At 38.4% G+C, this 72,089-nt stretch overlaps 2 protein-coding genes across 11 annotated transcripts; one reads left to right on the forward strand and one right to left on the reverse strand.

Annotated features, from left to right (window-relative positions):
- Positions 1 to 1,961: 1,961 nt before the first annotated feature.
- LOC137238426 (uncharacterized) lies at positions 1,962 to 40,430 on the forward strand. Of its 10 annotated transcripts, none has more exons than XM_067763387.1 (16): positions 1,976 to 2,032; positions 2,656 to 3,032; positions 27,031 to 27,674; positions 27,930 to 28,228; positions 29,101 to 29,433; positions 29,509 to 29,672; positions 29,729 to 30,012; positions 30,592 to 30,748; positions 30,821 to 31,015; positions 31,548 to 31,877; positions 31,956 to 32,100; positions 33,801 to 34,027; positions 34,092 to 34,410; positions 34,489 to 34,750; positions 37,291 to 37,411; positions 37,475 to 40,430. In XM_067763387.1, exons 3-16 carry the CDS (start codon positions 27,069 to 27,071, stop codon positions 39,580 to 39,582), a joined length of 5,550 nt encoding a protein of 1,849 aa, XP_067619488.1. In that variant the 5' UTR covers positions 1,976 to 2,032; positions 2,656 to 3,032; positions 27,031 to 27,068; the 3' UTR covers positions 39,583 to 40,430. The 10 variants fall into 10 exon arrangements, with proteins under 10 accessions (XP_067619484.1, XP_067619488.1, XP_067619487.1 ...); XM_067763386.1 differs by having other exon boundaries at positions 1,981 to 2,032; positions 2,636 to 3,032; XM_067763388.1 differs by having other exon boundaries at positions 2,029 to 2,144; positions 2,795 to 3,032.
- Positions 40,431 to 42,950: 2,520 nt separating this feature from the next.
- On the reverse strand, positions 42,951 to 44,205 carry LOC137245496 (uncharacterized). Its single transcript, XM_067776275.1, has 2 exons — positions 44,113 to 44,205; positions 42,951 to 44,054 (listed from the first exon to the last, which is right to left on the reverse strand). The coding sequence occupies exons 1-2, from the start codon at positions 44,161 to 44,163 to the stop codon at positions 43,026 to 43,028; spliced, it is 1,080 nt and encodes a 359-aa protein (XP_067632376.1). The 5' UTR covers positions 44,164 to 44,205; the 3' UTR covers positions 42,951 to 43,025.
- Between the last annotated feature and the right edge of the window lie 27,884 nt (positions 44,206 to 72,089).

Here is a 72,089-nt window from a genome sequence, read left to right on the forward strand (position 1 = left end):
CATCGTGGGACAATTTCCTGCCCCTACAGAAACGCAAACAGTTGCCATATTCACCAATAGATCGCCACTCCGACCCTACGCTACCTCAGCTACATTATCGCGGTTATATATGTGTGCAGATGGGCATTTCATATGCATTAAAAATTGAAAAACAAAATTGAAGTGAAATCAAAAATTTTGTTTATTTTTATTAAAACTTGACTTTTCAATTCAGATTGAAAAGTATGCTCAAAAAAATTGAAAATTTTTTCTTTTGCACTGCCTTGCCGACAGTGATTTAAGTTTTTTGTGTATTTAGGTAGCAATTTGAGCAAACTCGCAAACAAAACAGTCTTAATTAAAAAAACATGATTTATATAGCAAAAGCGATGCGAATTCATTCCAAAAATGTTTTGAAAATTTTTTTTTAAACTGCATGGAAATTACTACACGTCATTCATTCATTCATTGATTAGAGCTTACCAGCTAAGCAGTTTTGGCCGTTTCGTAACGGGTCAAGCCAGCTATCCCTTTTCACGATAACTGACTCCAATTGGGAGCACCAAGGGAGGTCAAGTCCTCCTCCACCTGCGTCTCCCAACTCAGTGGAGGTCTCCCTCTTCCTTTGCTTCAACCTGCGGTGCCGGCTGAAAAACTTTCTTGGCCGGAACGTCTTCGCCCATTCGCATAACATGACCTAGACTGCGAAGTCTTTAGGTTTTTATTCGCTGCACTATCAATATACCTCTTTCGATACTCGCCGAACAGGACCATACGTCTTCCGGAGAACTTTTCCCTCGAACATTCCAAGAACCATTTGCTTTTAACACCGTTTATGATTTCGAGCAATACATCAGGACAGGTATGTTGAGCGACTTGTAAAGCATGATTTTTGTTCGTCGAAAAAGGACTTTACTTTTCATTTGCCTACTCAGTCCAAAGTAGCGCTTGTTGGCAAGAATTATTCTTCGTTTGGTTTTTAAGCTGACAATGGTTGAGGTGTTAAAGCTGGTCCCCGAATAGACAAAATGGTTTACAGTCTCGAATTCATATTCGTAAAAAGTCACGTGGCTGCCAAGGCGCGTATGCACTGATTCTTTCTTGGATGACAGCAAGTACTTCGAACATCCGTCATTTCCCGCAAGGCTTCTATGTTTTTGCCCCTATATCTGGTCCAGAGAAGGCAGAACTCACGGCTTAATTATGCTGCAGGTACTAGAGGCTTAGAATATACCCGCAGTAGGTATGCCTGTCGTAAAAGGCGGATAAAATCTAAAGCCCCTTTGTGGTTTGTGCCCTATGCTTGTGACCTGCCATGTAAACGAAATATGAACAAATCTCGGCACCTGCACCTGCGGGCAATAAAATAGTAGCAATTATTATAAAGAAGTTTTATCGGTTATTTTCCATATTTTTTGAATTCTCATAAAAATCGATTTTTATATGGAACAAAGTCTAAAAACTTGAACTTTGTTAGACCATAAGGAACTCGAAGACAAGGCTGCCAGGATTCAAAATAAAAACTTGGACTTTTAAAACATCTGCAACTCTCTCATTTTTAAAAAAAGCTCTCATGAACTCATCTAAGTTTTTTTTTAGCTAACGAAAATAAAATAGAAGTACAAAACTGGCAGAACTTGTAAATAACTTTTAAAGCTATATTTTTTCCCTCAGATGTACATAATTTACGCGCCTATAGGCTGAAAAGCTCCATTCTATGTAAAATTCAAAACTTAAAAATTCTGAGTGAGCTTTTTTTAGATCTGGTAGATTTTCTTATATAGGTATTTATGTACAAAAGCGTTGGGATATGAAAGATCGCTGCTGAAGAAATCGCCACTATCTCGTGGAGCACTTTGGCTCCTAGCCGCTACTGAGAGATTTTATATGGCATACATTTTCTTGAAACAAATTTTTTGTAACAATTTTGAAGTGTAGACACAATTATTTCAATCTGCAAAAATCAGAAAAGTTTTGGGCTACGGCGAGAGCGCACGGCCATATTCAAATAGAACGGCATGAATCGGTTGTTGATTTTGAAGCAATAAAACGGGTGGGTATATGCGGTGCGAGGGATGATGCGGGACGCAAACGATGTTTAAATGCTTATGGGAAAAGAGCGGCAAGCGAGTGGAATTCGAAAAATAAAAAAATTTAACTAAAAAGTAAAAAAGCGAAAATTACTTTGCAGTAAAAAACCGTTTACACAATACTTTTTCGCTACAAAATTTAGTGAAAGTTGTTATTAAAAAAAAATTTAATGAAAGTTGTTATTATATATGTATATGTATATAAATTTAATTTTTGAAAAATATTTATGGAATGAATTTGGAAAATTGTAACGTGGAAAAGTCGACTCTATATATATGTACATATGCTAGATATATACACATACGAAGACATATATATATATATATATCTATGTATATGTGTATATGTAATTGCTGCGTTTATTTGGCTGTGTATTTTTTGTATGTTGAAACTACACACAATTTTAAACATTTTCAGCTCTTTCGACTGATTCTTTATGCTTTTTTTGCTGTTATTATTGTTCTATTAAATGGAGAGAAATTATGGTTTATTCTATAAGTGGAAACAAAAATTGTGTATTTTTGTATATATGTACATAAATTCACATAGATATGTACATACATAGTTACACTCGTTCGTATTTAGTAAATGCCTATATACATATGTACGTGTGTTTATGGAAGCTGTTGAAAAACAATTTTCGAAAAATCTGCGAAATGTGCAAATTAAGTAAAAAGAAAAAAATATTCAAAGTACTCACAAAAAGTATTACCTCATTGTTAAGTGAATAGGAGATTAAAATAAATTTGGTCAAATAAAAAAATTTATGGCCCAAAATGTGTGTTAAATAATTGAACGTAAAAAGTCTTTATTCGTGTGCTTTGAGTTTACATAAATATATTTATAAGTATATCTACTAGCTGAGTGTCCGGCATGACTTCACGTTCGTCAGAAACTCTACAGCTTCACGATATATAAATAAATAATTATGATAAGGTGGCAATTCTACTCATAAAAAAGATGTGAGTACAAAGTACTGGTGAAGTTCGATGTGTAAACATACATTTTCCGTCGAATTATGGGTTAGTCATCGGCTTGTTATCGCCAACTATTTTATTGTGAAGTTTTATCGGTATCTGCACTAAATCGATAACATGCCGATAACAAATTGATTAAACTCCGAAAGCAAATCGATACATTTATTGATAATAAATTGATAACAACCCGATAAATTTTTACAAAAAATTTATAGTTTTTCGGTTACCATCGATAACATTTCAAAAAGAAATCTATAACTTTTCGATAATATATCAAAATATTTTAGATAAATAATCGATAATTATTCCATAACAGAAAGGTATTTTTCGATAACAAACCGATTACTCGGCGATAAAAAATCGATAGCTCGTTAGTAATCTTAGCAATCCAAACTCTTGCAACACTTCGATAACTCGTCTATACCTCGTCGATAAAACACCTATTAAAAATTGCTTCTTTTTTCCTTCCCTTGTAAACTTAACCATGGGGTTACATTGCACCCATAACCTGAGCAAATTTAATTTTTATTAGTTTTAATCAGGTGTTAACGTCGCAAAAACATTTTACATACATACATACGAAATTTGGTGATTGAGGCAAGCCGTTTTCCATAAAGTAGCGGGTATTCAAACTTATAAATTTAATAAGATCAGATGGTTACCTTAAATGGCTGCAACACTCACAAATATTTCAGTTAATACCCATTTCAGCATATCTCAGTTAAGCTTCAAAAAAATTGTAATAGGTGCCAGCCTTGTAAAAACAACCTCAGTGGCACCACCAGGTTATAAGTCTTATCGCGTTTTCTTTTCTGAAAATTATGTCACACCGTTGGTTTTCTCTGCTCTCTCGTAAATTTGTGTGTTCCTTTCACAAAATATTTCTTTTTGAATGAGAAAAGGGCTACCGTTACCCATAAATTCAGCCATTTTGCATAGCACTAAGTGATCTAGTTCAAAAGATAGAAACGAAGAGTGTACCATTTTTTCTAGAAAAGAAAACGCCATTCGAATGCGGTATAACATCTTACCCCGTTGACGTTTTCCCTTATTCGGACAAGTTCGGCATACATAATTTAGAGGGTTGTCTATCATATAGAACTGCCTTTGAGTTCTACTATGATCGTAGTAGATTTTACTATACGTTTAGAAATATTATAACTATATTAGCCGTTACTAGAATTATTCAGCCAAAAAGAGTGACGTAACTTTGTATTCCCTAAAGAATATAGACAAAATTTTGCCGAAAACTAATTTATTTGAAGAATTTTTACGAAAAATTAAGCAATTCAAATTTATTACTTTTGAAATACACGTAAATATTGGCATTTAGAGCTGCCGAAAAAGTGAGGTTATGTCGTTGACATCACATTTATTATCACATCATGCATGCAAACATCTATTAACTTCGCTGCCATCTGGCGAAGGTTATCAACTGCCGGTAAGGCAGTTTTAGTTCTAATCAAATACTCGGTAACAATAAAAATTATAAATTATAAATAAAACATAAATAGTGCAATAGTACAAAGAGATTCCTTTGTGTGCTCACATTCGCTTATTTTTAACAAATTATTTTAATAAAATATAGCTAAACAAAAGCACTACGACTAATAATGCCCAAAGTCCGCTAATAGCACGAATCCCCATCTTTACAACCAAAACTTTATTTATAGATTTACATTCCAAATAACAGCGAAAAAGGGGCCTGTACATAAAAACAGCAATTAGAAATAATATATAAGATATTTGCAATAGAATTAGTTGGCAGCTCTAGGTGGCAACTCCAATTAAAAATTTGCTTGTTTAGTTATGACTGAAAATAACTTTCCGTTTGATATCCATAATGGCCACCTTAATTTCGTTTACATTTCTTTAAATACCTCAGTTCAAAGCAAGCCGAAGGACCAATATTTTTTTAATCGCTAGTGTAGGCATCTCTAGTCCAGAGAGTTCAACTTGCTTGCTTCTGAATGCGTTTTGATGTCATTGAATATTTATCATATTGTAACGAATTTACTGCAAATCCCCTTATTTGCAACCTTCTGCTAAGTTCGAATCACTAAACTGTTGAATAAATAACTCCACTCTTCAATAATGCAAAATGGCCTTTATTAAAGTACTTCACAATAACACTTATATTTCGCTTACTGATAACTTGCTTAACTCAACTGATTGATAGCTTAAACGAAACTGACTTTTTGCGCCTCTACTGTCGCGCCTTTTATACTTTTTGATTTCTCGTTGCATACTTCTAGGCTTTTCCATTCCAGAACTTACTAGTTAGTTATCAGCTACAAAATCACCAGCCACAACTACGTTTATAACTTCTCATGTGAGCACATCAGATAAGATATATGCATGTGTTTGTGCGTTGCTTCTCTTCTGCGTGTACGTACATATGTGTAGACATAATGATTGAATTTTTGATGTGCATCAAGTCACCGCTTAGCATCGGCTTAGAGACGATAGCATCGCTCAGTGCTGCTAACATTTGTTACACTGCCCTCCACCTAAGTCTGATCGTCCCGATCAGACAAATCTCTCGATCTAAACGCTGCCAGCCTTTCCAAATGAACCACTTTCATTTTGGTTCGTGGTTTGCCAATGGTTTGTATGCGGTAAACTACATCTTTGATCCGTTTTACAACTTTGTATAGACCTTCCCAATTACACTGCAATTTCAGGGACAAACCTTTTTTCCGTTGTGGGTTGTATAACAGCACCAAATCTCCTTCTTGAAACCCTTCCGAATTAATTGCTTTATCATACCTCGCTTTCATCTTGTCACTCATAATCTTTGCTCGTTGCCTTACAAGATCGTGTATCTGTCTCAGCTCTTCTTCCAAGACACCAGTGGATTTCTTGACATTTCTTTCCGCATCGGCATCTATCCCAAACCTCAAATCAGCTGACAGTCGAAGGTCATTGCCAAAAATTACTTTTGCAGGGGTTTGGCCCGTTGTTTCATGCACTGCTGATCGGTAAGCCATCAATAATAATGGTATGCGGGTATCCCACTCCTTATGGTACTTGTCAACTACTTTCCTTAAATGCTCTTTTAATGTTCTATTGAAACGTTCCACCATACCATCGGACTGATGATGCAATGCAGTTGTACGTGTTTTTCGAATGCCCAATGATTTACACATTTCCTGGAACACAGCTGATTCGAAATTCCTGCCTTGGTCAGAATGTAACTCTATTGGTACACCATACCTTGCAACCCAATTGTTTATAAACACTTCTGCTACTGTTTCCGCTTCTTGATTTGGGATTGGGTATACCTCTGGCCATTTGCTGAAATAATCCATAACCACCAGTACATATTTGTTTCCGCAGTTGCTAGTAGGAAATGGTCCTGGGACATCCATAGCGATCCTTTCAAATGACGCACTTGAGTTATATGGCTTCATCTGGCCATGACTTCGGGTTTTGGGTCCTTTCGCTCTGCTGCGAACCTCGCAGTTCGCAATCTACTCCGTGACCGACTGACGGCAACCAACCCAATAGAATCTCTGTTTAATCTTCTCGAGCGTCTTCGTGATTCCAAGATGACCTCCGCTTGGACCATTATGCAGCTCACTGAGCACGTCAGGAATCCTCTTTCTGGGAACAACTATCAGTTTCTTCCTGCATTGACCATCCTCACTCTCCCATACTCGATGCAAACAACCGGATATCAATTCTAAACTGTTCCACTGTACCCAATATGACTTCGCAATGGGACTCTCTGCTGACATCTCATCTCTCTTTGGTTTTTCGTTTCGTTCGAGCCCTTGCATAACAAGTGACAGATCTGTATCTTCTAGCTGACACTTCCTTAGTTGTTCCTTGTCCCATTCATCCGCACACGTTATAGTCATTAGCCGGACATCTATAATGTCTTCTTTAGCCTCGGCCTTTGAACAGTGCTTGCATTCCAAACTACATGGTCTTCGTGATATTGTATCAGCATTTCCATGGGTACTACCTTTCCGATACTCAATGGAAAAGTCATAGCTTTGTAGTCGCTCGATCCACCGTCCCAATTGTCCTTCCGGATTACGGAACAGCAGAAGCCATTTCAACGCTGCGTGATCTGTCCTGACGCGGAATCGCTGGCCGTAGAAGTATTTGTGAAAATGTTTAATGCACTCTACCAATGCCAACAGCTCTCTCCGTGTAACGCAATAGTTCCTCTCTGGTTTTCCAATCGACCGGCTGTAATATGCAACTACCTTCTTCTGTCCATCGAGCAGTTGTGATAAAAAGCCTCCTATAACATATCCACTCGCATCTGTATCTAGAATAAATGTTGCTCCTGGAATCGGATATGCTAAGAATGGGGCAGCGCACAAAGGCTCCTTCAATGTTTGGAAAGCCATTTCTTGCCCCTTCTTCCATTCAAAAGCTTTATTTTTCCTTGTAAGTTCATGGAGGCTATGGGCTACGCTGGAAAAATTTGGTACGAATCGGCGGTAATATGTACACAAACCAAGGAAACGTCTCAATTCATGTAGGCTCTGTGGTCTTGGCCAATCCTTTACAGCCTCTATCTTGCCGTTCGCAGTGCAGATGCCCTTTGTCGTTACCTTGTGACCCAAATAATTTACTTCCTTTTTAAACAGCGCACACTTTATTGGGACTTAACTTCAGACCAGCGCCAGCTATTCTATGGAAAACTTCCTCCAAGTTCTTAAGATGTTCATCAAAGTTCTTGCCCAATACGATGATGTCGTCCAGGTACACCAAGCATGTTTTCCAATGTAGTCCTTTCAGTACCTGGACCATGAGTCTCTCAAAAGTAGCTGGTGTATTACAAAGTCCAAAAGGCATCACTGTAAATTGCCAAAGACCATCACCGACACTGAAGGCTGTTTTCTCTTTATCTTCCTCCTTCACCTCAACTTGCCAGTAGCCGCTTTTCAAGTCCAGCGTGGAAAACCATTTCGTACCAGATAGCGAGTCCAGAGTGGCGTGAATTCTTGGCAATGGGTAGCTATCTTTTTCATTACGTCATTCAACTTCCGGTAGTCCACGCATAACCTCATTTTTCCATCCTTCTTCTTTACAAGTACTACCGGTGAGCTCCAGGGACTAGCTGATGGTTCGATGACGCCGCTGTCGCTCATTTCTTGTATAATTTGACTCACAATTTCCCGCTTCGCCAGTGGAACACAATTTGATGTTTCACAACATTGGTGCGGCCTGGTTTGGAACCATCCTGGTCAAATATGTTTGCGTACTTTAGGAGCAGTTGCTTCGCCTTTCTCTGATAATCTTGATATAGCACCTCCGTCCATGCCGTGATGTCATTTGAAAGATCAGTCTTGCTAGTTGAAACGTGTTCCTGGAACTGTTCACAGTTAATAACTACTTCAGCCTCTTGGCATCTTCCTAAAATCCTTTTGTCAGTTTGAGTAGTGACTTGAACACATTGAGTACTCTTACCGGAATACGTCCATCTTGTTTTGTCGTAGCCAGGGTTTTTCCTACAAGCACGTTCGGTGTTGATTTGTGTGCTGCTTCGACAAACCACAATTTGTTTGTCCCACAATCTCCATCAACAATTGCCCAGATTACTGCTTCTGATTTTGGTGGTATTTGCTGACTCTCTCCCACCAGCACTCGGTTACTGCTGTAGCCTCCCGCGTAGCCGAAATTAAGTGGCACATCCATGTTCTTATATCTCATCGTCCTGCTTTGCATGTCGATCTTGATGCCTTGGTCGATTAAGAAGTCCACTCCAATTATGATTTCATCAACGATCTCTGCCACTATAAAATTGTGTATTACCGTGACGTTCCCAATTGCGACTTCACATGATACTTCTCCTAGAACCGTGATATCTTCTCCAGTGGCTGTACGCAATCTTGCTCCATGCAATGGTCTTATTTTCTTGTTAACTAAATCCGCTCGAATGATGGAATGAGATGTACCCGTATCTACAGTCAGTAAACGTTCCTTTCCATCCACATGTCCTCCGACAGTAAGATTGTTTGACCTTCTTCCAATTTGTGAGATAGAGATTATGGGGCATTCAATTCAGAGAGCCAGCTGTCGCCCCTTGCGGCTGGCTCGCTTTAGTTTAACGATTGAGTGGACTTGGAGATTTGCTCATCTCCTTCAGCTCTGCGTTTACGGCCACCCACATTGTTGGAGCTATTGGGACCGGTGCTTCAATGTCGTGCAATATGACCTGGGTTGCCGCACTTGAAACATTTAATAACTCCGGCATTTTTCTGTTGTGATCCCTTCAGTGCTTCCAAAATTGTGTCTACACAATCTGGTCTTTCCACTTCCACACGATGAGCTTTGTATGCTGGTTTACTCAATAGTGAGGCAGTTTCCTGAGTCAATGCATGTGATACCGTTTCTGCAAATGTTTGCTTTGGGTTTGCGTATGTGGCTCGCTTCGTTTCGACATCCCGTATGCCATTTATAAAGCTCTGATTTTTTACCCTTTCGGTGTATTCCACGGGTGCGTCGGCATTCGCCAAATGTGCAAGCCTTTCGACATCTGACGCAAACTCCTGCAAAGTCTCATTAGCTTTTTGGTAGCGGTGTTGCAACTCTATTTGGTGTATCTGCTTTCTGTGTTCGCTTCCGTATCGCCTCTCTAGAGCGCTCATCAATGTTTCGTAGTTGTCCCGCTCAGTTCCGCGATTTCAGCAGCAGATCCTTTCAATGCCACGAATGGTGCAGCAACTTTATCTTCAGCACTCCAGTTGTTCACTGCTGCGGTCTTCTCAAACTGAATCTTAAACACCTGGAAAGGAACAGAGCCGTCAAAGGATGGTGTTTTTACCTTTGGATTACTCGCTGAAACAGCTGGGCGATTTAGTTGTAACTGCTCCATACGACCCTTCAAATCATCGACTTCTGCCTGAAATTGAGCGATTTTTGCATCCTGCGCTTCCAGCTTTGATGTTACCTTTGCTTCCTGTGCTTCTAACTGCGAAGACATTTGTCCCACCTGCATTGTGGAAGAGAGCCCTAGGGAAGAACTGCACCGGGCTCTAAGAAGGAGATTCTACAAGCAGGAAAAAGCGGCAGCGATGAACAGGGGGTAGAAGCAAGATTTTAAGAGGCAAAAGAGAGTTGAAATATAGATGTCATCGGGCCATAGACACAGTACACGCAAGGCTAGGGACAAAGCAAGGCAGAAAGTCCCAACACCGTTAGCCCTGCTGATTGGGCCCCTTTAATGCAGGCTACATGGCGGAAAGTATTGGATCTGTGACGTGCTAAACCCATTTTTTATTTCTGAATATATCGATCAGTGCGACACCTAGCGAAATTTTATGTGTTCATGTTGCATTGTCCCTCAATTCAGATATAGAATATCGTTGTAATTTCAATCGGTTTTTAATGAATATTCCAAATACTTCGAACGATGCGAGTGCCACCTCGCTTATTTTTTTCCCCCCAAGTTTTAACTTCTATATTAAGAGCAAGATTCTGAATTCGGTTCAAATTTTAAAAATATCTTAATCCGTGTTCCACCTAGGGACAATTTTTTATATGCAAGAAGAAGAACACTTTGGTGTGGAGAATCGGCGGATACACAAGGAGTGACCTAGTGTCAGGAGAAAGGAATATTTCTAAGCAAAAACAAGTAAGGAAGGCTAAGTTCGGGTGTAACCGAATATTACATACTCAGCTTACCATGTTTCATCTCTTTTTTCATATTTGGTACAGAATTATGGCATTTTTTTAATTTTTCGTAATTTTCGATATCGCAAAAGTGGGCGTGGTCATAATCGGATTTCGGCCATATTTTATACCAAGATAAAGTGAGTTCAGGTAATTACGTGAACTAAGTTTAGTTAAGATATATCAATTTTTCTCAAGTTATCGTGTTAACGGCCGAGCGGAAGGACAGACGGTCGACTGTGTATAAAAACTGGGCGTGGCTTCAACCGATTTCGCTCATTTTCACTGAAAACAGTTATCGTCATAGAATCTATGCACACACCAAATTTCACAAGGATTGGTAAATTTTAGTTCGACTTATGGCATTAAAAGTATCCCATACAAATTAAATGAAAAAGGCCGGAGCCACGCCCATTTTGAAATTTTCTTTTATTTTTGTATTTTATTGCACCATATCATTACTGGATTCGAATTTTGACATAATTTACTTATATACTGTAAAGATATTAAATGTTTTGTTAAAATTTGACTTTTAAAATTTTTTTTTTTAAAGTGTGCGTGTTCGTCATCCGATTTTTCTCATTTTTATTCAGCATACATATAGTATATATGTGAGTAACGTTCCTGCCAAATTTCATTATGATATCTTCAACGACTGCGAAATTACAGCTTGCAAAACTTTTAAATTACCTTCTTTTAAAAGTGGGCGGTGCCACGCCCATTGTCCAAAAATTTACTAATTTTCTGTTTTGCGTCATAAGGTCAACGCACCTACCACGTTTCATCGCTTTACCCGTCTTTGGTAATGAATTATCGCACTTTTTCCGTTTTTCGAAATTTTCGATATCGAAAAAATGGGCGTGGTTGTAGTCCGATTTCATTCATTTTAAATAGCGATCTGAGATGAGCGCCCAGGAACCTACATACCAAATTTCATCAAGATACCTCAAAATTTACTCAAGTTATCGTGTTTACAGACGGACGGACGGACATGGCTAAATGAATTTCTTTTTTCACTCAAATCATTTTGATATATAGATGTCTATGTCGATCTCGATTAGTTTATGCCGTTACGGATTACCGTTATGCGAACAAAGTTAATATACTCTGTGAGCTCTGCTCAGCTGAGTATAAAAAAACTATTTGTTAACAAATAAACAAATTACATATCAAAACAAGTAAGGAAGGCTAAGTTCGGGTGTAACCGAACATTACATACTCAGCTGAGAGCTATGGAGACAAGATAAGGAAAATCACCATGTAGGAAAATGAACCTAGGGTAACCCTGGAATGTGGTTGTATGACATGTGTATCAAATGGAAGGTATTAAAGAGTATTTTAAGAGAGAGTAGGCCATAGTTCTATGGATGGAAGCCATTTAGGGATATCGCCATAAAGGTGGACCAGGGCTGACTCTAGAATGTGTTTGTACGATATGGGCATCAAATGAAAGGTGATAATGAGTACTTTAAAAGGGAATGGGCTGTAGTTCTATAGGTGAACGCCTTTTCGAGAAATCGCCATAAAGGGGGACCAGGGGTGACTCTAGAATATGTTTGTACGATATGGGTATCAAATGAAAGCTGTTAATGAATATTTTGAAAAGCAGTGATCCTTAGTTCCATAGGTGGACGCCGTTTCGAGATATCGCCATAAAGGTGGACCAGGGGTGTCTCTAGTTGTACGATATGGGAATCAAATGAAAGGTGTTACTGAGCATTTTAAGAGGGAGTGGGCATTAGGTCTATAGGTGCACGCCTTTTCGAAATGTCGCCATTAGGGTGGGCTAGGTGTGACTCTAGAATGTGTTTGTATGATATGGGTATCAAATTAAAGATAGTAATGAGTATTTTAAAAGGGAGTAATCCTTAGTTCTATAGGTGGACGCCTTTTCGAGATATCGCCATAAAGGTGGACCAATGGTGACTCTAGAATGTTTGTACGATATGGGTATCAAACGAAAGGTGCTACTGAGCATTTTAAGAGGAAGTGGGCATGAGGTCTATAGGTGGACGCCCTTTCGAGGTATCGTCATTAGGGTGGGCCAGGGGTGACTCTAGAATGTCTTTGTACGATATGGGTATCAAACGAAAGGTGTTACTGATCATTTTAAGATGGAGTGGGCATTAGGTCTATAGGTGGACGCCTTTTCGAGATATCGCCATTAGGGTGAGCCAGGGGTGACTCTAGAATGTTTGTACGATATGGGTATCAAACGAAAGGTGTTACTGAGCATTTTAAGAGGGAGTGGGCATTAGGTCTATAGGTGGACGCCTTTTCGAGATATCGCCATTAGGGTGGGAAAGGGGTGACTCTAGAATGTTTTTGTACGATATGGGTATCAAATGAAAGGTGGTAATGAGTATTTTAAAAGGGAGTAATCCTTAGTTCTATAGGTGGACGCCTTTTCGAGATATCGCCATAAACGTGGACCAAGGGTGACTCTAGAATGTTTGTACGATATGGATATCAAACGAAAGGTGTTACTGAGCATTTTAAGAGGGAGTGGGCATTAGGTCTATAGGTGGACGCCTTTTCGAGATATCGCCATTAGGGTGGGCCAGGGGTGACTCTAGAATGTTTGTACGATATGGGTATCAAACGAAAGGTGTTACTGAGCATTTTAAGAGGGAGTGGGCATTAGGTCTATAGGTGGACGCCTTTTCGAGATATCGCCTTAGGGTGGGCCAGGGTGACTCTAGAATGTGTTTGTACGATATGGGTATCAAATGAAAGGTGGTAATGAGTATTTTAAAAGGGAGTAATCCTTAGTTTTATAGGTGGACGCCTTTTCGAGATATCGCCATAAAGGTGGACCAAGGGTGACTCTACAATGTTTGTACGATATGGGTATCAAACGAAAGGTGTTACTGAGCATCTTAAGAGGGAGTGGGCATTAGGTCTATATGTGGACGCCTTTTCGAGATATCGCCATTAGGGTGGGCCAGGGGTGACTCTAGAATGTTTGTACGATATGGGTATCAAACGAAAGGTGTTACTGAGCATTTTAAGAGGGAGTGGGCATTAGGTCTATAGGTGGACGCCTTTTCGAGATATCGCCATTAGGGTGGGCCAGGGGTGACTCTAGAATGTTTGTACGATATGGGTATCAAACGAAAGGTGTTACTGAGCATTTTAAGAGGGAGTGGACATTAGGTATATAGGTGGTCGCCTTTTCGAGATATCGCCATTAGGGTGGGCCAGGGGTGACTCTAGAATGTTTGTACGATATGGGTATCAAACGAAAGGTGTTACTGAGCATTTTAAGAGGGAGTCGGCATTAGGTCTATAGGTGGACGCCTTTTCGAGATATCGCCATTAGGGTGGGCCAGGGTGATTCTAGAATGTGTTTGTACGATATGGATATCAAATTAAAAGTATTAATGAGGGTTTTAAAAGCGAGTGGCCCTTAGATGTATATGTGAAGGCGTTCTCGCGATATCGACCAAAATGTGGACCAGGTGATCCAGAAAATCATCTGTCGGGTACTGCTAATTTATTTATATATGCAATACCACTAACAGTATTTCTGCCAAGATTCCAAGGGCTGTTGATTTCGCCTTGTAGAACTTTTTCATTTTCTTCTACTTAATATGGTAGGTGTCACACCCATTTTACAAAGTTTTTTCCAAAGTTATATTTTGCGTCAATAAACCAATCCAGTTACCATGTTTCATCCCTTTTTTCGTAGTTGGTATAGAATTATGGCATTTTTTTCATTTTTCGTAATTTTCGATATCGATAAAGTGGGCGTGGTTATGGTCGGATTCCGGATGAGTTCAGATAAGTACGTGGGCTAAGTTTAGTAAAGATATATCGGTTTTTGCTCAAGTTATTGTGTTAACGGCTGAGCGGAAGGACAGACGGTGGACTGTGTATAAAAACTGGGCGTGGCTTCCACCGATTTCGCCCATTTTCACAGAGAACAGTTACCGTCACAGAATCTATGCTCCTACCAAATTTGAGAAGGATTGGTAAATTTTTGTTCGACTTATGGCATTAAAAGTATTCTAGACAAACTAAATGAAAATGGGCGGAGCCACGCCCATTTTGAAATTTTCTTTTATTTTTGGATTTTGTTGCATCATATCATTACTGGAGTTGAATTTTGACTTAATTTACTTATATACAGTAAAGATATTAACTTTTTTGTTAAAATTTGAATTTAAAAAAAAATTTTTAAAAAGTGGGCGTGTTCTTCATCCAATTTTGCTAATTTTTATTTAGCACATATATAGTAATAGTAGTAACGTTCCTGCCAAATTTCATCATGATATCTTCAACGACTGCCAAATTACAGCTTGCAAAACTTTTAAATTACCTTCTTGTAAAAGTAGGCGGTGCCACGCCCATTGTCCAAAATCTTACTAGTTTTCTATTCTGCGTCATAACTTCAACCCATCTACCAAGTTTCATCGCTTTAACCGCCTTTGGCAATGAATTATCGCATTTTTTCGGTTTTTCGAAATTTTCGATATCGAAAAAGTGGGCGTGGTTATAGTCCGATATCGTTCATTTTAAATAGCGATCTGAGATGAGTGCTCAGGAACCTACATACCAAATTTCATCAAGATACCTCAAAATTTACTCAAGTTATCGTGTTAACGGACGGACGGACGGACGGACGGACATGGCTCAATCAAATTTTTTTTCGATCCTGATTATTTTGATATATGGAAGTCTATATCTATCTCGATTCCTTTATATATGTACAACCAACCGTTATCCAATCAAACTTAATATACTCTGTGAGCTCTGCTCAACTGAGTATAAAAATACGCGTGTATTCGCTGCATTCTCCGCAGAGCGAACAAACTTGTTTACGCATCAAAAACTTAAACTAAACCGTTATACGATACATGTTTACAAAAAATTCGAGATGAACGCGCAAAGCGCCTTTCCGGTGATTGCAATTCATGACGTTTGCATGCACTCTAAGGAATAATATTTCAATATTGAAATGCATTTCAAAACATTTTCAAAACACGCACGATCCATAATAATTCGATTTGTAAATCACATTTTCTACATGTGAACTAGAATTGAATGATTGTTTACATTTTTTTTATACATATTTACGAATTATGGGCGGTATGATTCGATTCGAAATATATATATGTGTGTAATAGTGTTGGCAAAACATCGCTAGTTTAGTTCTATCGACTAAATCGATTTTTGGTGAGAAAACAATCGATAGTTTCGATAGTTATTAGTAGAAATAAAACATTCAGAAAACTTGATAATGAAATATAGGAGAATTATTATTAAACGAAAGTTTATTTAAATCAAATCCTTTTTGAATGTAACAAACAAGTTAATGACAAAAACTATATTAAATATACACAGATGAAAAGTAATGTTTCACAGTAAAATGTTTTAAGCTGGAGTCATTGATGCCGTATGTCGTATCGCTGTATCCGTATCCCTAACGTAATCAGCTGTTTATCGTTACGACGGTAAACCAAAACCCAATTGGTTGGCTACGATACGGTTACGACTTTAGCGGCACCAATAATCGATTGCATTGATTCTCATAAGGTTGGTCGAATCAGCTGTTAAAAGGTTACCGATACGGTTACCGATAAAGCACCAATGTCTCCAGCTTAAATCTGCCTACTGCCAAAATATTTCAGAGATAATCACATATTCTAGAGCAGTCATGCATTATTGATTGTGAATATGGAGGATATGGTTTCAATCAAAGTATTTGATATTTTGCTTTAAAAATACAATTTTATTCAAATTGGTATCTTTCACTCTGTTTCTTTTTTCACTATGTATGTGCCCGGCTTTCGAAAATATATGATGTTGCGGGAATGCATAAATGCTGGTCAGCAAGTTTCTTCAAGCCATTAGAAGAAGACGCCTAATATAAGAGAGGACATTGGTCTTTATCAATAACTGGTTTCTCTATATATTGCCTTATGTCTATTATTGCATCGCTTAGATGAGAAGATACCACGGGTGTGTCTGCTGATGGCAAAAAAGTAACGATTCAACTGTCAAACTTTTAGAACATACGGCTGTTAAATTTTTTACTGGTGTATTGCAATGTTTTTTATTAGGAAATTCGCTTGCCATCATGGAACTGTATTCTCTTTGTAATATATTTATAGCTTTGTCTGCGTCGGTTTACGTTTTGAATCCCTTTTTCTTAAACCTTGCATCGAGAATCGTTCCTAGTATCAAAGCAGTTCTTGAATAATAAGGGTGGAGACGTTTTTGAACAGATTCCATGATAAGCTTCAATACGTCTTTTGCACAGTCAGTATTAATTTATTTTTCCAATTCTTTAAACTGCAGCGTGATACCACGAACAAGAGGTATTACTAAGGATGAAGTTGCGTAGCGTTCTCCTGTTATCTTTTTTGTTACTACTTCAAAAGATGTGAGCATTTTTAAAATTTCGTCGATTTCGCCATACTCTTCGGCAGTGAGAGCAGGTGGGGCCTTTTGCAATCCGCAAGAGCTGCTGATAGTTCCGTTTTTACTTTAGAAATGCGTTCCATCATATAATATGAACTGTTCCATCTAGTACATATTTGTTGCATTAATCTCAGCTCTTCTTTATGGTTGAGTCTCTGTATTTGACGTAATGTGTCGGAAGCTAACGTACTTGAACGAAAATATGCTACCAAACTTTTACACTTTTTAAAATGTTTTCAAAATGTTTGCTTTTAAAACTGTCCTACACTACTAAGTTAGTTGAGTGCGCAAAACATGGTAAGTGGCGAATTTTAAGAATATCTGCAGCCTTAACGATTGTGGTGGCGTTATCCGTTACAATCGCTACCACTTATTTTTTTAATTTTAAACTCCTCCATTACCGAGTCTATTACCTGGAAATAAGATTTTTACGTCTAATCCTTTAATTATAGAGTGCAATTGACAACTTACTGTAGCAATAGCATTTGCGCTGTGGCTTCCCTCAAGTTTTATAACTTTTAATAGCGGTGATAAAATATTTTCTTTTTTGATGACATGGCATGTGACAGCCAATATACCCTCATTTGATGTCAAAGTACACATATCAGTTGTTATAGCTGCATTTTCACAAACATTCAAAAGCTCGCTCACTTTTTGTTTAATCTCTTCATAATAACTGGGAATCAAATATCCTTTTACCGTGCTCCTACTAGGCATTTGATACTGCTTATTTAAAACACTTACAAACCCTCTCAGTCCGTCATGTTCACACAATTTAAATGGCTGCATATCGACTGCAATCATCTTTATGAATGCTTTATCTATTCGTTTTATGGTTATAGAATTATCGCCATAGTATATATCCCGATTTAAGAAAACTTTGATTGCACTCTTCTTTTTTGGTACATTTGGTTCAGAATCAGACAGGATATCCAGAGAATTGTTTTCTTCAGTTGATGGCTCATCAAGTAAACGCTTTAGTTTGTGGTTATGCTTTCTTTTAATATGGTCAAACATGTTTGAGGTATTTCCACAATATTTATATTTACTGCAACAAAGATCGCATTGTACAAACTTATAGTTTTCAACTTTTTTAAAAAATTGCCACGCACTGGACTTCTGCCTATTAATTTTTCACATTTATAATTTTCTGAGCTGAAAAAGTTCAGAAACCATCGATACTATCGATAGACTATCGATGATTTGCCAACACTAGTGTGTAGTCAGACACCCAAAATACTTATTCTTTGCATTGATTTGCATAATTTGTTCTGGGCTGTAGGAACGTGTTTTTATTTGTTTATTCTTTCCTTGCTATACAATTTGTTGGCGCACAAAGTCGGACTGTTGGTGTAAATAAGAACACATACACGTGTTCATATGCACAACGCATTCTCCGCAATACTTTTCCAGTTTTCAGCTCGTGTTTTCCCACTTTGCAATAATTATAAGAAAATGAGGCTATGCATGTGGTGCCCCTGTGGAAAATATGCGAATACTTTATGAAATACTGCCTAAATATTATTGATTTTTTTTTTCAATTTTCTAACTCTCGAAGTTTTTATGTTATGATCTTTTAAACAGAAGTCGGAAATATTTTCATTCGACTGTAAAAATTGTTTGTGACACAATTACAGTAAATTCTTGACTTTTACATTTTCAGTTAGATAATATCAGTCAAACCAAACCAATATAATTAATTTGATTTCATGCGATTGGTCTCAATCCTTAGAATTGGGAGTTTCGTCTATAAGATACAAACAAAAACCTGCACTGGAGAAAAAAAAACTGGTAAAATCAAAAAAAATTACGGAACAAGTCAATTGATCTTTTTTCAATTGTTATTGAGCTACTTTGAACCACTTACTGTTTTAGTAACGGTTACTTTTTTACAAACGGTTACTTTATTGTAAACTCGACTTCGGTTACTTTTAGAACTAGTTACTTTCCGGAACCAGTCACTATTTGGTACCGGTGACTTTTTGGAACCAGTTAATTTTTAAAATTGGTTATATTTGGAGCCGGTTACTTTTTTGGAGTCGTTTAATTTTATGAAACGGGCAGGATATAACCGGTTTCATTTGTGGACCAGTTAGTTTTTTGGAACGGTTACTTTCTTGGAGCCTGTTACTTTTTTGAAAAGTTGAACTTTTTGAAACTGGTTGCTTTTTGCTACCCGTTACCTTTTGGAACCGATTAATTTGTTTGAAACCGGTTAATCTTTTAGAACTCGTCAGTTTACAAGTGGCGCTGTAGTGGCACATTTTGATTTTCAGTTCAACTCAATTACTGTTCTACATATTTGATTTATATGTTAGGATCAGTGGGTCGGGTTAACTTTCTTTCACATAATTTCGGCTTGCAACTGTTTTTTTTTAATGCTTGCTGTTGAGGCATATGGAGGGAGATGTGTTTGTCTGACGTAATATTTCTTATGTGTGATAATGATAACGTGATTTACAGATTCGTTAGAAGTGTGTTGATAAATTTTTGTGAAGGTTTTTAAATAATCGCATTCTTAACTAAAGAAAAAACAAAAAAGTCTGTAATAAAAAATGTATCCCAGCAAGCAAGTTGTATTTAGCTTACTTATTTGACAAAACAAAAAAACTGTTAATAAAAGTTTGTCAAGTTGAAACAATTCTCAACAAATATACTGGGCGAATTAATGGCTATTGAGTTTACCGTGGCGTATGAGTAACTTTCTGTCATATAACGATAGAAGAAAACATATCAGCTTGGTTTTGGATTTCAACAGGGAAGGGCCAGCTACACACAGCTTGACCAAAAACATTTTTAGGCTTGGTTTCGTCAAGCTGTAAATAAAAAACAGGCTTGAGGGATGGCGTTGCGCCTCCCTGTTTGTGAACTTGAGAAGTTGGGAAGGGCAAACATCCTTAAGCCTGTTTTAAGGATTGCTTTTGTTTGCTATTTGTAATCAATTAAAATGGAGTTTGAAGAGAAGACTGAATTGGAGCTACTCTGAATAATGAAAGAACATATTACTGATTTTGTGCCTGGCGTGGTGCCATTTAAAAACCAAACTTTACGACAAATATATTTGACTACATACCCTGCAGTCAAAAGCTAAAGTAGTCAGCAAACATTCTAGTTCATTGACTAGAATTTTTCGAGGTTATTCATACTAGTCAGTTTTTGAATAGTTTATTGACTGGAATTTTATGGTAGTATTTGATTTGTATTTTGTTCGTCGAACTCGATGAAATTTGCTCATGCTTTCTGCCCGCAATTCGAAATACATACTTCAGTTACCAAGGCTAGAATTCGAAAAAATCAACGGGCACATAAACACAAACACGCGCACATACCACCTCACCGTTGCTTCTGCATATTAAAGAAGCCATTGAAAGGGCTAAGCCTTTTAAATCGACAGAACTAGACGGAATAGCTATGCTGATGCTAAAACACCTTGGGCATCAGCTACCTTACGCATGCTTTGTACTTGTCATTTGAACCCTTGTCCTTTCAGAATAATAAAGAATGGCAGGAATAATCCCAATATTTAAGCACGGATGGTGAGTCGTATTTAGTCATTCAATTAAAGACAAATACTCTGTTAGCCAGCCAACAGCATGGCATCTGTTAAATGCATATCACTACCACCGCATCAAACGCCATTAACACCCAGATACAAATAATGCGGACTGAACCAACCAAAACTCCATCATGGGACGGTGCTCGTGACACTTGACTTGCCAAAAGCCTTTTGGCACAGTCAACCACCGCGCACTACTCCAAAAGGATTAACGAAACATCTCCCTAAGCACTACGATGAGCTACGGCACCGTCCAACTCAGTCGGTTGATCCATGTTAACATAAGGCGGTCCTAATCATTATCCACACTAAGTCGGGAAGTAGCATCGCGTACAGAGAAAGATTTTATCAATATACTCTTGCTTAAACTAACTAGTATGTCAATTGGTATAATATTGATGCATATGATAACTAGTATGCCATCTGGTATAATTCTGGCGAGAGGCTGACTAGGGTATTGATTGGTATGACTAGAGTTGTGCTTTTTCGTTCATTTCAGAGATTCGGTTCTTTCGTTCTTTTTCTGATGAACGAACAAGTTGTTCTTTTTGTTCATCAGTTCCTTTTTCTCAAGAAAATTTGTTCACTGCTGTTCGCACCCACGAAAATAGTCAACAAGTATAGATGGGAGTGTGTATGCAGCAATGCTTTGTGTAGGTATATTTAAATGGGTTATGAATAAATAAGTTAATATATGTATATAAATTACAAATTGTAAATATGAAATGTTCAAGTTTACTAAATGTAATAATTAGTTTGTTACAAAAGATGTTTTTCATAAATAGTCCACACATATCTTTAGTGTAAGTGGCATCATCGACATTCGTGCTTACTGTGAATTTCTGCGTATGTATGAATTTACAATGTTCGCGAACGAGACTGGAGAAAGAATAACATTAGATAAAATGAAATAAAGAAGCAATAGAACCGAAATCGAAGATCTAGTTCACTTGTTCCGTTGAGAGACCCGGTTAGTTAAACAAGTTCAGAACTAAACGACGCAACTCTAGGTATGACCCTGAAGCATATACTGACTAGTTTGTCAACACGTCTGATGCTGACGCATCATATTTCGTAGGACATCGTCGTGTTAAAAATACCAGTTCCTAATATGGAAAAAAGACAGAACTCTTAACTAGTTGGGATTTGTGGCAAACTAGTATTTTTCTAGTATACAACTAGTGGGTTTGACTGCAGGGTATAAATGCGAAAAACATATGAATTTGTGCCTGACCTGCCATTAAAATTCTGAACTGAACAACAAGCTTTGTATTGAAATTAACATTTAACCAGTGCCATTAATTCCAAATCCCAAAAAAAAAACGAAGAATACATATGAAGTTGGTAGACATTTGGATAAGTTCCACGTGCCACCGCGAACCACCTCTTCCTCCAAAAGCACGAAAGAGGGGTGTGGTCATAGTATCATGAACATTTTTCAAAGAGAACAAGAGACTACACTACTGCAAAAAATTTCAAATTTTTGGTAAATTTTCAACAGGCCGTAAGATTGAGAGAAATGGTCGTAAAGGAAGTCCCAAAAAAAGAAGATGTAGCTCCAAGTGTCTAGTTTTAGGATTGAGTCATTAGAAAAAAATTTTAATTCAAAATTCAAAATTGGTTACCTTGAGATTTTGAATCGTGCTTCTACGACTTTTATTGGTGTGGATTGCTCGATTAGTGACTCTTATTGATGTAGGAGGTTACAATCAAAATGCAGTTGCCGTCCAGATGGCTGTAAGGCAATCCGTCAGATCGACTGAAACAACAAAACGGCTAGCTGGATTAGTTTAGCTTTTTGTAGGGTTTTTGTGGACATATTGAACTGTAAAATGTACACTTCAAGTAGTTTCCAAAGCATGATTTTACCGCTACAACAAAAGCAACATTTTCCCAAAATCCACCAAGAGTCCTTTTTTGTTACATTTTCAAGTTAATGTGACAAACAGAAAAAAAGTAATCGATACTTCTTAAAACTAATTCATTGAAGTTCTCTAAACCTACCTTTAACTTTCTGTGCGAGCATTGGTTGCTTACATATCGATATATATCGACAAAATTATCTTTTCTATTTGATGACGCATACAAACATTTTAGGATTTTAATCTTTAAAATAGACACAATAATTTCCTTGTTTTGGATTTTCGGTACGACCATTTCTGTCGATGTTAAGGCCTGTTGAAAATTGCCCAAAAATTTTGAAACATTTAATTTTTTATTTTTTTTCCAGTAGTGAATATTCCCTTAAATACCTCAGAAGCTAGATTCTACAGTAAAAGTCTCGAACGAGTTTCATTTCTCTGAAAGAAGTTCAAATTTCCTAGATGGAACTTATAAAAATGTATGAAAAAGTCGTAATATTAAATTGTTGTTTGCGGATATAAATTTTACGAGCCTTTTCGTATATTGCATATTTTAATTGTCACGCATTGCTTTAATTCAAGTCATATTATGCAATGAAATATTGTTAAAAAAATTGTTTACATATCTCTTCATTTCAGCAAAGTGTCCGAAATTTTTAATACGAACATTTCACGGAAAATGGGAAATTGCGGCGATTTTGTAATTGCCCGCCTTTTTAGTTTTTAAAACCCATATATTACACTTTAGGAGTAAGAAGAATTTAAATAAATATAAACTTAAAAAAAATAAAAAAAAATAACAAAAAAAAAATTGATACACTACCTGATAAATCACATTAGCACTAACCTTAAAGCCCCGACATATAAGCAGATTTTCATATAGATGCGTTCTACTCAGTCTTATGCATTATGAGTATATTGCACTATTTTTATGGAGAACGGTAGATTGACCGACACTGGCGCCATCTGATATGGAAAAGTAGCCAACTCCCAAATTTTGTTACAAGCAAAGCATAAGAAGAAGAATTTGACATTTGCTTTAGCTAAGAGTGCTGGCACACCTTGCAAGTAAAATTATTTTTCCCACTCGGTAACTTTTATAACATTTTTCGCAAGTAAAAACAGCAATATAACAAATGAATACGACACAAAATATATTAGCAAGTATTTTTGTTGTATAGGGAGAATGTTTATACTAGTGCTTTGCGAAATTTTGTATGTGAATGGGCAAGGCGAAATAAAGTTATTGGAATGCATAAGCTTGTGGAAAATGTCGTTGTGTAGCGGCCTTTAGTTTCTTTAACAAACATCTTTTCATGAGAATCAATGCAATCGGTTACTGGTGCCGCTAAAGTCGTAAACGTATCGTAGCCAACCAATTGGGTTTTGGTTTACCGTCGTTACGATAAACAGCTGATTACGTTAGGGATACGGATACAGCGATACGACATACGGCACCAATGACTCCGGCTTAAAGACTTTACAACGAATACAAACTCTCTACATAATTAAGTAATACTACTGTCCGACAGTTCAAATCAAAGTAAAGAAGGCTTGGTTGCATTTATTTAACAGACTGATTCGAAATTTTAATACAAGTCAGCATTAAAAGGATCTGCATGAAAAAGTTATTTTCTTCTTTGAATTTGTTCTGTTTCGGTGTGTGCCACCACATTTTAGAATTATGAGTACGACGCGAGTAGGTATCGAGTACTTCCCCTTAATACGTTTTTGGTATCGATTACCCGCCTTTATTCACAATAAGATCCGGGTGCTTCATGGGTGCAACAAGGCAAAGAAAAAAAATAGTGCTACATCAATAGACGCATCGAGTAAAAGGTGGTGTTGGAACGACACTAACCACGGCACGCTTTGCTTTTCATTGATATTTCAATAAACATTTTTATATACAAGTAACGGAAGGACTGTTTTCGGCTATGCAGAAGACCTCATACCTTTCCTGAATGGAGCTGAGCAATAATCTTATCTCATTCGTAATATTCGAATTATCGATTGTAAAATATATGTAATATGAAGAGAACAGACGAACATAAGCAACATTTTCGATAAATATCAGTAAAAGATCGGTAATTCTTACATAAAGTTGTCTACAAGAGATATCTGTGACGATGAATATCATATCTTAACAAGATGTTGTCTTATATCCCAGACATGGTTAAATCAATTCAGATCGTCATCCTAATTATTTCGGTATGCCTATTGGTAGGTCTATCTCGCTGTCCTTTAAGGACTTACAGTTTTGAGGTATGTACTTAGTGTGTAGACAACGAGGCGTTTGGGCACTTTTATAAAAGTTCCTCTGTATGCAATATACATACATACATATGTACGTTAGTTATACACTTCTTTCTGAATGATCTCATTTTGATAAATCATAAAAAATTCATTCTACTTATTTTTTTGTCTCAACTTTTAAAAATTTCAAAAATCTGTAGTTTGAATATAAATTAATATTTATGGCAAGGGTGGCATATACATATGTATATAGCAATTAGGTAAACAAAACACAAATTTTATAATCTGCCATGGCTGTGTTTATATTTTCAATGAATATTGAAGATATCGCGAAAAATTGCTTGGTATAATTTTGAGCCATTAAATATGAAGGATGTAGAACAATGTGTTGACCATAAATGATCTTATATAAGAAAATTATGATTTTGGTTGCATACCTATGTACGTACATTAGGGTGGTTCTTATAAATCAAACTAACAATTTTAGTCTCATCCCTTCAGATGGACACGGTTAAGGGGTTTGAATTGAAGGATATTGGATTGAACTTGAGGCGGTTAAGGGCCGTTGTTGTTGTAGTATTAACGATAAAAACACTCCCCCAAAGGCTTTGGGGTGTGTGATCGATGTTGATGGTGCTTTGCCGGATATAGATCCGGTACGTTCCGGTAACAAAGCAGCATTAAGGTACTAGCCCGACCATCTCGGGAACGATTTATATGACCACATTAAACCTTCAAGGTCATCCCGCCTTTCCTAACCCCTAGTTCCATGAGGAAAGGCCGTCGCACTGGGGTCTAGATTAAGACTTCTCTAGAGAGACTCAAAAATTTGAAGTTTTTGATTTCTTATGCCGAATATCGATATTACTATACTGCTCGACATCTCTAAACTATAGGCCGGGTCGATTTGTGGCGAGGCAAAAAAATCGCCCATTGCTCTGTGAAAATCATATTCTAGGGATCAAAATAAGAAACTTTGCCGAAAGAACCATACCTCTAAAATGAATTCTGATGCCCCCCCCCCCCCCCTTTGGGTCGTAGTGGCAAATTTTGAAAAATCCCACTTTGAAATGCCTATGTTCTTTCTTTTTGGAGTTTATTTTTCTCTTTAGAAATTTATTTAGTCAGAACATATGTAAATGAAAAATGAATTTAACTTAGTAATAGAAAAGAAATTAAAAAAAAATTATTAGAAATTAGCGTTTTTACAACCCCCTTTTAAAACCATGTCATCACTGTGACACAATTGCATATCGTAAAATTGCTTGTGTTGTTTTTTTAGGCCACCACAAGACACAGCAGGTAGAATTGAAATTGCCCCTACCCAAAAGTTCACCCCAAAGGGGGGGGGACATCAGAATTCATTTTAGAGTTATGGTTCCTTCGGCAAAGTTTCTTATTTTGATCCCTAGAATACGATTTTCATAGAGCAATGAGCGATTTTTAAATCGACCCGCCCTACTAAACTATCTCCAATCGAGCTCAAAATTGATATGTGGTATTTTTGACCTAGAGGGCATAGTCCGAATAAAATGGCAAAACATGTTAAAATAGAAAGCATGTTATTTGAAAAATTAAAAAAATTTTTTGCATATGTCAGGAAAATTTTTCTTTTGTTGATTCCCAGTGAGTTATCATATGCTTTGTTTAAAGATTTCGACTTCGAGCACCCCCCGTGTGATCAAAACCGCTATCAGCTTTTGAAACAGTTGGAAGGTGCAATGAGATTAAGCTGAGACCTGCACCCACAACGCGACTTTAGAATATCTGCAGAGAGTTGCTACAAACCTTCAAATTAATAATGTTCTGGGGCGCTGGCAGTATTTATATGCGCCCTATAAAGAGGAGCTCTAAGGACAACAACTCCAATACGTAAAGCAGTGGAGGTAGATATGAATCTCAAGAACCTGAAAAAGCGCAGTAACAACAAGAATATACCCAAGGCATTTCCTTGAATATTTTCCAGTCTCAACTGGATTGAATGAAATACATCCGGCCTTAACAAATTGGCTCTATGCTAAGCTGCACAAAGATGATGTCGCATTGAACATCCATGCAAGGCCACGAACTCTGAAAATTGAGGAACGCCGGCTAGTTCAACCCAACCTAATCCCTATTGCGTTTAAATTTAAGCATTTTAAACCACTAGCGACTTTATCCTGCAATCTTGCTGCAATCAGATAATATGTTGCACAGTGTTATATTTTCAAAGAACACATCATAAATAATGTTTTTTTTTTAATTTCAGTACACCAAACATATTTTCACATTTTAGATTCACTAACAATGGAAAAATTTCCAGAGCGTCCGCGCACCCTTCCACTAACGCCAAACACCACCATGCATAACCAACCGCCAACACAACCGCAAGGCAACTCATCAAAATCATCTTCACGCCGCACATCAGGCACATATGCCTATGACTCGTTGCCATCACCACCACCAGATCCACGTCAGACCGATAACATTTTTCAATTTCCATCCAAACAAACAAAAGAAGATCTACCAGCTGGCTATCATACGCTCTTCAATTATATTGAAAACGAAGAGGAATTTTATAAAACACTCGACAAAATTATAGCCAACGAATGTAAGGTGGGCCATGAAGCAATAGCACACAAGCAGCAACCAGCAAAATCACAACAACAACACGAACATGAATTGGAGCAACCACGTTGCGCCTACTGTCAACACATTCGACAGGAATGCGTACAATTCATCGAACCGCTACAGAGCCGCTTGGGCAGCAGTTTGTCTGCGTTATTGGCAGCACATGGATCCGTCGAGCAACTATCGCGCCTTTATGCATTATGGGACAAATATCTTGATGAGGCGGCGAAATGGCGACGGCAAAGGGAACGTCTAAATTACGTGAACCTTCTAAATGAAAAGGTAAGTTCGAAACGTTGGACGACGTAATATTAGCTTTGTTTTTTCTTTAAGCATGAGTGGACAAAGAATAACAGAAAATCACTTGAAATTAAATTTTAAAGAAAAACACAAAATTTATTGAATAAACATATTATAAGAGACAATAATAATCACGCGCGTACTTTTCTGGCTTTTCTTTACAACAATACAACCCAACAAAATGAATCAATTTAATTACACACACATTCTTACGTACATACATGGATATATATTTAGATGCGAACTGCTAAGGAGGCGCGCAATAAGCGGATACAACAAACACAGCAACACCACCAACAAATGATGCGCCAACAGCAACAACAACAACAGATACATAATCCCGAAGAAGATCGCTACTCAGACACTGAGGTGGATGTTGAAAAATCGATTGCTCTCATTGAATTAATATTAGGCGCCTCTGCAACGACGCCAGCACCAGCAACACCGGCCCCTTCTACGATCAGCTTTAGCAATTTTAGTGCTTTTGGTAGTGGTGGTAGCAATCCTTCATCGATTAAACGAGGCACTCTAAAACAGTGAGTACTAATATGAGTAGCAAGAACCTGTTGAAAGTCGATTGAGAGCCGCTGAGTGATCGTGAGCACAACACAAGGGAAGCACTTGCGCACCCACATGTTTTCTCTCAAAATAATAGAAAAATTTTTACTATGTGTGTGAGCACAAGAGAACGAGCATCCCAGTAGGAAATTTAATCAGAAATTGCAATGTATTTCGCTTAATTCTAGTTTGGCTCAATCGGGCTATGTTGCGGCAGTGTCTGCTATGTAAAATATTTCCTAGTCGGCTCTCGAAACTTTCTATTAAAGTTTGCTTTCGAAACAGTGATCTCTGAAGCTTACGGTTTCTTCTCGAACGCAAACAAGAGTTTGCAGTGCCAGTATTAACCTGATTTCTTCTCGAAATGCTCGCTTGTGTTTGAGAAGAAGTCGAAAGATCTAAGCATGTAATACTGCCAATGCAGAGAATAAATTGATTATCAGGAAACCAATACTCGCGAGAAACTTCTAAAAAAATTCGAGAAACCATAAGCTCTACTGCACAGTAGTATCAGAGCATTATGCTATTAATCGCAATTCACAACCACGCCCACTAATAATCATAACCGCAACTTAAGCCAAAGCATCAAAATTCGCCCCGGTAGTATGAATCAATAATGAATGCGTTATATATGTCGATATGACAGGCTCTTTGGGTCATATTATTGCAGCTTATTGTTTCTGTGATTTGGTCTGTGACAGGTTTTCGTGCAAACCCCATGCAAATGCCATCACAGTCCGTCAGTCACGGATGACAACTATCTCAGCAATCTAATATGATCTTTCGGTCACATCACAGTCAAATCACATGGCATTAATATTTGCCAACTCTAATTTCTATTCCATTGCAGGCAACGTGAACGTAGTAAATCAATGATGATGGATGATATGACAGCCACATCTGTAGCCTCATTAGCCGGTAAATCAGATTATGAACGGGAGCGTGATACGAAAAGTTCTAGTGCCATACCACAGATGATGCGACGTCAGAGTACTTATAGTGAGGGAAAATCCAAGGTATCGAAATGGACGAAAGTCAAGGCTGCATTCAAATGGGAGCGGGCCAATGTACCAGCGCTGACCGAGGGTGCGGGCGCCAGTGGTGTTGTTGTATACCAAGCTGTGCCCAAGGATCATGCAGGCAATATTGTGGGATTGACGCCAGTGAATAATGAGGTTGCGAGGTGAGTTAAAAACCAACAAAGCTTTCCTTTTTAATTTTTTTTTTAAATAAATAATTTTTTGTTGTTGCTTTGCAGATACTTGCGTGTGCCATCTATGCCGGCTGGTGGTGGTGGCAGCTCAGCTGATAGCATTTTGAGCTCATCTTCCGGACATTTACTCAGTGAAGCTGGTACGCCAGGCACTATCAGTTCAGCGAGTTCAATGGACGATATTGATAGCAGTTGTCGCAGCACACTCAGTAATTTTGTATTTTTTACTAAAATTTAAATGTAAATAATTTGTTCTATCTTTTAGGAAGAGACTCAACAAAGAGTGATGGTCGTGCTATTGACGATACTGATGCTTGCTATTTGGAACGTTCAAAAACTGCTGATGCTGAATCCCAACACCGGTCAACAAAGTGTGATATTAATGTTAGACCTATTATACCCAGAAAATCGTCATCGATTAAATCATTGCGGAGATCAAAAAATCACAGCGACTTTGAGGCATTGCCAGAGGATGTTGTAGCTAATTTGACAACAATACCACGTCGCTCAAAACCGCCACCAAGTCCATTAAATCTGAATCTTAAGCAGGTATTACATGATGTAATTGGGAATACCAATGATTTTGCAGAGATATCAAGAAATAATTGTGACTGACTGACTGTGACTACATCTGCGTCTCGTTCGTTATAAATTTTATCATTAATTAAATTGCATATCTCGTCAAAGAAACCATTACATATGTGCGTCTATATGCACTAAAAGCTTGTGATTTCTCTGAAACTAAATACATAAGTGTTGATTCACCCACAAAATAAAAGACAAATTTTTAATATCGCAATTTCCTACTTTTCCCAAGACATTTCATTTTCTTAAACATTTCTGAAACAATATGATTCGAATAAGGCTGAATAACGACAAACAGGCAAATATTTTTCAAACACTTTTCGTAATGCTCTTCTCAAATACTTCTAAAGCCAAACAAGTTGAAAAACGAGGTTCGCGAAGAGTGTGAGAAAAGGTTTTTTTTTTTTCAAATGACAAATAAAGTCAAAAATCAAATTATTGCCACTAAAAAGAGAGATCACGTTGTCACTTAAAATTCGCAGTATCTGTGAATTATAAAGATTTATTCATCTAAAAATATATCACCTTTTCTTACAATTACAGGACCTTACCGACTCGGATTTCTCATACTCACCTTATTCTCTTATAAGTCCCAAAGATGGCACTCAATCGTTAAATCACCCGAAAAAAGTTAATTCTCCGGGAAACTCGTCTGTACCAAGCAGCCCTTCACGTCATTCGGAGTTCTTTGGCGAATTTGGTATGTTTATAAATCAGTTAACTAAAACAGCTTTGGTTCAAAGTTCAATATATTTCACATACTTTTTTGCAGAAAGTGAAGATTTATCCAGTGGTGATTTTTCAGAACCCACCACACCCAATCACACAACATCACACAAATCGTTTCTCGACGAAAAGCATGAAATCGACCAACGTTATCAGTTGCTCAGAGCTAAATTTGATATGGAATTCGAAGAGAAGAGGCGAGAATGGGAAAAAATGAAAACAAATACGAATGCATGTCGAGGTGAGTTTTAATTTACTTAGTACATACGCAGAATTAGCTTCTAGGGTAACGAGTACGGACCAATCGTGATTGTTTCGAGGTCTCCCTGTTATGCTTGGATAGACTAAGACTTTGCTTTCTTCCCAAGCTAACCATATACGCATGGCTCTATCGCATCTATGCCGCCACGACGACCTATATTGACAATTCCCTATACAAAAGCTAGTAGGGTCAGGAGGAAGACTACTCTTCCGTTATTTTCCCTTTCGATGTTCAAGACTATGCACAAAATGACTCACGTAGGGGACTTAAGTTCACATTGGAAATCCATTTGATTAATAGGGAAAAATCTAGTTGAACAAATGAGCGCGATACTTACTGAGGGTATTCACAATATGTCTCCGAATGGAAGTGTGGCGAACTCTCACGCACGCCTTCTCAAAGTTATTAGCTTACTAAAGTGCTTCCTGTTAACTTTACTAAAAAAACTCAACTCTGCTCACAACATACGAATGCAAAATGTATTTTCTATATTTTATCTTTAACAAAATAGCAATAACTTTAATCACGCCACCAAAAGCTGAAGAGCCACCTCAGCATCCTGCAAGCAGCAAAAATTTCACTGCTAAAGTATTGGAAGAAAATCTAACACCAGATTTTAAAAAGAAGCTACGTAAATGGCGTGTCAAAAAACAAATTTCACACTGCCCGCCTTCTACACAAACATCGCCCACATCTCCCACAGCGCGAGACGTTTCCGGCGATACAAAACTAAAAATTGATTGGAACTTGTGGAAAACAGGTCAGCTGAAATTGGAGGGACAGGGTTTGACACCGTTACCCGATCAAAAAGATCTACCAGAGGAGTTTCAAAAAAAGTTGGGTGAGTGTAAAATACTTGAAACAAAAACTTAACGTAAGAGAAAAAATCTAAATTTACAATGCATATATTTTTTTATAGAACAATGGAATAAACTGAAACAAGGTAGTGGTGGCACACCCAATATTCCATGTGCACAGGATTCCATAAAACGTCCGGGTAAACTCAGCGAAAGCGTGAAGAAGAATATTGAGCATAAACCACACGACAAGGATAAATTAGAAAAGTGAGTGTAATAAATGCCAAAAATTCCACATGGTCGAATTAGACACCAAAACAGTTAATGGAAATCATGGTTCAATTATGTACAGGTTGGCTCATCTCATCAGCTGATTTTGTTTATGTCATTGCATGGTCGAAGGGATTGTCAAAAGAGATGGCAAACTCAAAATGAAACCAACACATTGGCAACATTTTACTTACACATACAAAAACTGCTAAGTTTTAGGTTTCCATTCCATACCATTCGCACCAACACCAATACACAGATTTTGACAATTTGAACAGACATATTTTGTTGCTTTACAGATGAGCCAACCTGTATATAGTTGAACCATGATGGAAATGAACGAAGTCAGAAAAGCAAAATAGAAAAACAAATAAATGAGAAAGAGAAAAAAGGAGGAAGACTTTTGCTTGGGCACCGTTAATAAAATGGGAATAAAAGGGAGATAATATAGGAGGCAGAAATTAAGTAAAACAATATTATGTTAGAATAAGTAAGCTAGATATCAGGGCTAAATATAATACACCACGTTAAACAAAGTAAGATTTACGAGTAGTTCCCTCGACGCCAGATATGCAGCTGTGTTAAAGCTGCATTGTAGTGCCCAAAGCATCATTGAGCACTTTGTCCCTCCCCATTCTTTTGTCCTCAATTTAACGTCTTCATTCTGTTTTGTTCATTAAAGGCTCTCATGGTAATTTCCTATTCTGTACACGTGTAGCATGTTATGCTTCATTCTCCGCCGATGTATTTATTTGGAGGATGTATTGCTAAGCTTTCGGTAGGTCGCGATACGCCAAGTACCGGTTCCGGTATGCCGGAATCTTGATGTAACCTCCATTGAGCCTATTACCCACTTCAACATCTGTGCTTTCTGTTGTTGGTACTTCGCAACTATTCCTCCACCCCCTTTTTGATTTACAGCTTTCATGGTAATTGTTTCTCAGGTGATGGGGTCCCTCTGAACTACGGCTTTAGACCGACATGCATTACAATGCGGGTAGTTGTTCTCACGACCCTGAAACTGGGTCTTCTTTGCCTCCTCTTCATACCTGTTGCAGGAGCGAAGGTTTCTCATGTCAAAGCTCTTGTCAGCGAACTTTCTTAGACTTACTTCTACGGTATATGCCAAGTGCTCACTATCCCATACTTTGGGTTAAGCATGGCTTCCAATCGTAACGCTGATAGGTACGAGCTCTCATCTTCCCTGGCTTGGGACTTTTTTCTGCTTCTCCCTTCCTCCTTATCCTCATTATAAGATTCTGAGATAATAATGGTGTTTCAGAGCGGCCTATTAATAAATATGGGAAAGAAAAACCGTCCGCCACAATGGTACTCCCTTGTGAAATAAGACGTCGTTAATTTCCTAGGCGACCTTGACCCCAGAAGGCTCCTTGGAAATACAGCCGAATATAACACCCCTGGCTGCAATAATCCAATAGACACGGTCCGCATGCACTCTGGATTATTGACATGAATAAACTGCTTAGCCACATACTTAGGCACAAGTGAGACTCGTCTAACCCATGCGCCTTAGCTGAGGGGCGAATTCGGAGCTATTACGGAGTTCTTTTGATACCATTTCAAAGTGATCTTATTTAAGGAATATTGCTAAATTATTTTTGGAATAAGTTCTTGAACTATGTGTTTATACATCAAACTCCACGAGCACTTTGTACTCACACGTCTTTTTCTTTTAGATTAGCCAAACTCAAAGCGATCGTAACTGATCATCCGGCGAAGGAGATTGAAGTGAAGACCTCTGAGGGAGTTATGAAATTTGAGGGTATATCACGCAAATTCACACGCAAGCTGTATGAGTGGGAGAAGGCACGTGGCATTGGACCTGAATCGTCTACATTTGCTTTGCTACATCCTGGCTATAGACCCATTGTGGTGGATCGTATTACAAAAGAAAGTAGTGCGAGTAAGAAAATATTATCTTTTTTAGTTTATAAATTAAAGTTATAAAATATTGGTTAACATTTCAGACGACAACTCACCCACGCTAAGTCGTTCATTTTCATTGGATAGCATTGCACAAAATATTGTTCCTCTGCCCGCCATCTCGCATCAAGCCTCCAGTTTGTCGCTTAACGATATGAACGATCTGAAAGAGATTGACAATCATGGCAGCTCCGATGTAATTGATGAGCACGACTACAAGAAATACGAAGAACCCGAAGCTGTTATGGTCGAAGTGGAGGATCATATTGAGGAGACAGCATCACCATTACTGGCCACACATACACTGGTAGAACAGCAAACACCGATTTATAAGTATGAAGAAGGTGCTTGCAGTGATTATTGGTAATTGAATCTTGCATTACTTTAAAATTATCTGAATATAGAAAAATAATAATTCGAACTAATGTTAATATTTCGCAGCAATACACGACGAGTACAAAGCTTCGAATCGCACACTAATTTAGCGCCCATACTCTCTGTACTACAGCGTACCGATGAAGTTTTTGTGAATCTTAAGCGCGCTTCTACAGAATTGGGGCAAAATCCAGCATTACGCCAATGCGAATCGATGCTCGTGCATATTCGTAATATCTATCCATACTATTCGGATAAATTGATGAAAGCGAATGTTTTGAATGCCATATCGGACGTGCAAAGCGAGTTGAGCAGAATCATTGATTTGGTGAGGTTATTTTAATTTTTCATCCCGTTCTCGACAATTTTATCACGGTTGGCTATTTCAATCAAAAACTATTTTTGTATTTCAACAGACTTGAATCACTCTCGACCCCACTGTCCATAACTCTTTAGATATATAGGCGTAGTAGATGATTTCAGCGTCAGACCGTTAAATATATTTGGGTCTCACATTTGACCGATCCATCAGTTATTTGGACATCTATCTGTCTAATCGTTTCACCACTCACCGTCCGATCGTCCACTATTCACCATTACAAACCTACCTACTAGCCACTGGTTTATTTGTCACTACCTACGAACCGAATGTTCTTATCACTAATTTCACCGTTAGGTTCACTGTTAACGCATTACATGGTTTTGTTTTAGTGTCGGCTATCGATTATGCATTTTCCGATCCAGCGATAAAATTCCCCAAAACCTTGGATGAGTATCCTTAACGCTACTACAACAACAACAACCGTTCTCCAGAAAGGTAATCGGTAAATTTTAATGGAAAGTCGCCACTGACAGACTGTCTATATATGGGCGTTCCGACAAAAAAGAATTTTATACATAAATGAATATAAAAGGGTTCGAACGTACCAAAAGAGAAATCTCCGACTTTCAATAAACCTACCGAGGAAAATCAAGGTGGAATAGTGCCAGGAGTTTCGAATTGCATACGGTGCATGGCTACACAAATCTATGACCTAGTTAACTGGCGCACGAGCGAGAACAGCAAACAAGCGGCTAACATACTTATAAGTCGCAGAACTTCTAAAAACACGCTCATAGTCAGCGGTGGTAATTGGTCTGCGACGATATTTTATATTTGTTAAGCGCCAAATACACGAAACGAACATTTCCACGAACATTCCGCAATCTTGTTCGCAGCTATGGCCATACACCATACGAACTTTTGGCCGAACATTAGTTCTCTTTCAGACAGCGATGAATACGGACAACAATTATGCTGCAGCAATATTGCTCGCTGTGGCAATTAAGCGTAAAAAAAAGAGAGAAGATCGCAAAAAAAGAATTTGGTGCAAAGAATGGTTTAAAAAACGAGCAGTTCTTGGACAAAGTGAGCTTATTAAAGAACTGGAATTCACGTTACAAAATGATTTTAAAAATTACGTTCGTTTGAGCAAGGCAACATTTGACCAACTTTTACAAAAAATGTTGCCACTCATAACGAAACGGGATACAATAATGAGAGAAGCGATTCCCCCTAATCACCGCCTTGCTTTAACATCAGGATCTACTTCTTTTAATTTTTCGATTAAAGTCGCATAATCATTATTCTTTTTAATTCTATTACAATAATCTTTGCTTTTTATTTACTTGCCACAATGATGGCAAAGATTTATACCTTTCAATAAATTCACTCAGAAATTTTTTATTGTCCATTTTACTTTTCCGCGCACGTCTGTTCCGTTTAGAAATTATTACGATTATGAGCTATTTCGCCATACACGCACGAACAGTTCGCGCAAATGTTCGCCAAAAATTAAAATATTTTGATATTTATTATAATATTTTTTTCGTGTCGTGTATTTGGCGCTTTAGTTTAGCTGTATACCAATGGTGCTTTATTGGTAACCGTATCCGTAACCTTATAACAGCTGATTCGACCAACCTTATGGGAATCAATGCAATCGATTATTGGTGCCGCTAAGGTCGTAACCGTATCGTAGCCAACCAATTGGTTTTTGGTTCACCGTCGTAACGATAAACAGCTGATTACGTTAGGGATACGACTACAGTGATACGACAAACGGCACCAATGACTCCGCTTTAAGCCACCTTTTCATAGGCCGGGTCACATATTATCATCGCCATCATTAATTGGCGCTTAGCCGCCTAAGCGATTTTGACCGTTTCGTAACAAGTCACGCCAGCTATCCCTGTTTTGCGATAACTGATGCCTGCCTCCCCCAACTAGCCAGCGAAGCCAGATCATCATAATACCCTCTTCGATGCTTGCAGCCGGCATTGCGGACAGGATCTCAAATCTTCCGCAGAACTTTTCTCTAGAACACTCCAAGAGCCACCTCATCTTTGCTCGACACCGTCCATAATTCCTACCCATACATCAGGAGAAGGAGGTGGAGCGACTTGTAGAGCGTCATTTTTGTTCGTCGAAAGTGGACTTTACTATTCAATTGTCACTCAGTCCAAAGTAGCCTTTTGTTGGCAAGAGTTATTCTTCCTTTGGTTTCTAAGCTAGCATTGTTTTCACTGTTTTCAGTGGAGTGGCTGCCAGGCCGCGTATTCTTTCTTTGATGATATATTATATCCCTTCTGTGCTCGTATCCTGCGCTCGCCAAGTCAAGGCTCCAGCTATTAGGGGCGGCAGAGTTGGCAGATCTCGATGCAGCAATTAAGGGTCCTAGAAAACAGCTAGGATTTGCCAAGGGGATATTCTATAACGTATGTCGTGGCACCTGATTGGGACACATTCAGTCTATGTGAGGTCTTTATTGACCGGCCAGTTCAAACTAACCTAATCACATGAGTTTTTGATATGTCTTACAATTTTAGTGTGAAAAGCATCCGCTTGATGAGGCCTGCTGTCAGGAAACCATGGAGGACCGTACCAATGAATACAGTGAAGAGTTGAAAGGTCTATGCGATTCGCTCGAGTTACTCAAAAGAAGCATTCGTATGCATTAAAGAAATCGTATATCTAATTTTGATTAGTAATACCTCTTGCTCATCTTTTCAGATGGAACTTCAACACCATATCCACGAGATATAGTGCCGGATATCAACATCACAGCAGCTGATGTACCAGTGAACATTCCGGTTGATACAGTAAAGGATCATATTTTAACCACACTCGAGGCAACAGACGAATGGAGTGCATCACATGCAGAGAACGATGATGTAGGACAACAACAACCAAAATTATCACAACGTACCCAATATACAAATAGTAATAATGCTGTAAATGGTGCCAGCATCGGTAAAAAGAAGCTGCGTCTTAGAAAAAGTGGCTCGCGCCAAAATAGCAAAACTGAAAGCGATAGCAGCGACATTGACGCTCATAATTCAATTTTGGAAACACCGCGACGCATAAAACGCAAGAATTTTCGTCAAAAACAACGTTCTTTCGATGAAGATTATCGCAAGTGCGAGGAGGTGCCCGGTGAAGATATTGTTTATGTGCTAAAAGTGAAGCCGGGACAACCAATTGAACAATGCGAAAATGTGATCAGCCAGGAGAATCACGATTTAAGCGAGAGCAGCAATAATCATCGAACAATAAGTGGCAGTGATTATTATCTTGCAGCACCAAGCGCAAGCAAACAAAAATGGTCACCAATCGAAGATATGGAATCCAAAGAGAACTTGAATATTAACCTAAATGAGAATGTGTTTGTGAAAACGAAACGAAAAGTATTTACTACAATAGCTGAGCCCAGTGCTACAGGTGGCATAGCGGTTATAGAGCAAGAGTTGGCGCAGACACCAATCGAAGCGGTAATGACAACCATAAAGGCGCAACGAGAGATTGAGGGTGCAACGGAAGAGCCGTTAGATGTTGACGATTCTGAAACACAAACGGAGGTGGGTAGTGTAACGCCAAAGCGCTCGAACTCAACATGCAAGTCTTTAAGTCAGGGGGATGTGCGCGTTAGTGAGTATGAGTACTATGAAGAGCGTAAGTGTCAGAGTGTTGAGGGGCTTACGAAACAAACTAAGGATGTGCGTAAGCCGCTTGCATTCGACAGTTTTAGTGTTATCAATAAAAGTTGTACCAGCCTAATGCGTGATACTGCCAGTCCAGCTAGATTTGGTATCAGTGCAACTAATCAAGTGGGTCGCAGAAGTCCGAGCGTAGGACGTAAAGAGCGTCGCTTCAAAAAGAACACCGAAAAGTCACACCACAACGTAGTTTTCACAAAGTCACAAAGTGCGACTATCAAGAAAATTGAAACTAAAATTGCAAAAACAAATTCTGGTTCCTCTGTCTGCAGCGAAACTACAACGCATCTACTTACACCCGACCGTTTTGATAACACTCTACCACGTATTGCACGTAAACTCGAACGTAAGTCGTTAACACCCACCAGCATGAAACCGCTGCAATTCGATTATCCTGCAACACGCACATCAGCACCAACAACACCACAAATTGTCGCCGTCGCCACACAAGAAACACCACGCACACCACTCTCCGAACGCGCGTTACGCCTACAAAAGGCTAAAGAGGAGTTTCTTCAACGTAACGCATCTTTAATGCAAACACAATTAAAGCGACGTGACGAAATTGTACGCAATGAAACCTGGGAGCAGTATCGTCGTAGCGATTACAGTTTGATATCCGCGGCGAATGATGGTAGTGATTTACCAAAAAGTTTTAGTGTTGGCACCATCGCACCCGATTCATATGCTGAAACGCCAACACATTCAGATACCGGCACCGATCTCGATGGCAGCTTGTATGAATCTTTGCCACGTGCTGTCAGTCGTTCAGGGAAAATTTCGAGCAAATTGGGGTTTGCTACGTTGGCATCGAAATTTCGACGTGGCAAGGGTGGTAGCAAGAAAGATAAAGATGCGCCGCCAAAAGAGCAGGAAAGTGGCAAAAGTAGAGCAGCACTTTCAGCTTTGTGTCGTCAAACTTTAATGGCAGATGCCATAGCTGTGCCGCAATTGGCCACTGAGAGTTCACATGAAAGTGTTCAAAAGTCACAATCATCACCGCATGCTGGTAGAGGTGTGGGTGGTGTGAGGCATAGTGTGCCTTATGAAGTCTTGGATCGACGACAATTGGATAAATCACAAAGTGAGCAATATGTCAGGCGACATAAAGAGAGCATTGTCTAGTCAAAAAAGCAATAAATGTGTCATATTTATGTAAATGTAAGTGCATATCGTCGGTTGAGATGAAGAGCACCTTATTTCGGCTGCCGTTTTGAAAACGCGCTTTCATAGCAGGGAGAACGGCTGTCGCGTTCATAAATTGAAGTGCTATGAATTGTCCATTTGTGTTTCAAACCAATTTTTCTTTAAAAGAAAATGAGACTACACATTAATATTAATTTTTAAAATCTAGTTAATAGAGAAAATATGAGCAGCCAGCTAAGAAAACATTTTATAATATATAAATAATGCAATGTACCAGTCGTCTACAAAACGGTTTGAGAAAATTATTTAAGTAATCGAACAGCCATTTAAGAGGTGATCAAAGTTTTTTACTATTGTGAACGATTTTTTCAAACATTCGCCAATTGTATGAATTCACAATGCACGTAAGCTATTTTAGAATTTTCTCAAAAATCAACTAAAATTTAAAACGCTCACACTTAAGATAGAAAAAAACTGAGCTAAGGTTTTCCCCACAATACAACGAGGTCGGGTTCGAAACAAAAGCCGGAAGAACGTAATCTTTCACTTAGCCGTTGATATGTACATCGATTTCATATAACAAATTAATTAAAATATAAGTCATATAAATATATGTATATTTTGTAGTTTTATATTTAGAATAAGTTTTATTTTTAGCTGTAAGCAATATTTGTGTTGAAATTATTTAGAAGGTGTATACCTATGCGAAAGTTGTACAATAAAGATATTTTTATGTAAACGAGCCGGACCCGTGCGCATCTTGCGCAACCAATATAAAAGTCTCTTATCAAATATCAACAAAAATCAGCTGTTCTATCAATCAATTAAAACTCACAGCTCACAGCTTGCAGTGCCATCTAGCGTATGATAGCAACTGCCGGCAATGCAGTGAAAATATTCACAATAGTGCCATAGTATAAATAGAATTCTTTGTGTGCTCACATTTTTAACAAATTATTTTAATAAAATATAGCTAAACAAAAGCACTACGACCAAAATTGCACAAAGCTCGCTAATAGCCCGAATCTCCATCTTTACAACCGAAACTTTATTTATAAATTTGGATTCCAAATAAGAGCGAAAAAGGGACCTGTACATAAAAACAGCAATTAGAAATAATATATATGATATGATATGTGAAATCAAAAGGAGCTGGTAGAGAAGAAAAACTAGTAAGTGGGTGCCTGCATCTTTCAGATGAAAGAGAGAAGGTAACAGGAGGAAGAAAGGTTGAAAAGGATAGAAAGAAATACTTCCTGAAGGTTTAGAATTACATATTTCAAACCCCTTAACCTGCGAACAAACTATGGTCGCGTGTCGGAGAATTTTCGGTGTGGTAGGCGAAGCCCGCTACCACCACACCACACCGGCCGCCTGCTTGGAAGAAATCAAAAAGAGACAGGAGTTGCATATCAACCATCAAGTAGGAAGGCGTGGACAGAAGGCGACTGCAAAATTTCTAAGATCATTAGATCATGTGCACATCCTACGATATCAGACTTACAAAGTTGCTCCTATCTCTAATAAGAGAAGACTGCTTATAAGCAGTATAAGCACGTGTGGAAAGTGCGAGCTGTAGGAAGAAACTTTTGGGCACGTCCTATGCTCGTGTGCTGCGCTCGCGAGATCAAGCCTCCAGGTGATAGGGGTGGCAGAGTTGCTTGCCTGGAGATAGGCAGCATTTATGCTAGATCCTAGAAAATCTTTTTTTTCGTCTACTTTGACTGACTCTGAATCTTAACTTACAAATTTCTGACTTGCTCTTATTAAAGATGTCGGTTCCATTTTGAGCTACGGCTCCGATTTCAATTGATGTTTCGGTTCAGCTTTGTGTTATGCTTCCGATTTCGGATATGGTTTCGGTTACGGTTTAGATATTGGTTTCGGTTGCTGTTTCAGTTCGGCTCAGGCTTCGAGCTCGATTCCGAGATCTGCTTCGTTTTGGTTTGGAATTCCGTTTTAAGTTCCTTGTTCGGTTTTAGTTACAGTTTAGGTTTCACTTTTGATTGCGTTTTACGTTCCTGCTTCAGCGCTGTGTTTGGTTAAGATCACCGTTTCGATTTGAAAACTTGTTTGTATATGTTTTGTTAAGTGGCTATATCGGAAATCAGATTGAATAAAAAGTCAACATTACTTTATGGCTAAGAGGCGCACTGTGTCTCCCCGGTCACAGCGATTGTTATACTTGACTGGAACTGATTAAATAGATCTACCTAAAAATGTTAGAAATAAGGTTTTTCAATTAGAAGAAAATTTTTCTAAGCGGGGTCGCCCCTCGGCAGTGCGCTCCGGGTGTATTTCCGCCATAAAAAGCACTCAGTGAATACTCATCTGCCTTGCAGATGCCGTACGGAGTCGGCATAAAACATGTAGGTCCCGTCCGGCTAATTTGTAGGGAAAATCAAGAGGAGCACGACGCAAATTGGAAGAGAAGCTCGGCCTTAGATCTCTTGGGAGGCTATCGCGCCTTACATTTATTTTTTTTATGACAGAAATTGCAGTTCAAAATCCGCGATTATCAATAATTACAGTCACAGCTCTCGTTATAGCAGCTTAACAAGCAGTTTACTGCAACATCTCACAGAAAATAGCAATACAATTAACCAAATAATCGCTTCATAACTTCGCAGCTAAGCCGCCAACAAAGGCACTTGCCTAGCCACTTGTGTAAAAGTTCATCTAGTTCTACCAAGTCAAAGCACAAATCACTGGCTCCTTTCTGCATATTATCGAAGCTAATTGTTCCTGCGACGAGACGTAGATCCGATTTCTTCGAAGCGGACGCTGCGATATTCTGTGATCTTTCAGTTGGGGAAAAATCACCGGTACATACATGAATAGTGTCCCACACTACTCTGTATTAATATAAAATCGTTGTGTTCCCGTACTTCCTACTAGCATTGATAGCTAACTAGCATTGATGGCAGATACTCGACTGTTTCCTGAAGTCAAATTGTAATTTTAAAGTATTTGAAATTTACTAAAAGCTCGGGGAGTGCTTTTGCTATCAAACAAAAATAACAAGAGCGGGTTTCTTTAATAATTTGGGAAAAATTTAAACAACGTGACATCAGGACGGACAAGGCGACAGCTGTTTCGATTATACCTTGTAAATCTCTTCAAAGCCTTTTCTCCCGGGAGTGGGATTTGAACCCGCACTCCTACGATGGTTGAAGTGTTACAAACGCATTCAGCCACGTCATGCTTTAGTTGTTGTAAACCTTATCCCAATTGCCTTCTTTTGCATATTTTCTTTATGCACTGGACATACTTCGTATGTCATCATGTGGTAAAGTTATGCGTTGGTAAGGCGGTTTCTTCGTATTGAAAGCAATCTTCTGCAGAAAACCTTTTTATTGCATTTTATGTGAAAAAATATGCAAAATGAACTTAATTATACTATTTAATTATTAATTTTTCGATTACATAAAATCTCTTTCATTTTCTGGTTTCATAAAATCATAATCTTTTACATTATTATCAACGAATGTTATGCAGTAGGATAAATTTGCCACCATCTCAGTTATTTGTGGCACACCATCAATAAAATTTCGTCCGCAACTCACAGATTTGTTCACAGCATCGGGCAATAAGTTTTGCACCCTGTCGAGCGCTGTAATACCGAGATGAAAAGTTTCATTTATACTATGCACGATTTTCATTAGATTCAAAATCACTGCTGATAATTTGCCCAACAAAGTTTTTTTACTTGCAATTTTCTTATAAATATCTGCTAGACTAAACACATTCAGCCTTATGGTGCTCACAGTCTGAACGGTCTCCTGCTCTACCTGTAACATCAAATGCTTTGAATATTTATAACAATCGACGCCGTCATAAATGTTATGCAGCGATTCATTGAGTTGCGGTATGTGAGAATAAGTGCAGTAGGCTGCGCGGCCTAGACGAGCGGAAACTCTATAGAGCAGTTGCAGCGCCCTGAAAATATATTCCACTAGTTTGGGTTTATTTATTTTAATTAACTGTAATTCCAGCTGTAGCGAACGTCGTACTATTTCATCAATTTGCATTTGAGTCTCGTTGAGTGCGTCTTCTAGTAGGCTTTCAATGTCGGCACGCTCAGCAAGCTCTTCGTTGGTTGGACTAGTTAGACCTGTGACATCCATCAGCTCAGTAAGTGATGGCAATGTTGTATTATATTTATTTATGATGTTGTTGTTGTGGTTGTTGCTGCTGTTAATAACTAAATATTCTTGAAATAAATTTTCGAATTCATTTTCCAGCTCATTTTTCGTACTTTCATTGGGACTCATTAACTCTGATCCTTCCTGATGATTATCGTTCCCTGTTTGACTCACCATGTAATCATATTGATCTTGCAAGTTTTTGAAGAGAGGCCATAAGGCATTAATTTCTCCCTGTACAAGATCTCTTGATTGCTTCAGCATATCGATTATCTCCTTGGCGGCAGTGATTTGCTGTACAGATATCTAATTGAAAATGAATTACAACTTTTGCTTAGATCAATTATATTTTAGAAAACCTCACCGTTGCACATAGCAATAAAATAGCAAACGCTACATTGAATTTGTTAATCATTTTCTTGTTTTTTTTTTTTGCGTTTATTGTAATGATACCATCCACTTTGTATAATCGAATCTTATTGACTAATATCGTGGCATAAAAATAATAGCTAATCAATTTAATCTTACTATTGACGATTAGATTATTTTTTCAATTGTTAAATATGGGACATGGGCGCTTCCATTGGGGTGAAAAATCTTCAAAAAACTCTTATTTTGATCGTAAAAGCAATAAATACTTGGCCCGATATACCCTGGAGATGATTTTGGTCTCTCTTCCAATTTGCAGTTTTACATGCTACAGGCTTAATGCCGACTCCGAATGGTATCAGCAAGGAAATATTTTGATGTTGCTTTTTCCGGGATGAACCGAGGAGGACGAGCACGTTATCATCACACAACAGTGGCCGCCAATTTTCCTCATAATAGCTCTTTTTAAACCTTTTTGGAGTTATATTGGAACATTTTTCTGATTGTTTCTGAAGCTTTATCGTAGTCTTTTTGGACACTCTTTACACTTCAATTTAATAATCTTACTCGCTCAGCCAAGCCAGAGTTGAGTGGGCCCATTTTCTTTGTAAATGAATACATAAACGTTACTTCGTGAGTGGTATTTGAGTAAGACATACACACACACACTGAGAGGGAGAGTGGTGAGAGTAAGAGTAGCGGAAGAGAGCTAAGCGACCGGCCATCCGGTTAGTAATGGATGGGGAGGCGATCGTAGCTTCGAGGGAGAGTGCCCATACTGCCAGTAGAATTGATAGATAGGTTTAACATATCAAACGGTCGGTAGAAAGGACAGTTGACGGATACCTCAGAAATGCCGACAAAATCAATGTTCGGTGATTCTGGCAGCCAACTGGCTGGTGTTCAACCGCGCAGTAAGGCTTATAACACCGGTCCAGTTGAAAGTTAGACAGTTAGAGGTATTTTAAGAGCCGGTGGTATGGGTAAACAGTAAAGAAATGTTGGTCAGCGAATAGGTGTGCATATGTATGTATATAACCGGTGAGTCGATGCCAAATGATAGGATGAAGCGTAATTTATTCGGTGGCTTGCTTTGGAAGGTACGGCAGTGCCGGATGCACAAGTCGAACAGTAGGTTGCATTCACTAAAGGGCCCATTAGCCATACTTAGCATAGACTTAACTTGACTTGAGAAGTGTCACTTACAGTTCTGTTAAATGAACATTGCATGTTACTGATTACTCAAAACTTGGCAACACTTAACTTGACTTAAATTGACATTTATTTAAAAATAAATTTCAAGCCTGATTATGATGCCAGATTGTATGCGCTAAGTGGAGTATAATCGTTGCTAAGTTGACAAGCTTACGCCAAGTCAAGTCAAGTCTATGCTAAGTATCAGTAATGGGCCCTTAACAGTTCCTTGACTCACCGATAATTGGTGATTGAACAGGATAAGGAAATGCTTTTAAGGAGCTCTTTCCTCTCTCTTTATTAAGCGATTGTGTCTCTTTCATCTAAATTGGGCGCGCTTTTACTGAATAAATGTAGAGATGAGGGGTATGAATGCAAGTGATTAAAGAACTTAACTCGGGTTAAAAACTATTAGTTTTGACAAAAATAAGTGAAGATATAACTTTTAATTATGGTAATGTAATACCAATTTCACACAGAAACATAATGGAATCACAATTTAACGAAATAATTAAGTTTTCCTTTTCACACGGGGCCACTTGCTTCATTAAGCGAACATTTGTCAGCAACTCCAAAAAAATTTTACGCTTTCACAAAAAATTGTTAAAATAGATAGCAGCCGTTTGCTCCTTAACATTAAGACAATCAAAACAACAATAACAATGAACAATAACCTTATCCCGTTCGTAATCTCCAAATAATCGGATGTATAAAATAAGATGTACATACATATCTAAACGATTTTTAAGATAAATATAAAATAAACAAGTAAGGAAGGCTAAGTTCGGGTGTAACCGAACATTACATACTCAGTTGAGAGCTATGGAGACAAAATAAGGAAAATCACCATGTAGGAAAATGAACCTAGGGTAACCCTGGAATGTGGTTGTATGACATGTGTATCAAATGGAAGGTATTAAAGAGTATTTTAAGAGAGAGTAGGCCATAGTTCTATGGATGGACGCCATTTAGGGATATCGGCATAAAGGTGGACCAGGGCTGACTCTAGAATTTGTTTGTACGATATGGGTATCAAATGAAAGCTGTTAATGAGTATTTTGAAAAGGAGTGATCCTTAGTTCCATAGGTGGACGCCGTTTCGAGATATCGCCATAAAGGTGGATCAGGGGTGTCTCTAGAATGTGTTTGTACGATATGGGAATCAAATGAAAGGTGTTACTCAGCATTTTAAGAGGGAGTGGGCAATAGGTCTATAGGTGGACGCCTTTTCGAAATGTCGCCATTAGGGTGGGCCAGGGGTGACTCTAGAATGTGCTTGTATGATATGGGTATCAAATGAAAGATGGTAATGAGTATTTTAAAAGGGAGTAATCCTTAGTTCTATAGGTGGACGCCTTTTCGAGATATCGCCATAAAGGTGGACCAAGGGTGACTCTAGAATGTTTGTACGATATGGGTATCAAACGAAAGGTGTTACTGAGCATTTTAAGAGGGAATGGGCATTAGGTCTATAAGTGGACGCCTTTTCGAGATATCGTCATTAGGGTGGGCCAGGGGTGACTCTAGAATGTGTTTGTACGATATGGGTATCAAACGAAAGGTGTTACTGAGCATTTTAAGAGGGAGTGTGCATTAGGTCTATAGGTGGACGTCTTTTCGAGATATCGCCATTAGTGTGGGCCAGGGGTGACTCTATAATGTTTGTACGATATGGGTATCAAACGAAAGGTGTTACTGAGCATTTTAAGAGGGAGTGGGCATTAGGTATATAGGTGGACGCCTTTTCGAGATATCGAAATTAGGGTGGGCCAGGGGTGACTCTAGAATGTGTTTGTACGATATGGGTATCAAATGAAAGGTGGTAATGAGTATTTTAAAAGGGAGTTATCCTTAGTTCTATATGTGGACGCCTTTTCGAGATATCGCCATAAAGGTGGACCAAGGGTGACTCTAGAATGTTTGTACGATATGGGTATCAAACGAAAGGTGTTACCGAGCATTTTAAGAGGGAGTGGGCATTAGGTCTATAGGTGGACGCCTTTTCGAGATATCGCCATTAGGGTGGGCCAGGGTGACTCTAGAATGTGTTTGTACGATATGGGTATCAAATGAAAGGTGGTAATGAGTATTTTAAAAGGGAGTAATCCTTAGTTCTATAGGTGGACGCCTTTTCGAGATATCGCCATAAAGGTGGACCAAGGGTGACTCTAGAATGTTTGTACGATATGGGTATCAAACGAAAGGTGTTACTGAGCATTTTAAGAGGGAGTGGACATTAGGTCTATAGGTGGACGCCTTTTCGAGATATCGCCATTAGGGTGGGCCAGAAGTGACTCTAGAATGTTTGTACGATATGTGTATCAAACGAAAGGTGTTACTGAGCATTTTAAGAGGGAGTGGGCATTAGGTCTATAGGTGGACGCCTTTTCGAGATATCGCCATTAGGGTGGGCCAGGGTGACTCTAGAATGTTTGTACGATATGGGTATCAAACGAAAGGTGTTACTGAGCATTTTAAGAGGGAGTGGACATTAGGTCTATAGGTGGACGCCTTTTCGAGATATCGCCATTAGGGTGGGCCAGAAGTGACTCTAGAATGTTTGTACGATATGTGTATCAAACGAAAGGTGTTACTGAGCATTTTAAGAGGGAGTGGGCATTAGGTCTATAGGTGGACGCCTTTTCGAATATCGCCATTGGGGTGGGCCAGGGGTGACTCTAGAATGTGTTTGTACGATATGGATATCAAATTAAAGGTATTAATGAGGGTTTTAAAAGCGAGTGGCCCTTAGATGTATATGTGAAGGTGTTCTCGCGATATCGACCAAAATGTGGACCAGGTGATCCAGAAAATCATCTGTCGGGAACCGCTAATTTATTTATATATGTAATACCATAAACAGTATTCCTGCCAAGATTCCAAGGGCTTTTGATTTCGCCCTGCAAAACTTTTTCATTTTCTTCTACTTAATATGGTAGGTGTCACACCCATTTTACAAAGTTTTTTCCAAAGTTATATTTTGCGTCAATAAACCAATCCAGTTACCATATTTTATCCCTTTTTTCGTATTTGGTATAGAATTATGGCATTTTTTTCATTTTTCGTAATTTTCGATATCGATAAAGTGGGCGTGGTTATGGTCGGATTTCGGCCATTTTTTATACCAAGATAAAGTGAGTTCAGATAAGTAGGTGGGCTAAGTTTAGCAAATATATATCATTTTTTGCTCAAGTTATTGTGTTAACGGCCGAGCGGAAGGACAGACGGTGGACTGTGTATAAAAACTGGGCGTGGCTTCCACCGATTTCGCCCATTTTCACAGAGAATAGTTACCGTCATAGAGTATATGTCCCTACCAAATTTGAGAAGGATTGGTAAATTTTTGTTCGACTTATGGCATTAAAATTATTCTAGACAAACTAAATGAAAATGGGCGGAGCCACGCCCATTTTGAAATTTTCTTTTATTTTTGTATTTTGTTGCATCATATCATTACAGGAGTTGAATTTTGACTTAATTTACTTATATACAGTAAAGATATTAAATTTTTTGTTAAAATTTGAATTTAAAAAAAATTTTTTTTAAAAAGTGGGCGTGTTTTTCATCCAATTTTGCTAATTTTTATTTAGCACATATATAGTAATAGTAGTAGCGTTCCTGCCAAATTTCATCATGATATCTTCAACGAGTGCCAAATTACAGCTTGCAAAACTTTTAAATTACCTTCTTGTAAAAGTGGGCGGTGCCACGCCCATTGTCCAAAATCTTACTAATTTTCTATTCTACGTCATAATGTCAACCCATCTGCCAAGTTTCATCGCTTTAACCGCCTTTGGCAATGAATTATCGCATTTTTTCGGTTTTTCGAAATTTTCGATATCGAAAAAGTGGGCGTGGTTATAGTCCGATATCGTTCATTTTAAATAGCGATCTGAGATGAGTGCCCAGGAATATACATACCAAATTTCATCAAGATACCTCAAAATTTACTCAAGTTATCGTGTTAACGGACGTACGGACGGACGGACGGACATGGCTCAATCAAATTTTTTTTCGATCCTGATTATTTTGATATATGGAAGTCTATATCTATCTCGATTCCTTTATATATGTACAACCAACCGTTATCCAATCAAACTTAATATACTCTGTGAGGTCTGCTCAACTGAGTATAAAAATGGCAAAAAACCCCTTATCTGAATGATCGGTTGTATGGGATATACATTATATATAGATCCGATCGAAATGATTTTTACAGGAAATCTTCTATGATATATTAGAATATATATCACCAAGTTTCACGTTTTTATATTGGAAACTAAGGGAGAAATGGCCAAAAATCTTTCTATCTGAACGATCGCTTGTATGGGATATATACTGTTACGAATATTAGCAAAACTAAGGAGTGCTGCCAGCTCTAAGCCGATCTAAGCAGTGACGTGAATGCACATCAATAATTCAATCATTATGTATCTACATAAACGAATCAATAATTGCGTCTACACATATGTACACATTCCGACGAGCAACATTTACATACAAGGCAGCGAGAGATGAGATGTCACACACCGATGAATTTACTTATACGCTTATGTGTGTGCGGGAGACTGTAAACTACAAACACATGCATATACCTTATCTGAGTTGTCACAAGAGAGAGCAATAATTTGTGCACGTAGTTGTGGGTGGCGATTTTGTAGCCGAAACAACTAGTAACTTCTGGAAATCGAAGAGCCTAGAAGTATGCAGCGTAAACTATAAAAGCGATGCAGGCGAGTAAGAAGTAATTCAGTTTGATTTGAGTTGTCAAGCAGTTGCGATTAAGACGATATCTAGCGAGCAATAGCAGTATTATTTTGAATAGTAGAGTTTCATTGAGCTATCAATCAGTGTGGTTATTAAGCAAGCTATTCGTTGCACAGTTTGAGTGTATTGTGAAGTACTTTAATAAAGGCCATTTTGCATTATTACAAATTGGAGTTATTTATTCAACAGTTTAGTGATTCGAACTTAGCAGAGGATTGCAAATAAGAGGATTTGCAAGCAAATTCGTTACAATTGGTGTCAGAAGAGGAATTGTTGAATAAATTCCAAAGATTGGGAATACAACTTGGACATGGCAAAGTTCAGTGAATTGAAGATCCATCCAGCAACTGAAAAAGGAGTTGGAGAACCGTGGATTAAATACAACCGGCAATAAGATCGAACTTCAAGCACGGCTACGAGAGGTAATGGAGTCGCAAGGAATTGATGTGGACGAGTTTGTCTTTTATCCTGATGGGGACGAAACAACGACAAAAATTGAGGAGAAAGGCGAAACATCGCAGACAGTTACGAGCACGGACTTGAACGTGATATTGGCTGCAATAACTGCTCAAACATCGACAGTGGCATCTCAGCTGGAATCGCAGGAGACACGTTTAACATCGAAGATGGAAGAACAGAAAACGTATATGTCATCACAATTGGAATCCCAAGAGACACGAATAACATCGAAGATGGAAGAACAGAAGACATATATGGCATCCCAACTGGAATCACAGGAGGCACGCATTTCAGAAATGTCGTCACAAATGTCATCTCAACTGGAATCGCAGGAGACACGCATAACATCCAAGAGAAAAGCACAAGAGGCACGCATAGCAGTACAACTCGAAGCACAAGAGGCGCGTATATCATCAAAACTCGAAGCACGTATGGACGAGAAAATAACGCAGTTTGAGGAAAAAATCGAAGCCGAGGTGGATGCTTTGAGAGGTCGTATACAAGAGTTGCAATTAAACCGCCCAGCTGTTTCAGCAAGCAATACAAAGGTAAAAACACCATCCTTTGACGGTTCTGTTCCTTTCCAGGTCTTTAAGCTACAGTTTGAGAAGACCGCAGCAGTGAACAACTGGAATTCGGAAGATAAAGTTGCTGCACTATTCGTGGCATTGAAGGGGCCAGCAGCGGAAATTCTACAGACGATTCCCGAAGGAGAGCGGAACAATTATGAAGCATTGATGGCTGCTGTAGAACGACGTTATGGAAGCGAGCATAGGAAACAGATATTCCAAATTGAGTTGCAAAACCGCTACCAAAAAGCAAATGAAACATTGCAGGAGTTTGCTTCAGATATTGAAAGATTGGCTCATCTTGCAAATGCGGACGCACCCGTGGAATACACTGAAAGGGTAAAAATCCAGAGTTTCATAAATGGCATACGGGACGTGGAAACGAAGCGAGCTACATACGCAAACCCAAAGCTGACATTTTCTGAAACGGTATCACATGCATTGACTCAGGAAACGGCCTCACTATTGAGTAAACCAGCGTACAAAGCTCATCGCGTGGAAGTGGAAAAGCCAGACTGGGTAGACGCAATTTTGGAAGCATTGAAGGGTACGCAGCAGAAGAATAATGATGCAGTCAAATGCTTTAAGTGTGGAAAGCCAGGGCATATTGCGCGTTATTGCAACACCAACCCCAACAGTTCCAACAATGTGGGTGGTCGTAAACGCAGAGCAGAAGGAAATGAGCAAATCTCCAAGACAAATCAATCGTTAAACTAAAGCGAGTCAGCAGCAAGGGGCGACAGCTGACTCCCTCAATTGAATGCCCCATAATCTCTATCTCACAAATTGGAAGAAGGTAGTTGCATATTACAGCCGTTCGATTGGAAAACCAGAGAGGAACTACTGTGTTACGCGGAGAGAGCTGTTGGCATTGGTAGAGTGCATTAAACATTTTCACAAATACCTCTACGGCCAGCGATTCCATGTCAGGACAGATCACGCAGCATTGAAATGGCTTCTGCAGTTCCGTAATCCGGAAGGACAATTGGCACGGTGGATCGAGCGACTTCAAAGCTATGACTTTTCCATTGAGCATCGAAAAGGTAGTACCCATGGAAATGCCGATGCAATGTCACGAAGGCCATGTAGTTTGGAATGCAAGCACTGTTCAAAGGCCGAGGCTAAAGAAGACATTATAGATGTCCGGCTAATGACTATAACGTGTACGGATGAATGGGACAAGGAACAACTAAGAAAGTGTCAGCTAGAAGATACAGATCTGTCACATGTTATGCAAGGGCTCGAACGAAACGAAAGACCAAGCAGAGAGGATATGTCAGCAGAGAGTCCCATTGCGAAGTCATATTGGGCACAGTGGAACAGTTTGGAATTGATATCCGGTTGCTTGAATCGAGTATGGGAGAGTGAGGATGGTCAGTGCAAGAAGAAACTTATAGTTGTTCCCAGAAAGAGGATTTCTGACGTGCTCAGCGAGTTGCACAATGGTCCAAGTGGAGGCCATCTTGGAATCACGAAGACACTCGAGAAAATTAAGCAGAGATTCTATTGGGTTGGTTGCCGTCAGTCGGTCACCGAGTGGATTGCCAATTGCGAGGTATGCAACAGAGCGAAAGGGCCCAAAACCCGAAGTCGTGGCCAGATGAAGCAGTATATTTCAGGTGCACCATTTGAAAGGATCGCCATGGATGTCGCAGGTCCATTTCCTACTAGCAACCGCGGAAACAAATACGTACTGGTGGTTATGGATTATTTCAGTAAATGGCCAGAGGTATACCCAATCCCAAACCAAGAAGCAGAAACAGTAGCAGAAGTGGTTAAAAACGAATGGGTTGCAAGGTATGGTGTACCAATGGAGTTACATTCTGACCAAGGCAGGAATTTTGAATCAGCTGTGTTCCAAGAACTGTGCAAGAAGTTGGGCATTCGAAAAACACGGACAACTGCATTGCATCCTCAGTCCGATGGTATGGTGGAACGTTTCAATAGAACATTGGAGGAGCATTTAAGGAAAGTAGTCGACAAGTACCATAAGGACTGGGATACACACATATCATTATTCTTGATGGCCTACCGATCGGCAGTACATGACACAACGGGCCAAACTCCCGCAAAGGTAATTTTTGGCAATGACCTTCGACTGCCAGCTGATTTGAAGTATGGGATAGATGCCGATGCGGAGAGGAATGTCAAGAAATCCACTGATGTCTTAGAAGAAGAGCTGAGAGAGATACACGATCTGGTAAGGCAACGAGCAAAGATTATGAGTGACAAGATGAAAGCGAGGTACGATAAAGCAATTAATTCGGAAGGGTTTCAGGAAGGAGATTTGGTGCTGCTATACAACCCACAACGAAAAAAAGGTTTGTCCCCGAAATTGCAGTGTAACTGGGAAGGCCCATACAAAGTTGTAAAACGGATCAACAATGTAGTGTACCGCATACAAACCACTACCAAACCACGAACCAAAATGAAAGTGGTTCATTTGGAGAGATTAGCAGCGTTTAGATCGAGAGATTTGTCTGATCGGGACGATCAGACTTAGGTGGAGGGCAGTGTTACGAATATTAGCAAAACTAAGGAGTGCTGCCAGCTCTAAGCCGATCTAAGCAGTGACGTGAATGCACATCAATAATTCAATCATTATGTATCTACATAAACGAATCAATAATTGCGTCTACACATATGTACACATTCCGACGAGCAACATTTACATACAAGGCAGCGAGAGATGAGATGTCACACACCGATGAATTTACTTATACGCTTATGTGTGTGCGGGAGACTGTAAACTACAAACACATGCATATACCTTATCTGAGTTGTCACAAGAGAGAGCAATAATTTGTGCACGTAGTTGTGGCTGGCGATTTTGTAGCCGAAACAACTAGTAACTTCTGGAAATCGAAGAGCCTAGAAGTATGCAGCGTAAACTATAAAAGCGATGCAGGCGAGTAAGAAGTAATTCAGTTTGATTTGAGTTGTCAAGCAGTTGCGATTAAGACGATATCTAGCGAGCAATAGCAGTATTATTTTGAATAGTAGAGTTTCATTGAGCTATCAATCAGTGTGGTTATTAAGCAAGCTATTCGTTGCACAGTTTGAGTGTATTGTGAAGTACTTTAATAAAGGCCATTTTGCATTATTACAAATTGGAGTTATTTATTCAACAGTTTAGTGATTCGAACTTAGCAGAGGATTGCAAATAAGAGGATTTGCAAGCAAATTCGTTACAATACTATATATTGCTCGATCGAAGTGATTTTTTCAGGATATCTTCTATGATATATTAGAATATATATTACCAAGTTTCACGTGTTTATATTGGAAACTAAGGGATAAATGGCCAAAAATCTTTCTATCTGAACGATCGGTTGTATGGGATATATACTGTATATTGCTCGATCGAAGTGATTTTTTCAGAAATTCTTCTAAGATAAATTAAAGTATATATCACCGAATTTCACGTTTATACTTTCTAAATTTCGGCAGGAATGACCTGAACCGTCGGTTGTATGGGAGTGGTCCGATTCTACCGGATCCAACAAATGTCTAATATAATACAAAAATACATCCTTGTGCCAAATTTCATTGAGATATCTCAAAATTTGAGGGACTAGTTTGTATAGACGGACGGATAGATGGACATGGCTATATCAGCTCAGTTCGTCGCCCTGATCAATTAGGTATACTTAATGGTGAGTCTATCTTCTATATTTCTCAACGTTACAAACATCGGACCAAAGTTAATATACCATTTCATGTTCATGAAAGGTATAAAAAATTCATGGGAACTACTCATTGATTTTGCACCTAAAAAACCACGTCTGTATTGTTTAGGCTGCCGGTTTTGGATGAAACCGCTCTATTCAGAAAGCACAAAAGCCTATCTGTGCACCAATTGAAAAGTGGGCCGTTTCTAATCATAGTTTTGAAAGCATCAGTTGAATTTTAGAATAGTGAACTGAAATTTAAAAAACGTTAAATTAATTAAATTTACTGCTTCCAAAATCCGACTCTTTCTAATGCTGTTGTTGTTGTAGCAGTGCTGCGCCCCACATAATAGGTGCGACCGATCACAAATTGTCATCAATATCCTCTAACGGGAGTCCAAGGAAACTTGCTGTTTCAACAGGGGTGGACCATAATGAAAGGGGTGTTAGAGGCGTTGGTTCCACATTACAATTAAAGAGATGTTTGGTGTTATGTGGGGAGACATTGCAAGCGGGGCATACACTTTGTATGTCGGGGTTGATTCTGGATAGGTAAGAGTTTAGCCTGTTACAGTATCCCGAACGAAGTTGCGCTAAAGTGACTCGGGTTTCCCTTTGGGAGTAGGCGTTCCTCTTCCGAAAGTTTTGGGTACTGCTCTTTGAGTACTGGATTCACCGGGCAATTCCTGGCATAAAGGTCCGACGCCTGTTTGTGGAGTTCACTGAGGACCTGCTTGTGTTTTTTCGCTTCATACGGCTGAGTTCTCAGGTGCCGTATTTCTTAATAATGCTTACGGAGATGACTCCTTAAGTCCCTAGGCGGTGTTGGCTCATCAATCAGTCTGTTGGGATGCCCAGATTTCTGGGTATTCAAGAGGAACTGTTTGGTTAGTATCTCATTTCTCTCTCTGATGGGGAGTATTCTCGCCTCATTACGTAGGTGGTGTTCTGGGGATATAACAAGACAGCCCGTGGCGGTTCTGAGAGCAGTATTTTGGCAGGCCTGTAGCTTCTTCCAGTGAGTAGTTTTTAGGCTTGGCGACCATATAGCGGAGGCGTAGCATGCTTTGTAAGTGGTAATGAGCGTTTCTTTGTCTTTTCCCCAGGTACTGCCAGCAAGAGATTTGAGGATTCTATTACGGCTCTGGATTTTCGGTACAATTGCGCCTGCATGCTCACCAAAAGGTAGATCCTGATCAAACGTCACACCCAAGATTTTGGGGTGTAGGACAGTCGGCAGCGTAGTACCATCGACGTGGATGTTCAAAATGGTCGACTAGAATAGTTTTAGTACGAAACGTTATGCTCATGATTAATTTCATAAAAACCTAACTCTGAACAGCGTTCAATAATCGTCCAATACTTCCACCTACTGGTATATTAGAAAATATAAATTTACTAGCTTTAGCAGGCGTACGTTGTAGCGCCCGAGATAGGATGTATGTAGCGTTATTTTTTCTGATTTTGATGATTAATTTATTGTTCTGTAAATTGAATTGAATTTTGTACGCATATTTGATGAAATTTTCGTTTAAAACATTTTATTATTGCATCTTATTGTAATTCATATGGGCTTTTTCGTTCGGTGCAAAGTAAACAAATTTTTTGACGTTCCAACTCTAGAGCAAGCAACATATAGCTGGCCTGGGAAAAGCATGGACTCTATATTTAAGCATGCAATAGTAAGCGATTGTTCTTGTGCTTGCAAAAGCAAGGCGTACAGGAAACTATAAGCGCTTAAAATTTAATGGCAAATCTGTAGGAATGATTGGGATCCGTGGTATGACCACATCTTCACCTTTGCTTTTACCGCTGATGATTGTTGCTTCGATTAAATTCGGTATTAATTTCTAAACGCAAAGTCCATTGTTACAATTTTGGTGGGTTTAAATTCCGAAGAAGCATGATTGGTGAGCCAATTTTCAAAGTTGATATATGCGCAGGCATTCCAGGTAGTTCTAAAGAGTTTAGAAATTCAATTGGATAATTCATAATTTTATCTTCATCTGTAACTGTGTCGATCGATTTATATTTCGTCCCTTCACCAGGAAATTGGTTTGGAATGTGATCATTGATTTTGTTAACATGATCATTTTTTGGAGCGAAGATAGTTCGTTCGCATAGCCAAAAAAACAAAAAGATTTAAACAATTTTTGTTGTTATATCGGCCTACTGATTTTAAGATCGCGGGTTCGAATCGAGCTCAAGGCCTAACAATAATTTTTTATCATTATTATTGTTATGATAAATTTTTTCTTAATTGAAAAAATTTTTAAATTAGAATAGAAGAAAGAAAAAATTTTTTAGACAACTGCCAAAGCTCGTTGTATAGATCCATTTCGGGAACTGCTAAATTCCTTCATCGGCAACGTTTAGGCGCCGCTGCTATAACCATTCAGCTATCACAGCGGTTTTTTGTTTGTCTTCATTAATCCTACTTCTATTCTGTTTCGTGCCAATTGATATTCACAACACTGCGACATCTGTTGCAGAATGGCTGTGAAAATTGGACTTGTTTGTTGGCAATGCCGCCATAGTGTCATAATTTATTGACACTTTTTTTTCCCCGTGCTCTGGGATGTATTAACAATTTTTGTTGTTATATCGGCCTACTGATTTTAAGATCGCGGGTTCGAATCGAGCTCAAGGCCTAACAATAATTTTTTATCATTATTATTGTTATGATAAATTTTTTCTTAATTGAAAAAATTTTTAAATTAGAATAGAAGAAAGAAAAAATTTTAGACAACTGCCAAAGCTCGTTGTATAGATCCATTTCGGGAACTGCTAAATTCCTTCATCGGCAACGTTTAGGCGCCGCTGCTATAACCATTCAGCTATCACAGCGGTTTTTTGTTTGTCTTCATTAATCCTACTTCTATTCTGTTTCGTGCCAATTGATATTCACAACACTGCGACATCTGTTGCAGAATGGCTGTGAAAATTGGACTTGTTTGTTGGCAATGCCGCCATAGTGTCATAATTTATTGACACTTTTTTTTCCCCGTGCTCTGGGATGTATTAACAATTTTTGTTGTTATATCGGCCTACTGATTTTAAGATCGCGGGTTCGAATCGAGCTCAAGGCCTAACAATAATTTTTTATCATTATTATTGTTATGATAAATTTTTTCTTAATTGAAAAAATTTTTAAATTAGAATAGAAGAAAGAAAAAATTTTAGACAACTGCCAAAGCTCGTTGTATAGATCCATTTCGGGAACTGCTAAATTCCTTCATCGGCAACGTTTAGGCGCCGCTGCTATAACCATTCAGCTATCACAGCGGTTTTTTGTTTGTCTTCATTAATCCTACTTCTATTCTGTTTCGTGCCAATTGATATTCACAACACTGCGACATCTGTTGCAGAATGGCTGTGAAAATTGGACTTGTTTGTTGGCAATGCCGCCATAGTGTCATAATTTATTGACACTTTTTTTTCCCCGTGCTCTGGGATGTATTAACAATTTTTGTTGTTATATCGGCCTACTGATTTTAAGATCGCGGGTTCGAATCGAGCTCAAGGCCTAACAATAATTTTTTATCATTATTATTGTTATGATAAATTTTTTCTTAATTGAAAAAATTTTTAAATTAGAATAGAAGAAAGAAAAAATTTTAGACAACTGCCAAAGCTCGTTGTATAGATCCATTTCGGGAACTGCTAAATTCCTTCATCGGCAACGTTTAGGCGCCGCTGCTATAACCATTCAGCTATCACAGCGGTTTTTTGTTTGTCTTCATTAATCCTACTTCTATTCTGTTTCGTGCCAATTGATATTCACAACACTGCGACATCTGTTGCAGAATGGCTGTGAAAATTGGACTTGTTTGTTGGCAATGCCGCCATAGTGTCATAATTTATTGACACTTTTTTTTCCCCGTGCTCTGGGATGTATTAACAATTTTTGTTGTTATATCGGCCTACTGATTTTAAGATCGCGGGTTCGAATCGAGCTCAAGGCCTAACAATAATTTTTTATCATTATTATTGTTATGATAAATTTTTTCTTAATTGAAAAAATTTTTAAATTAGAATAGAAGAAAGAAAAAATTTTAGACAACTGCCAAAGCTCGTTGTATAGATCCATTTCGGGAACTGCTAAATTCCTTCATCGGCAACGTTTAGGCGCCGCTGCTATAACCATTCAGCTATCACAGAAACAGAATAGAAGTAGGATTAATGAAGACAAACAAAAAACCGCTGTGATAGCTGAATGGTTATAGCAGCGGCGCCTAAACGTTGCCGATGAAGGAATTTAGCAGTTCCCGAAATGGATCTATACAACGAGCTTTGGCAGTTGTCTAAAATTTTTTCTTTCTTCTATTCTAATTTAAAAATTTTTTCAATTAAGAAAAAATTTATCATAACAATAATAATGATAAAAAATTATTGTTAGGCCTTGAGCTCGATTCGAACCCGCGATCTTAAAATCAGTAGGCCGATATAACAACAAAAATTGTTAATACATCCCAGAGCACGGGGAAAAAAGTGTCAATAAATTATGACACTATGGCGGCATTGCCAACAAACAAGTCCAATTTTCACAGCCATTCTGCAACAGATGTCGCAGTGTTGTGAATATCAATTGGCACGAAACAGAATAGAAGTAGGATTAATGAAGACAAACAAAAAACCGCTGTGATAGCTGAATGGTTATAGCAGCGGCGCCTAAACGTTGCCGATGAAGGAATTTAGCAGTTCCCGAAATGGATCTATACAACGAGCTTTGGCAGTTGTCTAAAATTTTTTCTTTCTTCTATTCTAATTTAAAAATTTTTTCAATTAAGAAAAAATTTATCATAACAATAATAATGATAAAAAATTATTGTTAGGCCTTGAGCTCGATTCGAACCCGCGATCTTAAAATCAGTAGGCCGATATAACAACAAAAATTGTTAATACATCCCAGAGCACGGGGAAAAAAAAGTGTCAATAAATTATGACACTATGGCGGCATTGCCAACAAACAAGTCCAATTTTCACAGCCATTCTGCAACAGATGTCGCAGTGTTGTGAATATCAATTGGCACGAAACAGAATAGAAGTAGGATTAATGAAGACAAACAAAAAACCGCTGTGATAGCTGAATGGTTATAGCAGCGGCGCCTAAACGTTGCCGATGAAGGAATTTAGCAGTTCCCGAAATGGATCTATACAACGAGCTTTGGCAGTTGTCTAAAAAAATTTTTTTTTTCTTCTATTCTAATTTAAAAATTTTTTCAATTAAGAAAAAATTTATCATAACAATAATAATGATAAAAAATTATTGTTAGGCCTTGAGCTCGATTCGAACCCGCGATCTTAAAATCAGTAGGCCGATATAACAACAAAAATTGTTAATACATCCCAGAGCACGGGGGAAAAAAAAGTGTCAATAAATTATGACACTATGGCGGCATTGCCAACAAACAAGTCCAATTTTCACAGCCATTCTGCAACAGATGTCGCAGTGTTGTGAATATCAATTGGCACGAAACAGAATAGAAGTAGGATTAATGAAGACAAACAAAAAACCGCTGTGATAGCTGAATGGTTATAGCAGCGGCGCCTAAACGTTGCCGATGAAGGAATTTAGCAGTTCCCGAAATGGATCTATACAACGAGCTTTGGCAGTTGTCTAAAATTTTTTCTTTCTTCTATTCTAATTTAAAAATTTTTTCAATTAAGAAAAAATTTATCATAACAATAATAATGATAAAAAATTATTGTTAGGCCTTGAGCTCGATTCGAACCCGCGATCTTAAAATCAGTAGGCCGATATAACAACAAAAATTGTTAATACATCCCAGAGCACGGGGAAAAAAAAGTGTCAATAAATTATGACACTATGGCGGCATTGCCAACAAACAAGTCCAATTTTCACAGCCATTCTGCAACAGATGTCGCAGTGTTGTGAATATCAATTGGCACGAAACAGAATAGAAGTAGGATTAATGAAGACAAACAAAAAACCGCTGTGATAGCTGAATGGTTATAGCAGCGGCGCCTAAACGTTGCCGATGAAGGAATTTAGCAGTTCCCGAAATGGATCTATACAACGAGCTTTGGCAGTTGTCTAAAATTTTTTCTTTCTTCTATTCTAATTTAAAAATTTTTTCAATTAAGAAAAAATTTATCATAACAATAATAATGATAAAAAATTATTGTTAGGCCTTGAGCTCGATTCGAACCCGCGAAAAAGATTTAAATTTAAAATTCTTAATTCTGAAATATGAAAAACTTTCGTCTTGATCGAAGGAACCAACAGCCAAAATTTGGTGATGATTGATGTATGGAAACACGTTTTCATAGGGAACACACACACAGAATTTGATTTTTATATATATAGATAGATGTAGATAGACTGAAGCTAACAAATTTTTTTTAACGGCGGCAGATTACTAAACGTCCAAAAGGCATAACATCCAAACTCAACAATGCAGTCAAACTTTAGGTGTTAAAATAACTTAAGTTTGTACGGCAGCCATAGTTCTGAAAAATTCCATTTGTAGGGAAGGTACCACGCCCCTTTTTCCCCATTCCACATTTTTCTGGAGGTGTTAGGACTTAACGTCATATAGCTCCTTACCACTTTTCATTATCCTACCATTACTACATCAAGAGATATGCAGTATGATATATTCCATTTGTATGGGAGGTGCCACGCCCCGTTTTCCCAATCCCACATTTTCTTGGTGGTGTTAGGGATTGACCTCATATAACTCCTTACTTAATTTCAATGTTCTGGCATGTATACCTTCAAAGTTATGCAGCACCAAAGATAACATTTGTATGGGAGGTGCCACGCCCCTTTTATATATCGAAATTATTTTTAGCCTAAAACCTTCCCGTTGATCGAAAGAACCTATAACCAAAACTTGGTGATGATTGAAGTGTGGGAAATACGTTTTCATAGCGAACATACACACATACACAGAATTTGATTTTTATATTCTTATGGCTAACCCGATTTGGGATTTTAAAATCAACTAACCATCATCTCTCCTTCCTGTATCTTTCCTAAAAATTTCATTGCAATCTTTCTATCCGTTCTCGAGTTATGGAGTGACAATCAAAATGTACACTTCTTTTTATATATATAGAAGATATTGTTTGACAATTCTAGTGCGCCTAAATGTAGGCAATGAACAATGAGTAAGAGATCAAAGATTTTTCTGGTTTTGCAGTGACATTCAAACTTTTATGTGTTTGGCACAGGAATTTAACAGAATTTGCAGTTTGATTCTTGTGGTTTTACAGTGCCATTCAAATTTTTGTCAGGCATACATATATGTATATTGTAACGAATTTGCTTGCAAATCCTCGTATTTGCCCTTTTTCTAAGTTCGTATCACTAAACTGTTGAATAAATAACTCCAATATTGAATAATGGAAAAATGGCCTTTATTAAAGTACTTCACAATAACACTTATACTTTGCAACTAGCTGGCTTAATAACCAAACTGAAACTGACTTTGAAAATAATACTGCTATGGCTCGCTAGATAGCGTCTTAATCGAAACTGCTTGATAGCTCAAATCAAACTGAATTCCAGCACCTCTACATTTGCTGCCTTTTATACTCTCTGATTTCAACGTTCGCATATTCTAGGCGCTTCCAGGATCCACTAGTTGCCATCAGCTCTCAAACTTCTCAGCTGTAACTACAATTGCACGATTTTATAGCTTCTCTCATTGCATACTTTCAGGAGTATCTCAGAGAGGTACTAGAGGTTTTAGGCCGAGCTTCTCTTCCAATTTGCGTCGTGCTCCTTTTTTTAATTTTTCCTACAAATTGGAGGTGCAGGACTTCCTTGTTTTATGCCGACTCCGAACGGCGTCTGCTAGGCAGATGGGTTTTCACTGGCAGCTTTTCATGGCAGAAATACACCCGGAGTGCTTGCCAAACACTGCCGAGGGGTGACCCCGCTTAGACAAATTTTCTTCTATTTGAAAAAGCTTGTTTCTAAAATTTTTGATGTTGCTTTGCCCGGGGCGTGAAGTCAGGATCTTTGGCATGGTAGGCGGAGCACTATTAATTACACAGGTCGACACATTTTAGACCCAAAAATTATTTAAAAATAATTTGCTTTGAATAATGTTGTTTCATACGTTGGGCCTCGATGAGCGAGGGCTGTGGGGAAATTATTGTTGGTTGGAGAGAGGTGGATAACCTAGAAGGTTCAATGTGGTCCTATCAAATCGTTACCGCAATGGTCGAGCTGGTACGTGGAATGTCACGGATCAATATCCTGCAAAAGAACATCAAAATCTTTAAAACTGCTGAGAAACTTCGGGAAGTATCCTTATCGCTACAAGAATAAGAAAAAGCCTAACGAAGCCTTATTAACGACAGAGTCGTTTCTGTCTTAGCAACAATACTCACCGGATATAGGAGCTGCTCTAAGAGCGCCATAAATATCAGGCAGCGTTGTCGGTTGTACTGATGTACTGATACTAATATTTTGGTAGTACTCGCTGTACGCAAAGCGTTCCAGCAGACCAGCACCTCATAGAGAGCGGTTAGGTTAGGTTAGATTGAACCGGGCCCTGAAGACCTCACATAGACTGAATGAGTCCGCAATCTTACCAGAAGTTTGGTCAACGACCAAACTGTAAACCTCCATCAAAAACCAGGACCTATGTTATAAAATAACTCCGTCCCACTTGCTGCTTCCAGATCTGACAGCTGTATCACTCATAATAGATGGAGTCTTAGCCTAGCAAGTGTAGGGCACGAGCACAAATCGTACTACTTAAGACCATGGAGATTAACGTCTCACATTCGTATCTCCTCCCCCCACGCATTGTGCTACGCACTTGCATCCGCGGATATGACCAACCGCCCTTTTTGCCCTTCCTTCTCATAGAGCGGATTTGGCGTGAATATCATCAAATGATAAAGTCCCCAGCTTCTAACGGCTCCTCCACTTCAGCATTGCAGATAAGGCCTTTCTAGTCCTATCCTTGAGATTGGGCTTCCAGCACAGTTTCCTGTCTAAAATAGTCCTTTGAAATTCAACCCGATCAGAAAACATTAAAAGGCCTTTCCCAAAACAAGAGATGACTTAAAGTGGAGATTTTATATTTACTCATAAAAAGAACCAATAACGGTTTGTTAGGGCTTACTTACCCATATAACTCAACACACCTAGTCACCGTGTCCTGTTAGCCCTGCAAAACTTCGCGCCGAATGTCTAAACAATTTCCTATGACCAGTAGTGCGAGTTCTTCTGCATAGGCATGCACCACTAGAATCTCGTTTTCTACCTCAACCCCACAGCCAACATATTGTTCATTATCCCATCAACACATTTAGGGCAAATGTTGTCCGGTCACTAATTTCCACATGCGAGACCGCCATCGATATTATTTAATCGGGGCCATCGCCCTGGTAAGGGTTCTCACTGGATACTATTTTTAGGCACTTACGCCGCTAGGACGAGAGTCAGATCTTATGATTATTGTTCCACCTGCGTATTGAGCAGAATATGGCTATTCTCGGCCAACTGGTTTTAAAAGATTTTACATGATTTCCAAGTTTCAAATAAGGGTGATAGCTAAAAATATGAGCTCTTCGAATCGGTTCGACACACGGTAGCTTGTAGCTTGTAGGAAGTAACAGCGGATTCTTCCTGGGAGTCTTGCAAGCAGCGATCTTATATCGCGGCGAAAAAGAACTACTTCCATTTTGCATTGGGGCAAATGCATATTATTCAGCCCACCTTTCTCATAATTGTGGCCGCACCCCACGCCGCTGCAACAGTTCTGTAGAACCGAATTTTTTAAATGAATTCAACCAGTGCTCCCTCAACTCCCAAACTAAGGCGATGGAAAACAATGCTTAAAAAATAATCATACATATAATAATTTTTCCCCCGCACCAAATGCTGCTTCTTATGATTCTACTTTTTCTTGATCGACAAATTCATTTTACCTAAACTGGTGTACTTGTTTGACCATCTGACGCACACGCGCCTTTGTAGTGCACGTGTTCAGGATTCAGGAATGAAACAACATTGCTTGTGGAGTAGTGATGTTTGCGGTTGCGCAGCACAATTTTTTTTTTGTTTTTGAAGGACTGGCATGAACGTAAAACTCTAGAGCTCACGCTTATGTTCTAAGAACATCTAGATGAGTGGAGCACATCGAAGCGTATCCTTAAAGTAACACCTCCATACATAGTAACCACCATTATTAATTTGTATCAACGACGTGTCTACCTACATACATACTGAAAGATATTTTTTCATTGCAATTTGAAATGCAATACAATGATATGTGATTGCTGTTACACCGCGTTTGTGTGTGAGTAACTGAGCGGAGTTCGCCATCGTTGGGGGCAACTAATTCAACTCTTTCAAAGCGCGCCATACGTTGAATAGTTCGTTACTTATTTTTTTATAAACTTTTTTTGTATCAAGTAAAACAGTTAGCCAATTGTGGCTTGAAGTAAAGAATAAAACTTTTTCTTATTGTAATTTTTCCTGCGTCTTTAAGAGGCTTCCCTCAATTCGGTTACGGTATATTTTTAGGACTCGCCTTTCGCTCTGATGCGTTAAAGTTTTTTTTTTATTTTTAGCTGATTGTATTTATTTTATTTGCTTTCACAATTGATTTTGGTCCTTTTTCCTCTTCGTTACCAACAAAACAATAATCGGAAGAGGAAAAAAGTTGTGATGGTAGCAGCAACAACAGCAGCAGAAACGGCAACACGCCAGCCAATGCTTCCTGCTCGTGCGCACACAACACCGAAGGAAATGCACGGCTCAAAAAGGATATCCAATTTTGTTTAAGTCAAAGTGGCAACAGATGACGGGCGTGCGCCCTCAAACTGACACAAAAATACTCGCACGAGAATATTTAAGTAAATAAATACCTGCAGTTAAATGAACTTGTTATGAACTACTTCGCAACTAGTCTACTACTACGAGATAGTGTTTAACACATATCGATCAGAAAGATCAAGGTGCATATTTGCTCAAAATATAGAAAACGAAAATCCGATCGACTCATCTCGAATTGAAGGCATCTTATTAACAACTAGTAAGGGCGATTTGATAACGGGTAATAACACTTCAAAATCTAGAAAAACATCCTATCAAATTAGGAAGACAAATTTATAACAACGGCGTCTGGGTCCTACTCATAGGAAGGTTTCCTACTCCCTCTGCAGTGAATATTAAAGCTTACCACCTTACTTGAAAAGGACTTTTAGGTGAGCTAATGTAAACCGCATTGAACGCTATGGCGGACTGGTCAAATGAAAGCGGCCTCAAGGTGAATCAACACCACCTAGAGGATGAGTGATGAGTGTATCGATTAGACAAAATGTCCATAAAAAGCGCATTTCCCTCCTTTCTACACGCACAGCCCAGAGAGGCATTGCAAAACGTCGATGTGGTATAGTCTCATTGAGCAAGAGGCTATGATGTTTTTGGGGCTAATAAAACAGTCCTAACGTAGGCTGCTCTATTGCTACTTCTTTAGTATATTGCGTCTTGTCGGCTTCTTCTGATCGCCAGCACCGATCCGCCTTCAGCGGAGAAACACATCATAAAAAGTGGCACTCGAGTTCCAGTCGTTACTAAACGAATTGACTTCGTAGTACATCACAAAATTGGAGTGTGTTCGGTTTAAGAAAGTAAGGCCCGATTTCACAATACGAGCTAAAATAACAGCTACAATTTTCTTAAATTTAACCTTACCATCATTTTCAGTGCGACCTTACGCCACAGTTAAAGCTAAGTTCCGCTTATTCTTTCTACTTTGGCCATTTACATAAAATTTCAGGCATGCTTAACCAACGAAACGATATCATTTCGTTACGATAATCAACGTTAATAAACGAAACGAAGTCATTTCGTTTCGTTTATTAACGTTAAGATCGTCAAATTAACGAAATGATTTCGTTTCGTTTTCTTCCATATCAAAACGAAATCAAATCGTTTATGTTGATTATTAATTTCAAACTATGCTGGCAAAGCTGATTGATGGCGGAGTCATTAAAGGTGAAAGCATTATCCAAGCTGATTGGAACTTTTCTCATGAATTTTGACAGTACAAACATTTCTCAGAGTATTTTTGACATTACCACCAACGAATTACACAAACAAATTACATAGAGTTTGTGTGTGTATGTGCGCTCGTTGTTGCCACCTTACGGCTTCACCATGGCTATAGCATTGCCAGCATAATTCAAACATAAAGTATCAAGTTTTCGTTAACGTTTTTAACGTTAACGAAAGCTTTTCGTTTCGGTTAAAAACGAGATACAATTTATCTTGATAATTTCTTTATCGATAATATTTCGAAGTGTTTCAACGGAAACGGTGGAAATTTTTTGATAAACGATTAGCTTAACGTTAAGGTGCATCCCTGTAAAATTTGGCTGCCCATGTCAATTTAAGCGGCAAAAGTGGGAGGTTAAGCTCACTCGTACTGAAGAAGTGGGGTTAAGACATCTCAGAGAGTCTAACCTGCAATTCCTTCGGGTGCAACCTCATTGCCTTTTTACTCGTCAGAGCAAATTAGCGTACAACTTTATCAGCGTACTAGCGTAAGAGCGTACGAGCGTATACACTTATTAGCCCGCGTTGAATCGAATTGGTGTAAATATAAGGTAGCGCATGAGCACAAAGGCGTGCAGGCGTATCAAAGTCAAATCGAATTAGCGAAAAATCGAATGGCGTATTAGCGTATGAACGTTTTGGCGTATTGGCCGGATGCATATTAGCGTAAATTATCTTAGTTGTCGTAGTTATAGGCGCATACGCGTAGCATAGAAACATATTCCTCGCATATAGCGTACTATCGTGCAAGTGTATTGACCTATAGCGTAAACGCGTATCAATAAAACTTTGACAGCGTATTGGCGCTTCTGCTACCATTTTCTTGAGGTGCCGTTCTGCACCTTTGGCCTTCGTTATCTTTCTTGACCAGCGACTACAGCCCGATACGTAATATCGGAGAGATAAATGTTTGGTACATACCGTTGCTGATTCGCGGCTACAGCTACCAAATTTTTTGAAACTTCATTTAAGGGTATTATACGCTGTCATCGCCTTCTTTAATAGTGCCAATTAATGTAGTCAATTTCTATGGAGCTCCACTTCACAGTCTGACAAGTTGTTGTCAGTTGGCATTTGCAGTCGTTTACATCAGCAGCGGTACTGTGCATCCGACCCACTTCGGCGTAAATTTATAAAATTTTGTGACGAATATTAGCACCACTAAGCTGATATTAAACAACCACGCATATGTACGTAAACAAATCAATCATCATTTATACACATGCATACAAAAGGCAACGGAGACATACTCACAAACACATGTAATCATCGGCCGAAGTAGTACTCACATATACACACGCTTGTGGCTACAAACTACAAATATACATGTATATGGCTGGTAAACAAGCATGAAGTTCGCGAAATTATTAGACCTTAGGAGAAATGGGTGAACGAGGAAACCGAGAGTATAAAAGCAGCGCAAGCTGAGGCATGACTAATCAGTTTTGATTTAAGCACGCTATTGATTGTGAAGTTAAGTGTTATTGTGAAGTATTGTCAAAGTAGTCTACTAAAGACCATTTTGCATTATTGAATATTGGAGTTATTTATTCAACAGTTTAGCCATTCGAACGTTTGCAGAAGGTGTATAATAACAAGGATTTCCCAAAATTTGTTACAATATTTATATGTGATATGTTCCATTCCACGTCTTGGGGATTTTTTTTAGATTTCTCTTAGCGCACAGCTGCACTTTTACATTAAACTTTAATCCTAATTTCAAGGTTTTGTTAAACCATATTTATTGCCAGTTTCAGCTCCTTGAAAAAGCAGAACATTGTAAAGAAATATTGAAACAAGTGGGCTTCTCAGATTTTAACAGAGCGACAGCCGTGGTGAGGTAGCGTGTTCGCCTACTTCACAGCAGATTCTGGGTTCAAGTCCGAGGAAAGACCACATCAAAATACTTTAGTAGTAGATCATGCTTAGACTCGACCAATGTACTTCTGCACACAATAAGCTTCTCAGCGAAAACTCCACTTCAGATGCTGTTCAGAAAAATTAAAGCGTAGTATGACGCTAATTGGAAGAGCAGTTTAGACTTAATCTTGCCGGAGGTATATTTCGACAAGCTATTAGTCCTTTTACGACTAGTTCGACTTCAGATTTTTTTTCTGACTCGTTTGGGTTCCACTTCAAGGATAACCCTAACTATCAATACGCACACGACAACGTATATTAGTGTATTTATATGTGTGTATGTTTCATATATGAAATTATGCCTTCATTAGTGTATGCGTATATGTGTATTATACGATTTGTGATCCCTGCGGCCGTATGATTCTCCAACTGACATCGCATATGTTGCACTTTGGCTCACCTCCACAACTTATTCGCCACATCAAATCAACATCAATAAAACTGAATGTAAGGACAATAACAACAACAACATCCCAGAAGAAAAGAATCTATTTCAGCTCTATTCTAGGTGTATACACAGTGTTTCAGCACCAACAACAATTGCTATTGTGCTTACATTGTTGCAGCAAACCGTCAACAGTTGGCGCGGATAGATTTAACATACATTGTAAAGGACTTCACAACCATCTCAAGTAGGAACACAAAATTTTAACTTTTGGCAAATAGGAACAGCACTGCACATCCATCGCATTCTGTGTGTGTTGTCAATTAAAATGACATCAATCACAAGGCTGCACAGTTTTTTTTTTTTGCAAATGAGACCGCAGAAACTGGTTGGATTGTTGTGTGGTACATATTTTGGCACGTGAGGCCTGGAGCCAATTATTATAAAAAGTGTACCGTTCTTTTCATGAGAAAAATAAAAGTTTTAGCGCTTATGTGAGCGCTTTGAGTCTTCTTTTTATAATCACGGTAGATTTAAATAAAAAGGCAATCATTAAAATTTCTTGGTCACACAATTTAGTCTAAATGTGCTCTCCTAATTTATCGTTTGCCCTGAGCCAGGTTTGGGCATTGGGCATGAATTAGGCGGTTGCGAACCTTTGGCGGCGGCAGCCAAAAAGGCGTGCGCGTTATTAAAATTATATTAAGCGCATAGCCGAAGGCGTTCGTAGAAAATATTATTGATTTTGCACGCAATGTAAAAACAAAATTAGCTTGGATTTTTTAAATACATTTTCTGTTAATAAAGTGTTTAAAGATTTCGGCGAATTTTTTTTTTTAAATAATTGAGTTGTAGTTTTCGTAAGCAGTGTAGTGATGATGTTACTATTTATCAAGCTTTTGAACGAGGTCAGACATTTTGGACCTTTTTTTTATAAACATATATATTTTAACTTTTTAATGATTGACCAAAATATGCGTTCGATTAAAAAAAAAAACCAAAATCCTTATCTGGGGCACGAAATAATGACGGAATTACAACGAATTCTTTGCTCTTTCTCAAATGACTTAGGCCCGACTTTTCAGTACAAGTTCAACTCAGTTTGTCAGTTAAACTACGCTTAAACTTATTCTGCAGTTTTTCAGTTCACTTTAACTGAAGTTTAAGCTGAGCTTCAGCGGCCGATCTGGCATGGTTAAACTCTAGTTAACCTATCGGATCTCAAGAGTTGTTTCGAAACAACTTGAGAATCGTCCGTTTGTTACGCCAGTAAATATGCTGATCGGAATCACATCGCATTCCAACAGCATATTCATTAGAAATAAATGATATAATAATGAATTGTACTTAGTAGTTTAAGTTTTAGGCATAAACAGCCGTAATAATAAATAAATTAAATTAAATTAAATTAAATAGCGTACTCAGCAAAAGAGGTAATTTTTTATAAAGCAAAAAATGCTATAACTTAGGTTGAAAAATGATAGTTCCCAACTTGTGGTTCTTTAACTGGACTCAAGTGTAAGATTCCAATACTGCAGTATTTTCACGAAAATAAAATAAAATATATCAGGTGTACATTTCTCACAATAAATAACTGTTGGCTTTGGTAGTACTACCTTAAAGATTTTTTTTTTCACCTCCGGAACTAGATATATATTTCGCTGGGGAAATATCTTTTGAATGTGTGTTGGGTAAACACAATCCAGCTGTTGTCGTATCTACAAATTATCTAGATAATAAAACACCAATGTTGCCATTTTGTTGTAATGTTGTACATTTCTCAAAATCTCTCAAAGGTTGGATAATAATTTGAAAATGCTAATGACGTTGGAAATAAACTCGAGAACTACAAATTTTACAAAATGTCTCAAATGTTTGATTGTGATTGGAGAATGAAGTTGGATACCGATTCGGGAACTATCTGGTTTAAGAATAACTATGTAGATAATGATGCTGGATATTACCTCCGGAACTAGATATGCATTTCGCTGGAGAAATATCTTTTAAATGTTTGTTGGCTAAACAAAATGCAGTTGGTTCGTATCTACAAATTATCTAGATAATAAAAACTAATGTTGCCGTACAAAAAAGCCTACCCCAAAGACGGCCTTAAACTGTGACTGAAAAACTGCTCAGCAGTTTAACTGGAATTTAAATGTGACTAGAATTTAAGTAAACTTAGTTTAAGCTTAGCTTAACCAACTACTGAAACACCGCGCCTTAAATGAAGAAATTTTAAATGCAAAAGCCTCACTTCGCTTTTAAATGAAAAATTGAAAGCGCAATTTGTAGTTCAGAATATTAAGAGGTAGCAAAGATGAATTATGTATGTGACAACGGGCATATCCTGTATGGAATTTGCAATCTTCCGACTAACATATCTTGGAGTGTGAGAGCATTTTCATTGAACGAATTTGCACACTGGAAAGTTCTCGCTTCATCCCCCAATTGTTCTACTTACTGCATCATTTGCTCCACAACCGTCTGATTGTCGCCGGAACGGTAATTGACCGGGCTCTTCTATTTTTACCTTTTCCTGAAGAGTATCGACGAGTATCACTATTGGCTACCACGGAACTAGTTTTATCACTTTCGTTTGACCATTTGAAGCACCAGCTACCCCTGACTTGATCTCGATTAGTATAAAGCCTTGTCGAACACCAAAACTAAGTAGGTCAAATGGTTTGCCTGCTCTCCGTGATGTTGAATAACTGACTTCACCTAAGCAGTGCGTGTGTTTGAACCAAATGAACACCTTTGTCAGTTGATCAACTTCACTTGAGACATTGATATCGCGTCTACTATATGAGTGAATTTGAAGTGTCCATTGTGGACAGGAGCGACTGGGAAATAGGGGAATCCTTATAACGACCCTGACTCAGAGGTCTGGTTCACGGATGGATCGAAATTCAATGACAGAAGAACGGGAGCTGGCATCTATGGGCCGAACTTCAA

This window comes from Eurosta solidaginis, chromosome 1 (assembly GCF_040869045.1).
Source record: "Eurosta solidaginis isolate ZX-2024a chromosome 1, ASM4086904v1, whole genome shotgun sequence".
Lineage (NCBI taxonomy): Eukaryota > Metazoa > Arthropoda > Insecta > Diptera > Tephritidae > Eurosta > Eurosta solidaginis.

Coding starts and splice junctions, on each gene's coding strand:
- LOC137238426 (XM_067763383.1), top strand. CDS start 27,069: ATGGAAAAATTTCCAGAGCGTCCGCGCACCCTTCCACTAACGCCAAAC. Junction 31,016..31,547: donor AAATACGAATGCATGTCGAG/GTGAGTTTTAAT, acceptor TTAACAAAATAG/CAATAACTTTAATCACGCCA. Junction 34,411..34,488: donor GGTGCTTGCAGTGATTATTG/GTAATTGAATCT, acceptor AATATTTCGCAG/CAATACACGACGAGTACAAA.
- LOC137245496 (XM_067776275.1), bottom strand. CDS start 44,163: ATGATTAACAAATTCAATGTAGCGTTTGCTATTTTATTGCTATGTGCA. Junction 44,055..44,112: donor TTTTATTGCTATGTGCAACG/GTGAGGTTTTCT, acceptor ATTTTCAATTAG/ATATCTGTACAGCAAATCAC.